Source organism: Arachis hypogaea, chromosome 3, assembly GCF_003086295.3.
Source record: "Arachis hypogaea cultivar Tifrunner chromosome 3, arahy.Tifrunner.gnm2.J5K5, whole genome shotgun sequence".
NCBI lineage: Eukaryota > Viridiplantae > Streptophyta > Magnoliopsida > Fabales > Fabaceae > Arachis > Arachis hypogaea.
Genome location: NC_092038.1, coordinates 138,980,595 through 139,052,683, shown reverse-complemented (window position 1 = coordinate 139,052,683; position 72,089 = coordinate 138,980,595). Strand labels below are relative to the sequence as shown.

The 72,089-nt window shown below is 31.4% G+C and overlaps 5 protein-coding genes, 1 long non-coding RNA gene and 1 pseudogene across 12 annotated transcripts in view; 4 read left to right on the top strand and 3 right to left on the bottom strand.

The window, feature by feature from the left end:
• The window catches only part of LOC112736095 (uncharacterized), a 710-nt gene extending 668 nt beyond the window's left edge, over positions 1 to 42 (top strand). Inside the window, exon 2 of the long non-coding RNA XR_003168721.2 lies at positions 1 to 42. This exon is cut by the window's left edge and continues 329 nt beyond it. This is a non-coding gene — a long non-coding RNA (uncharacterized lncRNA).
• Positions 43 to 7,840: 7,798 nt separating this feature from the next.
• On the bottom strand, positions 7,841 to 9,087 carry LOC112735619 (zinc finger protein CONSTANS-LIKE 5-like; annotated as a pseudogene).
• An 18,690-nt stretch (positions 9,088 to 27,777) lies between these two features.
• LOC112734517 (cell division control protein 2 homolog) lies at positions 27,778 to 32,261 on the top strand. Of its 3 annotated transcripts, XM_029291828.2 has the most exons (10): positions 27,778 to 27,926; positions 28,012 to 28,049; positions 28,152 to 28,336; positions 28,954 to 29,074; positions 29,833 to 30,006; positions 30,316 to 30,479; positions 31,004 to 31,091; positions 31,173 to 31,226; positions 31,586 to 31,637; positions 31,963 to 32,261. In XM_029291828.2, exons 2-10 carry the CDS (start codon positions 28,041 to 28,043, stop codon positions 32,013 to 32,015), a joined length of 900 nt encoding a protein of 299 aa, XP_029147661.1. In that variant the 5' UTR covers positions 27,778 to 27,926; positions 28,012 to 28,040; the 3' UTR covers positions 32,016 to 32,261. The 3 variants fall into 3 exon arrangements, with proteins under 3 accessions (XP_029147661.1, XP_025639653.1, XP_072089791.1); XM_025783868.3 differs by lacking the exon at positions 31,586 to 31,637; XM_072233690.1 differs by having other exon boundaries at positions 27,807 to 28,049.
• Positions 32,262 to 38,465: 6,204 nt separating this feature from the next.
• LOC112734516 (protein G1-like1) lies at positions 38,466 to 40,140 on the bottom strand. The gene has a single exon (XM_025783867.3). The coding sequence runs from the start codon at positions 39,394 to 39,396 to the stop codon at positions 38,635 to 38,637; it is 762 nt and encodes a 253-aa protein (XP_025639652.1). The 5' UTR covers positions 39,397 to 40,140; the 3' UTR covers positions 38,466 to 38,634.
• Positions 40,141 to 45,186: 5,046 nt separating this feature from the next.
• LOC112734514 (uncharacterized) lies at positions 45,187 to 49,757 on the bottom strand. 2 transcript variants are annotated; one of them, XM_025783863.3, is made up of 3 exons: positions 49,238 to 49,757; positions 48,640 to 48,696; positions 45,187 to 46,569 (listed from the first exon to the last, which is right to left on the bottom strand). In XM_025783863.3, the coding sequence occupies exon 3, from the start codon at positions 46,547 to 46,549 to the stop codon at positions 45,470 to 45,472; it is 1,080 nt and encodes a 359-aa protein (XP_025639648.1). In that variant the 5' UTR covers positions 46,550 to 46,569; positions 48,640 to 48,696; positions 49,238 to 49,757; the 3' UTR covers positions 45,187 to 45,469. The 2 variants fall into 2 exon arrangements, with proteins under 2 accessions (XP_025639648.1, XP_025639649.1); XM_025783864.3 differs by having other exon boundaries at positions 45,187 to 46,581; positions 49,238 to 49,743.
• A 2,655-nt stretch (positions 49,758 to 52,412) lies between these two features.
• Positions 52,413 to 56,234, top strand: LOC112736094 (ATP phosphoribosyltransferase 2, chloroplastic-like). Its single transcript, XM_072230324.1, has 7 exons — positions 52,413 to 52,677; positions 53,114 to 53,192; positions 54,068 to 54,169; positions 54,329 to 54,422; positions 54,510 to 54,590; positions 54,782 to 54,901; positions 55,938 to 56,234. Exons 4-6 carry the CDS (start codon positions 54,336 to 54,338, stop codon positions 54,890 to 54,892), a joined length of 279 nt encoding a protein of 92 aa, XP_072086425.1. The 5' UTR covers positions 52,413 to 52,677; positions 53,114 to 53,192; positions 54,068 to 54,169; positions 54,329 to 54,335; the 3' UTR covers positions 54,893 to 54,901; positions 55,938 to 56,234.
• Positions 56,235 to 66,252: 10,018 nt separating this feature from the next.
• On the top strand, positions 66,253 to 71,608 carry LOC112734509 (transcription factor bHLH130). 4 transcript variants are annotated; one of them, XM_025783860.2, is made up of 5 exons: positions 66,253 to 66,921; positions 67,551 to 67,810; positions 67,903 to 68,085; positions 68,908 to 69,096; positions 70,299 to 71,608. In XM_025783860.2, the coding sequence occupies exons 1-4, from the start codon at positions 66,558 to 66,560 to the stop codon at positions 68,941 to 68,943; spliced, it is 843 nt and encodes a 280-aa protein (XP_025639645.1). In that variant the 5' UTR covers positions 66,253 to 66,557; the 3' UTR covers positions 68,944 to 69,096; positions 70,299 to 71,608. The 4 variants fall into 4 exon arrangements, with proteins under 4 accessions (XP_025639645.1, XP_072089786.1, XP_025639646.1 ...); XM_072233685.1 differs by having other exon boundaries at positions 68,898 to 69,096; XM_025783861.2 differs by having other exon boundaries at positions 67,903 to 68,089.
• The last annotated feature ends 481 nt before the right edge of the window (positions 71,609 to 72,089 follow it).

The window sequence follows — 72,089 nt, the reverse complement described above, 5'->3', positions numbered from 1 at the left end:
TGAATGAAATGCATACTTAAGTGCAATTATGTCTTTAATTTCTATTTTTGTAATACAGTAATTCCACAACTATTTTGGCTTGTAGATAAATATATGACAACTAACATTTCATCAAAAGAACATAACATAATATTTTGCTTAGTGAGCATAATGTTGCAATAATTCGATAACATAGTCATTTGATTAAGATTGTGGTATTAAAGGTCTTAGCCATATATACTAATATGACTAAAAGAGTATTTAAGATAATAGCTTCACAAAAAAAAAAAAAAAGAACTACATCAAAAAACACAGTTTGTGACTCAAAACAAAAAGCAAAAGTATCAACTAGTTTGCAACATAATGTAACTGAACTAGTAGTTTCACTACATTTTCTTCCATTCCCTTGCGTAGTTGTGCTTGTTGTGGCAACTCGTCAACTGCTATGTTTGTTCATTTTTCATCTTGCGACAATAAACATATCACTCACAGCCATCCATACAAGTCACCTTCACCCTGTGAAGATCAACCTTGCTGAACCGCAAACCTCGACCAATATGCACAGCATATGCAGTAGCACAATCCTTGAACTCCTCTATTGACATATACAGAGTTTTCACTTTCCATTTGCATTCACTCATGTTCTTCAAATTCTTGTGAATTGGATACTTTTTCCTTACCATGTTATCCTCGTCATCACTAAAAGGTACATCCAGGAAGTCTTCACTGTTATAACTCTCATTGTCGTTACCTAATTCCCCAACATTTTTCTCTTTTTCCTTTGTTGAAGCCTCTTCTTGTGAAGAATGTCTATTGGTCTGACTAGGAACAACTTCCCTTTCCTCTTCTCCTCTGAATGTTAACATTTATTAACCCTTCAGCACCTTCTCTATTATCATCACTGTCAGCAAATTCAATCTTCAAAGCACTATTGTCTAATTCATGCCTACCCTTTGATTCAGAACTCCATGAATCATCACTGCTAGAGTCTCCACCCTCCTCTTCATAGTCATCATCCTCAGATGTCTCACACCTTTCTTCTCCATCAGACTCAATAGACCTTACTTTCTCACATGATTCCTCAACCATTGTCTCGGCATGTGGCACTTCACTTGCTCAAGCATTGTCCTGCCCAAGTTCAAGCTAACATCATGGCCCTTATACACAACAACTGGACCAGGCCCAACTATCTTAGCTTTGTCCCCTTACATCTTGTTAGACTTCACTTGTCTTGTGAATAACATAAAGCTCAACCATCTCCTCCTTAACACCAATACTTGCCATATGTCGATTGCATCTTTGTCAGTTCTCATCATCTGCAGACCTTCTTCTGTCCCAACTTTACATGATTTATATTACATGGCAGCAATGTCCTTCTTCAAATAACCTTATTTGCAGACTATTTCAAACACCTTGATTAGACTCCACTCATCCTCATTACAATAGTCCACAATAGTACTCTCCCCACCCAAATATCTCAGAGGCCCTCCTTCAAACCCAAATCTCTTTTGATGAAAAACTTTGACACTAAAATAACTAATGTCTTTTGCCAAGTCCCTGTTAGATGTACTAACCATCATCAAAAAAACGAGAATAATTAGGCCACAATGTATAGGTGCAACAGTTCACACCCTAAAAAACCCAGCATCGTCAACAGATTCAAAGAAAAAAATTAGTCCTAATTAATCACCACACTAAATAAACCCTTTTCCCCAACAACCACATAAATATTACACTCACGATAACCCTATGTGTTACCATTTATCATAGTATGCATTATTAAGTACACAATAAACATGAAAGGTAGTTTGTACAAACTGTTACACTTTATTTGAATTTACTCTGCTGTGAAGACCTACACGCAGCAATACTCTCCTTCACAAACAAAATCGATCAACAATCTATCTTTAAAGTGCAAGCATTCATAGTGTTATAACTCGGAGAAAAATAGTGATAGGGTTCATAAGGCTCTGTAGAATGAAAAGTTACGCTCTTTTCTTTTTCCTTCTTAGTGATGTTTCATATAGATAAAGAAACATTAGGCGCGAACATTCCACACGTGTTAATACACTCATTTGGAGCAGAGAGAATTATTGTTCACGTAGGCATGCAACTCCGTCACTGTTCTGTTTGTGTAATTAGCGGCAGGATAACATTGAAGCCGTCTTTAAATGTTAGGGACACAAATAAGACAATTTAAACATTAGTAACATAAATAAAATTTATCTCAAACGTTGAAAACAAAAAGCGATACTTTACTCTATTTAATATTTACAAATTATTTGAAACGTAATTTTGTAATTCTATACCTATAATTATTAGAACTTAATTATTATAGCTTTTTCCCGCTATACGTACACTGTCTTATGAAAAGTATTATTTTTTATAAAATTGCTATTTATCCATTAAAATTAGTTACTAAAATTAGTTATTATATATTTATGTATAAATATGTTATAGTTTAATTTATTTTTAATATATTTTATATTTTAATGTATATTTTATTTTAGTAACTGATTTTAATAATTAATTTTAGTATATATTTAACATCGTTGTATTTTTTATTTTTTTTTTCTAAAAAAAATTTGAAGTTGATTAATTAAAATAATGTGCGTGATTCTTCTTTATTATTATGAGATTAGAAATATATATGATTTTGTCATTTTGTGATGGACCAATATTTTAACCACTTACCCTTCAGGCCTTCACCAAATCCCAGTTGGTACCTAGCTAGATCAATACTTAAATATATGTGCGAGTGTTTTTGCTTCGTCCTAAATTCGACTCCAGATTCCATAATTGGTAAGCCGGACTTTTTTTAATGGGAAAAGAGGACAAATTGACTTTATATGGGGAGTGAATTCTTTTTAGTAAAAAAAAATTAAATGATATTTAATGTAAGATTTTATCTTTTATTGTTTTTTTTTTATTTAATTTTAGTCTCACTTATAAAATAAAAAATGAAAGATCACATTTTATTCTTTCAAATGTTAAAAAAATAGAGATGATCCATTTTTTTTTATATGAGAATGGTCTAAGTGAAGTGGCTACTCAGTAGGCTTAGCTGTAGAATTATTATATGACCAACTTTACCATCATGCCCCTATGCATCAATTTTGGCTTTTATTGAAGACGCAATATATATGGCTTAACTTCATTTATTATTCCATGACATGCAAGACGACCAATAATTTTAATTCATTATTCAAGCAATAATATTGGGCGTCACAATATTGATACCATCATAATTATAAGGGAGATTATAGCGTACAGAGCTTATTTTGGTACAGAGATAAAGAGATTTTCGTTTTTTTAATAGATAAATGACACATGGCACTATTTTTCTTGTGAGGGAGCAACTGAGCTAAGGCTGTTTTAGGAATGAAGGGTGGCTGGCTTGTAATGTGATGGAGCTGCAACTATACAAAAGATTGGGTGAGGCTTAATGGGCTTGACAAAGGGCTCTTTGATATAAACAAAATATAAACAATGTTCTCATTAATATTAAAGAATACGGCATTAAAACTAATTGGAAGAAAATGTGAAAAATAAGTAACAACCAAACTAAGTAGAAAACAAAATAAACAATGGAAATGCATAAGTATATTTGAAATGGAATACATAGATTTGGTGAACAATAATCAACATTACTATTAATAACAACAACAAATTACATCTTAAAGTGATCCTTAAAACTTATAAATTGTACTGATTTAATTCTCGATTTACAAAAATTGTATTATTTATATCTTTGACATTATACAAAATTAGAATAAAATCCATACATTATGCAAACTCAAATAAATGATAGTAACAATTAATAATTATTTTAAAATAATTTTAAATACATAATTATGAATACAAGTAAAAAAATATTTTATGAAATAATAAAAATTTAATCACATAAAAATATACATTATAAATTTATAAAAATTTTAAGGCTCATAGTTATTTATATAATATCAAAGATTATTTTTACTAAAAATATTATATATACATTAAAAAAGTAATCATTATATATTTATGTAAATACTTGTACTGTTTCATTTTTAATATGTATTTTATAGGGATAAATACTGTTATGGTTCTTAAGGTTTATGGTCAAAATTAAATTCGTCTCCAACGTTATTTTGGATTTAAAATCGTCCTAACGTTATTTTTTTATATTAAAATAGTCCTTTTGACTTTTTATAGATAAAAGTAACCTCCACCACCACCACCTTTTTATCACAACCACCATCTTCCTTACTCCAACCAAATACCAATAATCAGATTCAAGAACACAATATTCAACGCCAACAATAACACATTATTCAAATTCAAAAACAACAACATCAAATTCAACATACAATAAAAAGAAAATCAGAAAAATAACAGAAGCAGAAGTAGAAGCAGAATCAGAAGCAGAAGCCAAAGCCAAAACAGAAGCAAAAGTCGAATCGAAAGCAGAAGCATAAGCAGAAGCAGAATTGGCGAGGTACAGCGGCAATGACGTGAAGTGGCGGCGAGGTCAGTAGCAGCAACACCACCACCACCATCACCTCCCCGAGGATGACGAGGAATACGAGGAAGGTGAGGGTCAGGTGCATTGCTGTGAGGGGGAGTCACGGTGATGGCGAGGGAGAGTCACAACGCTGCAAGGGCGACGGTGAATCGCGACGCTACAAGGGCGACGGTGAATCGCGGTGCTGCAAGGGCAACAGTGAGTCGCGATCGCGACGGCCAGGCACGGTGAGGCTTCCTTGTCTTTAAGTCTCTGCTTCTCTTTCTCTCTCTTCTGAAGATGTCAATGAGAAAAAGGGGTGATGAACACCCCCTCATCTTCCCTTCCCCTCTTCCTCCCCCCGGCGTTCTTTCCTTTTTTTAATTTATATTTTTTATTAGGAGTAATTTAATAATAAAATTAAAATTTTTATTAAAATTGATGATTTTAATACCAAAAATAATATTGAGGATGATTTTAAATCCAAAATAATGTTGGGGACGAATTTGATTTTTATCTTGTCATGTTGTCTTCTTGGAGTATCACATGTTTTCTCATTTTTTCTCCTTTGGGTATATTCCTCCCACTCAGTCTCCTTTCTTCACTAACCCCAATGTTGACCTTTTTCCTAGTGATGATTCTACATGTTCTATCTCGGGTCATCCTCTACAGCCTCCTGCTCTTCCGCCATCTCCATCTCCCGATGATTCCAGACCGAATGGCGATCCCACTCCTACCGTCATGCCTCCTCCTCTCACTCGTTCTTCTAGGGTAAAGAATCCACCTCCTCATCTTCTTGTTCATTATTGCTTTTCTACTATTCTTCATCAACATGAACCTAAGTCATTTAGAGAAGTCTCAACAAATCCAAATTGGCAACAAGCAATGCAGGAAGAAATACAGGCACTTGAAAAAGCACACACTTTGAATTTGGTTGATCCTCCTTCTAATTAGGAAGTTGTGGACAGTAGATGGGTATACAAGATCAAGACTCGCTCCGATGGCTCTATTGACCGTTATAAGGCACGCTTGGTTGTTCAAGGTTGTACGCAAGAGTATGGTATTGACTATGAAGAGACTTTTGCTCCTGTTGCTCGTCTCACATCTGTTAGAGCTCTTCTTGCCATTACTACGGTAAAAAATGGGTATAAAACGAATATATTTGGGTGTAAAATGAAGATATTTGGGTGTATTTTTATTCTGATGAGTTCTGCATAATTCAGAACTCTTCCTCTTCCTCCTCTTCATAATTTTTTTGGGAGGAAAAAATCAAACAAAGAAGAAAAAAATACATAATGTTGCAAAATCAAAAGAAGAAGGAGGAGAAACACGACGATGAAGATGAAACACGCGAAGAAAAAGGAGGAGAAACACAAAGAAGGAGGAGAAGAAGAAGGAAGAAGAGGAGGAGGAGGAGAAACGCGAAGAAAAATGACAGTTGTGGTTTTCATCAAGGAAGAAGAAGAAGAGTCGTTCATAATGGTGAGTAGCGCGCTTTGGAAACAGGAAGTGGTTAAGTAACGTGCGTGTATTTATTCTTAAATGTGGGAATTTAATGCGCGTGTGTTTTGTTAGATTTGTGCCAACTTGTAAGATTTATAAACAAAAAAAGCTTGTATGTGTAGTATACCTGTAAAACAAATTACTTTTGTTAAAGACAAATAAAAATGGATTTATTGAAAAGCATCACACTGTATATAGAAGCCAATTTAACCCTAAGAGAATAAATATTTTTTTCTTTTAACTGTTATCGATATATATATATATATATATATATATATATATATATATATATATATATATATATATAAACTCTTTTAATATTGTATCTAAATTATATACTCAAGGTAAGCAACTCTAAAAGTGACAATCTAGCCTAAAAATAATAACAATCCTTTATTATTATTTATTAACTCTAAAAGTGACAATCTAGCCTAAAAATAATAACGATCCTTTATTATTACTTATTAATAGTAATTGAGTATATGAATAACCTTATAAATAGAATTAATTAAATTTTAACTGAAAACAACTTATACTCATAAGAAGTGTTAAATATATAATATTATATATTAATATAAAATCACATAAAAATGATTTATTATTATTATTATTATTATTATTATTATTATTATTATTATTATTATTATTCTAGATAATATATGATATGACCATGACTATTTAAGATTTTATAATTTATTTAATAATAATTAAAGAAAAATAAATATTTTATTTAATATTTGGATCCTGAATTCAATCGCTCAAAGAAAGTAATAAGATACTCATAGATAGAATGTTACATAATTTAAAATATAAAATCCTTTATATAACTGATCAGCCAAGCTAAGCCAACCTTTTAACAAGTTATGGGTTAGCAGCTTTGATTCTTATAAAAAGATAACAGAAACACGTGTCTCAAAATTAGTATACGAAAAAAAATATCTGTATATTAGCTCTGTACCGTAGTGTTACCCTAATTATAATAGAAAATATTTAGTAACTAAAACAAATTAATAAAAAATTTAAAATTTATTTTATTTAATATTTATTAATTATTAATGTTAAATAAGATCAATTTTAACTATTTTTTATTTGATTTTCTTAACATTAGCATATTATAACCGTATTTTACTTCACGAATCCTTTTGTTAAATAGCCTCCTCTATTACTCCTTTTTAGATTGAACCTCGACTTTTTCTTTTTTGTAATTTTATATATCTTTTAATTCTGAGCAAGAAAGTTTTAATATCACTTAATTCTATCTAACAAATTAAATATTTGTATTTTTGGTAAAAAAATATTATTACAGGTGATTTTGACCGGAAAAAAATTGTTTGGTTTTGAATATTTTTTTTATCGTTGGTTCAATAAGAAATAATATTGATCCCACACTCATGACAAATAAATTTCTATAATAGTTTTTGAAATTTATGGGATTATTTAATTTGATTTTCGAAGTTCTAATTTTTTTATAATAGTCTCCTAAATTGAATTTTGGACACCATAATGATTCTTGAACTCATCTCTGATGAATATTTTATAAAATTTATGGGATTATTTAATTTGATTTTCGAAGTTCTAATTTTTTATAATAGTCTCCTAAATTGAATTTTGGACACCATAATGATTATTGAACTCATCTCTGATGATGATTCAGCGATTCAGTACTAATGTGACTATCATGTGCCATACTAGACCCACTTTGGTCCCTCATTGACCCCACACCTTACTCCTACGCCATCCTCCTTTCTTTCCCCTCCCTCTTCATCACACTTTGCTCTTCTTGTCATCTCTCTCCCCTCTCCTCTCATCCTTAACTCTCTCCATCCTTCTCTCCCTCTCCTTCGACATACCTTACCTTATTTTTCGCTACCTCTCCTACACCCTCTCATCCCTCGCCTCACGGTCCATCCCCATCCCGCACAGCTGCATAGGTTTGTCGCCACTTTTTACCAATCCCATCCCACTCGAATCGGAGCAGTTCTGGCTGAATGAATACGATATATTTGAGACGGTGTTCTCATCTGGCACCACTTTTACATCAAATGAAGATAAAAAAATCTATTGTGCATAATAGGGGTTTACGCGGATCAGATCGGATTTGATATGACCAAAATTTTGATCCGATCCGCATTAAAATCATCGGATCGGATCCAATATCCGCATTTTTTAAGGTTGGATCCGATCCGCTCATTTGCGGATCGGATTGGATATCGAATATATCTACAAAACACAAAAATATTTTTGAAAGCTTATTTTTATTAAAAAAATATCAATAAAATTTATTTTTTCTATTCTTTTAAATATGATTACTCTTAAAATAAATAATATTAAACATATTTTTCTTAAATAATAAATTAAAATAATACAACATATATGATAATTATTAATTGAAATAAAACATAAAAAGAATATTTACTTATTTATTTCTTTATTTTTGCGGACACGCGGATATGCGGATACCAACACAAAATTCGCAATCCGATCCAATTCGATTCGATCTGAAAGCCTTGCGGATCGGATCCATATCCACAATTTTCGGATCGAATTCGAATAAACACCGCGGATATGCGGATCGGATCCGATTCATGAACACCCCTACTGCATAACAAAATTTAAATTGCAACCAGCAAAATTCAAATTTTTCTCTACAATTTTACGATGAGCTTGTTATATTTGAGTACTTACGCTTTGGCTAATAGACTGTGATGCATAGTTGAAGGAGGAAAGCTTTGATATACAAAAATCGATGTCCAAGCAACTACATTTGGCATGGTGATTCATCATGGGACCGAGTTTGGATTGAATTGGAATAATGATGTCGTTTTTGGCACTGTTGTTTTGGAAGGAGTTGGAGTAATTGAAATCAAGGAAGGAATCAATTTCTGAGAAGAACATCTCCCTTGATTTCATGTCTAGGGCGTTCATGAACTTTAATTTGAGCCGTAGTTTGGGTTAGAGATGAGTCAGGCGGCGTCATCATTAGGAAATCTGTCGGAGAGAATGCCATTGTTGGCGGCGTCAGTTGGGATAACAAAGCTGAAGGAGGTGGCAGAGACTTTGACAATGGAGTCGGCAAAGTTAAAGAAGGACTTGACGGAAACACGCTCGTAGCGGTGGGCGAAGGAAAGGAGAGGAGGGTGGTGGAGGAGAAGAAAAGGAGGAGTGTGGGATCAAAGTGGGTCTAACCTAACATATGATAGTGACATTAGTACTGAGTCGCTGAGTCATCACCGGAAATGAGATCAGGGACCATCATGGTGTCCGAAGTTCAATCTAAAAGAACACTATAGTAAAATTAAAATTTCAAAAATCAAATTAAATAATTTTGTAAATTTCAAGAACTATTATGAAACTTTACTTGAATCATGACTAACATACAGTGGTACGCCAATACGAGTAAACTTGCGAAGAAAAAAATAAACAAAACTAATCCATCATCACAAATTTGGATCTTCTAAATTCTGAATTTTCACTTTAAAGAATAAAGTATAATCTCTTACTCTTGAATAGTTTCTCTCTTATGTGTTTTCTTTTTGTCTCACTTATAAAATAAATAATAAAAAATCACACTTTACTCTTTAAAATAAAATTCAAAATTTAAAAAATTCAAATCCTTCTATCACATGCACAATGGATCAGGGAGTTTGTACTGGGAACACTTTTGATGGTAAAACGCATCGGGAGCTGTGACTTAAGATCAATATATGGATGTTGCATGCGTGGTGGGTAAACCGTCACGTACCATTGAAAACCATTAGTACAACTTGGTAATAATTTGGTTTTGGGACACGTGATCCTTTGCTTTTCCATGTGATCTAATTAAACTTCTTTATTTTCTTCTAGCGCAAAGGGCCTTTAATGTGGGAGGGTGATTTTTGGAGATCCTGCATATCCGCTAAACTATCTTTAAGTACATTTCAAGTTCAAGAAGGCCGTGTGTAGATGTGTGTTCATAATATTGCCTTTTGCCCTTTTGTCGTTTTCAAACCACTCACAATAGTAGAATAAATAAAGAATCCAGACCTCATTATTGCTCTATTTATTTATGCTTTTAAATTGAATAGTATGCATATATACGTACATTGCTTATACCAATTAAATAAATTATCCTTAAAGTGATTCCGTAAAACTCAAATTAATTAAAATCTTAGTATATTAGACAGAAGAATAAGCACGATAGCAACTACTAAAGAAACCTTGGCGTACGTATTTTGAAAATAACCAATAAAGAAATGGGTACATATTAATTAGATGGTTTAGTGTTTAAATTTACCCGATAAAATGTCTAACTCAGTGGCGGACTGGCGGTGTTAAATATTTGCCATGTATGTTTGCTTAGTCTCATGCTACCAAAAGAAACATTCTTGGTCTGATATCAGAAACATTGAGAGTTTCGGTCGACAATTATATCTATGTCCGCAAATTTTATATATCATAACTATACTATTCGTTCCTTTATATATTATTGTTTCCTCCATTTTCTCCTTTCAAAAAATCTTTGAGATATATTATTAAAGAAAAAGTTTAAGAACCAATTACAATATAAATTAACTACACCAACTCTTTTTTACTTCTGATTTTAAAATTTGAAAAAATTAAGATAGTAATTTTTTTTTGGTAACAGACTTATTTTTTAACTAATTAACTAGAGTTGACTTCACTCTTAGTTAATTTTTTTTTAAATATATGAAAAGTTATATTTGAAAAGTTACATCTTTTCATAAAGTTGTAACTACTCAAAAGTATAGTTATAACTTATTAAAAGGTTGTAATTCATTGAATAGTTATATCTTTTGAAATAAACATTTTTATTCATAAGTACATAGTTGCATGTTGCATGTATTCAATGCCTATAAATTATATTTTTTATTTTATTATTTTAGTACAATCAATCTCAATACTTTTTTTTATGTATAAAAGAAAGAATAAAGAATATTATTTTATAAATTATCATTTAATGTAAGATTTAACAATGTAAGTAGAGAAATAAGTAAGTGTCTTTCATTCTATTTTGCAAAAAATTCACTAATAACCCATTTTACATACTATAATAAATTGATGGGGACGAATTAAGTTTAAAAAAAAAGTATGTGTAACACACCCTTTAAAGAGTTACACTATTCTATTCTTTAATCTTTTCAGTTTGTGTTTTATTATTCTTGTTCTTGTGTGGATGAACTTGGGACAGCTCAGTTCCTGGTAGCTGATGCCGAACTATAAGCTTGGAAGTCCGAGCTCCTCGTCTGAGAGTGTACCATGTTGTGGAGAGAACAAAGGGGGGCCGGGGGAGTGTACCTGCAAAAGACACTCCGATACTTAAGTTAATATTATGAACTCAATGTGTTTCTTTCAAAATGAGATGTCATACCTTTATAGGGACGAGTTATAGCTCATTAAACCGAGTTATAACGCATGATGCCGAGTTATGACGCTTGGATTGTAACAGCCATATCATAGCTCCCAAGCTTATTCTGAGGATATTTTTAATGAAGCAGGTTAAGCTTTTGATGACAAGCTTCGAGTTCCAACGTGAGTGCCACATATATCCTCATGTGCTTCGGCAAGTGCAAGCTCGACCTCTGACCTGGAAAGACACTAAAGAAAGGGACAAGAAAAATCTTGTCTATATATAGAATTATTATATATGGTGAAGAAAGATGCTTGCCCACGGAATTGCCGAATATTATCAGTGTTGTCTGGAATAACTCCAGTCTTGAGGTATTCTATATACGGCGTACGCCAATCTTCTTCCTGTGTAACACTTAGAATTTTGGTTAGTTTTATGCTCAGTTCGTGTAGCACAGATTGATATAGTGTAGAAGTCGGTGTTTGTGTGCTGGCGAGCTTAGATAAGAGATCAGCTCGGTTGTTGTGCTCATGAGGTATACGAAGAATCTCAAATTTTAAAAAATTAGAAATAATCTTTTTGACAATATCCAAATATTTTGCCAATAAAGGGTCTTTCACTTGAAAGAAACCATTTACCTGTTGGACAACGAGCAAAGAGTCGCATTATACCTTTAAGTCTGGAATTTTTAGTTCGGCTGCAAGCCTTAGGCCTGTAATTAGAGCTTCATACTCTATTTGATTGTTGCTCGCCTTGAAGGAGAAGTGTAGAGACTGTTAGCACTATGCCATTTCCATCTTCAAGCAAGACTCCGGCCCCATAGTCTTGGGGTTGGATGCCCCATCCACATATAAAGTCCACTGTGATGGGTTGTTCTCCGAGCTTGGTACAGTGAACTTGGCTATGAAATCGGCAATATACTGAGACTTTATTGGACCTCGACTTTGGTATCTGCTATCAAACTCGGAGAGTTCTACCGACCATTTTATTAGTCAGCCAGCCAGTTCTGGTTTTCGTAGCACTTGTCTTAAGGGCTGATCAATTCGGACGTGGACGATGTGGCTCTGAAAATAAGGTCAGAGACACCGAGCTGAGAAGTCTAAAGCCAAGGCTAATTTTTTGATCTTTGGATAGCGGAGCTCAGCATTCTGTAAGGACTTGCTAATGAAGTAAATTGGCTGTTGCTGCTTGTTCCTTTCTGTAACAAGAACAGAACTTATTGTCTAGTCAGTGACAGATAAATATAAATAAAGTGCTTCCCCCTAAAGGAGTTTTTGTAAAATAGGTGGTTTTGAAAGAATGCTTTTTATGTTAGCAAAAGCATCTTCACATTCATTAGTCCAATTAAAGTCGTTTTTTTAGTGTTTGGAAAAAATAGAAAGATTTAGATGGTAAACAGGGCAAGAATCCAGATAATACACCAAGTCTTCCTGTTAATCGTTGGACTTCTTTTATTGTTTGTGGGCTTGTCATGTTCAATATAGTTCGGCATTTCTCGGGATTGGCTTTGATTCCTCGGTTAGTAAGAATGAAGCCAAGGAATTTGCTTCCCTGCACTTCGAAGGCGCCTTTTTCTGGGTTAAGTCGCATATTGTATCGCCGTATTCGGTTGAAGATTTCTAAGAGGTCATCCAGGTGACTTTTTCCGAGCTTGGTTTTTGCCACCATGTCGTCGACATAAACTTCTAGGTTCTTGCTGATTTGATCAGCGAATACCTTATACATAAGGCGTTGGTATGTTGTCCCTGCATTCTTAAGTCCAAATGGCATAACTTTATAACAGTAATTTCCATATTCAGTGATAAATGCGGTTTTATTTTGATCGGATCATCGGATATATGCATTAGAATCTGGTTATAACCGGAATATGCATCCATGAAGCTTAATGTTTGGTAACCTAAAGCATTATCTACTAAACAGTCAATAGAGGGTAAGGGATAGGAATCTTTTGGGCATGCTTTGTTGAGATATGTGAAATTAACACACATGCACCATTTACCGTTATGCTTTTTTACCATGACGACGTTTTCCAATTATGTTGTGAATCGGATTTCCTATATGAAGCCAGCATTTATCAGTTTTTTGGTTTCCTCCCAAGATGCCTGCTTCTTTTCGAGGCCAAGGTTCCGCTTCTTCTGTGCTATAGGTCGGAAAGATAGGTGTAATGCCAACTTGTGTGAGATAACTGAGGGACTAATGCCGTGCATGTCAGCAGGAGTCCAAGCGAAGAGATCAGCATGTTGTTGTAGAAACTCCTGAAATGAAGCTTTCTCTTCTGGCCTAAGCGTGGTTCCTACATAAGTGAATTTGTTAGGGTCATTGTTAAAATAAACCTTTTGTAAATCCTCTGTTGGGGTTGGTCTTTCGAAGGCATCGGCCCTTGGGTCAAGGTCGGCAAGGGTTGGGAGTTCGGCAAAATTGCAGACGCTATTTACTTGTGGACCTATAGCTCGGCTAGGTGATGCGTGAGCATCTTTCCTATCTTTTCCTAGTGAATTTGCATTCAATTTTTTGAGTTTAATCAAGAATTAATCATCTTTTAGCCACTATGGATGCTACTTTGAGTCGTGTGCAATTCTATTTATTTTAGGCAGCATTCGGTTGGATTTGATGGAGTTTCCGCAGAAAAAGAGAAGGCGAATGATGCTGTCAACCCTGACTTCTCTGCACTCAAACCTGAATAACTCGAGCTACAGAGATCCAATGGATGTGATTTTTAGTGGCGTTGGAAAGCTAATTTCCAAAGCTTTCCAACGATATATAATAGTCCACACTTCTTCTCCACCAAGTCAGAAACAGGTGGTGCCTAACTTGAGGTTTCTCAAGTTAGACGCCAAGATCACTTATACTCATTCATCCAAGGCTGCCAAGGCTCCGCTTAACTTGAAATTTTTCAAGTTAGACACAAGGCACTACAACAACACGCAAGTAATGCTCTTTCACTCAAGTTAGGCGCATGATCCATTCAAGTTAGGCGTCATACATCAATAAACACGCGCAAGTAATACACCACACTTCAAGTAAGGCGCACTCCATCATCAAGTTAGGCGCAAGACAAGCTTTGCACGCCAATTCTCACTGTGCCATTCAAGTTAGGCGCAGCTTCTAAGCAAGTTAGGCGTGGTTATGCTCCTGAGTCTAATGAATCAAGTGGTCCCCACGCCAATGCACAAACCACGCGAGATCTTTTAGTTATTCTGATTAAAACTTTAATTTTTATTTTAAAATAGGAAAAGATATTATTTAGTTTTAGAAATTATAATTTACATGAATTATGATTAGATATAAAAGGAAAAAGAATCAGCCCTTTGGGCTCTTCTCTTCTCTTCTACCTCATTCCGCACTTTACAGTTTTTACGAATCCTAGTTTTCTCTCTGAACCATGAGCAACTAAACCTCCACTGTTAAGGTTAGGAGCTCTGTCTATTGTATGGATTGATTCTATTATTTTTCTATTTTAATTCATGTACTGATTTATATTTCAAGAATTATTTTCGTTCTTTATTTTATGAATCTGGGTGGAACGGAAGTATGACCTTGATTCTAATTGAGTTCTTGTATAACTTGGAAAAGCTCTTTATTTGAACAACAGCTTAAAAATATATTCTCCTAAATTTCTAATTATCTGGACTTAACGGGATACGTGACATATAATCCTCTTATATTTGGGTGATTAGGATTTTTGTGGCATATAAACTAGAATTGAACTTCACCCTCTAATTGGAATTAAGTGACCAAGAAATTGGCGGTTGATGAATTTTAGAGGAGACTAAAAAGGTCTAAGGAATTAGAGTTTAGTCACATATAGTTTGCCATGAATTAAATCTTGCATGATTAAAATAGTTAGTAAGAAAACTCAATCCAGAAAATAGATATCTCTGAAGCCTTAACTATTTCTCCATATATTATTCACAACTTATTTACTGCTTGCTTTTTGATATTATGAATTTACTGTTAATTCTTTTGAACCTTCAACACCATTTTTTGTTTGTCTGACTAAGCCAATCACTTAACCATTGTTGCTTGATCTATCAATCTTCGTGGGATCGACCCTCACTCACCTGAGGTATTACTTGGAACGACCCGGTACACTTGCCGGTTAGTTTGTGGATCTAAATTCCGCACCACTAGGCTTTTTCAAGCTGATGTTATAACACTGGCGAGCTTTACGATTGTCACTGTGAATAGTTGCAATGAGGTTGTCCTACACAGGAAACTTAACGCAAAGATGAATTGTAGATATTATAACACCGAACTGATTTAAAAAGGGTCGAGCTGAGTATTATATTATACGGGCTAAAGCAGTCGACAATTAAATATTGAACATCTAAAGTTTTTAATAGCGGATGCTCACCCAGTGTGGTTTGTAGCCACACAAATCCCAATACCGGGACTCATTCCCCTGAGAATCTGACTAAATCTCCAGTGGAAGGTTGAAGTATGTTGTTGCTCAGCTTCATTTTCTGAAATGTAGAATAGAAAAGAACATCGGCACTGCTTTCAGGGTCCAGTAATACTTTTCATACCAAAAGGTCCCCTATTTGTATGGAGATGACGACTAGATCGTCTAGATTTGTGATATTTGCATTGAAGTCAGAAGCCTGAAATGTCATTTGAGGAAAATGTGAGGGCGCTTGGTTGTTACCGAGGTTGCTTTCCACCAATAGCATAGCTCGGTACAAACGCTTTCTTGCCGAGTTTATAGCTCCTCCTCCTGCAAAACCTCCAGAAATGCAGATAATGACTCCCCATGGTTGATCAGGGTGGCTTGAAGTCCCCCTTTCTTTGTCATGGGAGTGTTGTCTTGCAGAAAAATTGTCAGCAGGAAATGGGGTATGCCTTTGTATGTGGCCACTGATATACTTGAAGTCCCCCTTTCTTTGGTAATGATGCACTTGTCAGTAGTGTGTCTGTACTTCTGATGGAAGGTGCAATATTTTGACTTGTCGACATTTTTTGCATCCTGTTAGGTGCCGGCTTTTTGCGGAGGTTTAATCAACTTGGAGTTGAGAATTTCTTTGATAATGTCGTCCCTCTTTGTATTGAACTAAGTGTATAACTCATAGCGAGGGGTTAGCTTGAAATTCTTCTTGCTGTCCCAAGCTTTATCCTCGTCTTTATATTATGGTTTTTCCACCTTCCTAGCTTGTCGTAGTTCCTCAATGTCCATCTGTCCTTTTACTTTTTCGCGGAACTCAGCCAGGATTTTTGGTTTGGCTACTACGATTGCTTCTTGAAATTTACCTGGTCAAAGTCCACTTTTGATGGCGTGCAAATGCACCTCGGGATGGAGATCTGGTATCCTCATGGCCACTTTTGTGAAACGAGTCATGTAGTCCTCAAGCTTTCATTCTGGCCTTGTTTGACTGTGTTCAGGTAGTCGAAGTCTTGTAGGTAGATGGCAAATCCAGCAAAGTGATCTTCAAAAAGCTTCGCTAGTTTCCGAAAACAAGAAATAAAATCTGCAGGCAAATAACAAATCCAATAAAGTGCAGGACCATCTAAATAAGGTGAAAAACAACGACATAAGACGAAATCGAAGTACCGTTTACAATCATTATGGATTTGAATTTTTTGAGGTATTTCTTCAGATCTCCTAACCCGTCGTAGGGGGTTAAGGTCGGTGACAAAGTGAACTTTCTTGGTAGCTCGAAATTCATAACTTCGGCTGTGAATGGCTCTACAGAGTTATCGGGATCGGTATCCTCATTTTCTAGTTGAGCTTTTTCGTTTTGCTGAGGGCGAGCTTCTTCGTTCTGTAGAGGCCGAGCTTTTTCAATTCGAATAGTTTCAGAAATGTGCGTCGGATCAGATTGGTGCTCTTCCTCCTCTAGTTGTTCACGACGATCATTATTGTTTTCAATCCGAGCATTCGCTAATTCGTCAATCTGATTCGCCATTCTTTGATTTTCTTCTGTCATGCATTGGTTCGCCTCCGCCATACGTTGGTTGGCTTGTTGTAGCTCAATTACCACCCGAAGAAGTTTAGATGGTGTAGGTGGACGCGCATCAGCCGTGGATAAATGTGAGAGTACTGAGGCCGACGAATAGGAAAGACTTTATATTCTTGGCCCCACGGTGGGCGCCAATTGTTCTTGTGTAGATGAACTTGGGACAATTCAGTTCCTAGTAGCTGACGCTGAACTATAAGCTTGGAAGTCTGAGCTCCTCGTCTGAGAGTGTACCACGTTGTGGAGAGAACAAAGGGGGGGGGGGAGAGGGGAGTATACCTGCAAAAGGCACTCCGATACTTAAGTTAATATTGTGAAATTCAATGTGTTTCTTTCAAAATGAGATGTCATACCTTTATAGGGAAAAAGTGGACAGATCGATTATGTTTCTAGTATTTGTTGGTATTGAAGAGCAATTATAATTGGGTCGGGGAGTTACAAAATATGGTCGGGAATTTTATCCCCAGTTTAAACCGTTGGGATGAGTTATAGCTCATTAAGCTGAGTTATAACGCATGATGTCGAGTTATGACCCTTAGATTGTAACTAGGGATGGCAATTTCCCCCGGCGGGGGGGGGGGGGTATCCGTGGGGATTTACTCGCCGGGGGACAGGTTTGGGGGTCATTTTCTCTCTGCAGAGACGGGAGACGGGTATCCATTTAATAAACGGGGCGTGAGTAGAGAGAGAGGTACCCACCCCGTGATACCCGTATAATACCTGTATAGATGAAATTACATAAATATCCTTATATGTGTGTGTGTGTGTCTGTGTGTGTGTGTGTGTATTATGATGGAAACAAAAACCTAATTTACGCCTCTGCCTCACTCTCTCACTCTCTCATCAGATCACTCTCAGTCTCTCACTCTTTCATGTCTCACCCTATCCGTCTTTCTTCCTCTTCCTTCCTCCCTTGTCGCCGCTCACATTCTTCTTCTCACTGAGTCGCCGGTGTTGCTCAGTGCTTGCTTCTCACAATGTTGGCGCCGCCTGCACTCGTGTTGCCGCTGCACCCCCATTGTCGCCTCTACTTCGCAAAGACGAAGCTGCTCCTGCCATGCCTCTACCATCACCAGCTTCTTTAGATCTGTCATCACCAGCCATGCCTCTGAGGAGAAGTGAACCGTCACCACTTTGTCACCGTCCAGAGGACAGGAGAACCGTCTTCATGTCGCGTGCTTGAGGAAAACCATCGCAGTTTTCGTCACTGTCCAGAGGAGATTGTCTTCGTCGGCGCTGTTCATAGGAGATCCGCCTTCGTCGCCGTCCAGAAAAGAGCCGTCGTTCATAGCCGTCAGAGGAGAGCTGCTGCCTTTCACCTTTCTCCTCTCACTGTGTCGCTCACTGCTTTCTGCACAAAGCTTTGCCGCCTCCATCTCTGCCTCTGGTCCACCTCTGCTCTGCCGTTTTAATGTATATTTTTATTTTTATTTGATGAAATTGCTATGGTTTGAATTCTATTAATGTGAAATTGGATTTAGGATTAGGGTTTGAATTCTGTTAATTGATAAATTTGGATTTAGAGATAAATTTTGTTGCTGTGAAATTGGATTTAGAGTTTGGAGTTTGATATCTTACTGGAAAAATGGAAAATTGGATTATAATACTGAGTTTAAGATTTAGACTATGTTAAATGTTAATTATCTTTTATTTTTTAATTTTTTAATTTTTTAAATATTTTTTATTTTTTTTAAATCCATGGATATCCGCAGAGACCCCGATCCCCGGCATATACGGGGTCCCCGTTACCCGTCGCGGGGACGGAGCGAAAACGGGGACGGATTTTGGGTGGCAGGGTTGGGGGACGGGGAGCATGTCCCTGGCCCCATGCATGGGACCCGTTGTCATCCCTATTGTAACGGCCATATCAATTCTCTTATATCAATTTTCAAGCATTTTAAGTATTAGAGCTCACAAAATCGATGGTCCTCTGTAGTTTTCAACTTTCCTTCCTAATTCCTAAAGCACATGGGTCGCATAATGTTGGTAACATTTTTCCCCATTTAAAACACATTGCCAAGGGACCAAAGTCACCAAACTTAATGTTTTAACTTTTAAGTTCAAGGAGGAAGTTGGATTATTAGCCCAATCTCATTTAGGTTTAACCCATCCTGGGAGGCCTGTCTAAAAAGGATAGTCATAGACTCATAGCATGATTAATTAATTAATAAAGACCCCGTCCAAATCCTCCCAGAGGAAACAACATTGAAGATTTTGGCGCTCCCCTCCACCCTCTCCCAACAAGAAAAATGGTGCAGATAGAATTGGATGGATGCACTCGGATGATGGGGATTTCTCTATTGTCAGTACATACAAAGCATTAGCAAATTGGACCAAACCCACAACCACAAACTGGAGTAAAATCTAGAAGTGGCAAAGACCCCAAAAAGTAAAGATCTTTATTTGGAAAGCAAAGCACAACCGAATACTCACCAATCACAAAAAGGCAAGGAAGTTTTCAAGTAGAGAAGATTGTCAGTTGTGTCAAAACCATCAAGAAGACCTTTTCCACGCTCTGAGAGACTGTCCCAAAGTCTCCAGTACTTGGGCACAACTCATTCGGCCAAGTGCATTACAGATTTTCTTTCAAGCAAATAGAGAAGAATGGATGGATATGAACATACAACAACAATTAAGGCATGACCAAAATTAAAATTGGATGGATATATTCATTATAGCATGCTGGAAGATGTGGAATTAGAGAAACAAGAAAATTTATGAGCCAAATTATAACAGGCCACAAAATACTCAGCTTGAAGTGATGAAAAAAGTGGCGGAAGTCAAGGAAGCATTTCAGAGAAGGGTAGAGAACCGAATCATCAAGAACAAAGAGATCTGTAACATAAGATGGATGCCACCAACGCGGGAGCGGATGACGCTTTACACCGATGATACGTCGCAGGAGAACATGAAAAAAGCCGGGTGTGGCGGGCTCTTGAGGAATGGAAAAGGCAAATAGGTTGCTGGATTTTCTTTCAACATAGGGAGGTGCACGTCTTATATGGTGGAACTGTGGGGAATAAAAAGGGGAATGGAACTAGCATGGACTTTGGGGATAAAGAAAATTAAAGTGGAGTGTGACTCCAAGCCAGCAGTAGAGATTATCAATAGCTCAAGGAATCTTATAAATCACCCAAATGCTTTGATTAGGGACATTAGTAAGTGGAAAAAGAGGAATTGACAAATTAGTTTTATGAATATTTATAGGAAAGGCAATAGATATGCAGATTGTCTGACGCATAAAAGTTTGAATATAGACCCAGGATTCCACTTTTCGGATACCCCTCCTAGAGAGGTTATTAGATTATTAGTAGACGATGAATAAAGGGCATCTCTGCCTCGTTTAATTTCAATGTAGAGACAAAAAAATAAACATGCTTAATTAATTAAAACTAATATATATATAAACTAATAATGGAACGTCAGTAGTAGTAATTCTTTTTAAATAAATTAAAAAAGAGAAAATATAAAGAGACAATGAGTTTAGTACACAATGTATACAATAGGGATAAAATTAAAATTATAATAAATTTATAATTAATTTAATTAATTCCTAATAATTTTTAATTTTAAATTTTAAAAAAAATTTGGTTATGAAAAAATTACGTATTCCTCTATTTTACACGTGCGAAGAACGTGCTGTAATTTCTTCTTCTCCAGCAGTCTCTTTCACTCTCTCCGCACTGACGCCGCGAAGATTACCACCATCCGCCTCCCAGAACGCAACCCGACGCCGCCCAACAGTCCGAGAACGTCCGACAAAAACACCCATTTGCGCACGTTACGTCCGTCGCGCAGCCCACCAACGCGGCAGTCATGCAGCCTCCGACAGTCGGCAGGTTTCACCGCTCAGCGTCTTCATTCGGTACATACAGTAGATGGGGATGGTGCCACGTGTACGGTGATTTGGAGTTCGGTAAGTTGCCTCCGGTGGATGTGATGCATCGGACTGAAGATATCAAGAAGGCAAGTGCTTTGTTTCATTGTGTTGTGGAGGTTTCTGACCAACTTGGCTTTCTTGAATTTTGCTCCTTTTACGTCTTCAAGGTATATACATTAACAGACAAATTTAGATGTTGGATGTTCAATTCATTAGGTATGTAGATGGTTATTTTAATTCTTAATTGGATGGTTATTTTGTTTGATTCAATTTAAGTATATACAATTAACAAATGCTGGATTGTCGTTTCACTAAGTAGTCGGATGATTATTTTATTAACTACGTGGATGGTTGTTTGATGGTCGGTGAGGGAGCTTCTAACGCCGGAGAGATGGGATGATTGATGAGGGTGGGGTAGCAGACGGTTTGGGAGGGGGAAGAGGATGTTTGGGTAAATTCCTTTGGTAAATTAGGATTGGGATAGTTAATTTTTGAAATAACTCTTGAGTTTCTTTTTTTTTCTTGTATTGAGCCAAATTCAAAATTTATTGTACACATTGTCAAGATTTCTCATTGTCTCCCTAGCGGAGTTCATTAAAAAATCATAATTAAATGGAGCAATCGATTGGTCATATCATCGAATTTGTGTAAATTATTTTTTAATCTATCGAATTGAAGATATGTAAAAAACAGAAAATGATATTATTTAAAAAATAAATTAAAATAAAATTAAATACTATCAGTCGAAAATAAATAAGTTCTAAGTTTCGAAATAGAAACTTGTTTTATGGGGCTTATTGAGGATGGCATATCGATAGGGGAGTGAATTTCGATTGATAAGGACTCATCGAGAAAGACTGAAGTAATCGAAGAGATGAAGAAGTTGATAAGTGAAGTTAATTGATGGTAGTTACCCATATCGTGCAAAAGAACGGAAACGGTTACTCAAAGATTAATGTACGTGGGAGTTATATTTAAATTTGATTGGTCAAAAACTCTTATAAATAGGTGAAGGTTCGAAGAAAAAAGAGTTGGAATCTCATATTAGAAAATACTTTCGCACTCATATCCTTAGCAAATTCCTGAATTTGCTAAGAAATTTTTTTCTATATAATTCCTTCCATTTCTTTTACTTTTAATTTAAATTTTTTGTAATCTTTATTTTTTTTTTACAAATTTATCTTTTCCAGCAAGTTTACTTTTCCATTTTCTTTTAAGGTTCAGCATTTTGTTTTTTTATTTCAAAAGTCTTTCAATCTTATCAAAGTCAGTTTACTGTTTTATTTAAATTCAATGTTATTCATTTCAATTCTAGTCATTTTACTTTTAAATTTATTTGCTTTTCTTTTGTTATTTTAATTGATTGAAAATTTTTTTGATGCACTTTCAAAAATTGATACTCACAAAGAGGAGTAAATTTCGCTCCCAAAATTTAGATATTGAACCACTTCGATTTGCTAATACTAAAACTATTTTTTTGGGGAGAAAATGGAAAAAAATGGGTAAGCGTCATCCCATTGTGGTCAAAATATAAGGGGAATCTCACACGATTATGTTTTGTTTTAATTGTTTTGTTTGTCTGTGTTTTTTTTTTTTTTGGTTGGTTGTTTAAACAACAATGAAAAATATATGTTTAATTACTTTGTTGATTCTTATAGTTTCGCAAATTTTTAATTATGTTCTTATACTTTTTTTTTTTAATTGAGTTCTTGTACCAAATTTTTTTTTAATTGGGTCTCTACATTTTTTTTTCTTTTATTTAGGTCCTTGTACCAATTTTTTTTGTAGTTGAGTCCCTATAAAATTAAGTCAATTACTACTAAGAGAGACTTAATTGAAAAAAAATTTGGTGCAGGGACCCAATTAAAAAGAAAAAAAGTATAGGAATCTAATTGAAAATTTCACGAAACTTTAGGGACCAATAGAGTAATTAAACCAAAAATATAAAGTAAAATACTTATCCTAGATCAGATATAATAATTTGTTGGAGAACTTCACGAGACTTAGACCAAATAACATAATTGAAATTACTTCTAGTTCTATATCTAATCATTCAATTCGCAATTTTATTTATTTCTCTACATATTCAATTAAATTATACGTACTAGAATTTTGTTAACAGCTTCTGAATTTTGTTAATTAAATGAACAATTTTAGATTTATGTCTATCAATAAAATCATGCAAAAAATAAAAAATGGTCAAACAATTCATTGCACACACTATGTCTCTCAATTCACAATTTCAAACTAAAATAAGGCTTTCAAATTGCAAAAAGCTCACGTTAAATGATAGATTAAGGCGGAAAGCTACCAAAACAACCGTAATCCAACCTTCATTAAAATTTTTAATAAAACAATCAAATTCAACCAAGGTCAAATCAATAAACAAACTAACATTACAATTAACTTTAAAACTAATTGTTTGTATTTTTAGTTAAGATATTTTATATTATTTTTAATGATGAATCATTTACAAAAAAATAGTATGTATATACTAAAAAAATCCACCATGCAAAATATATATATATATATATATATATATATATATATATATATATTATTTTATGTAATTTTAATATATATTTTATATATATGAGCATGTGATTAATTCTTTTTAATTTATATATACTTATTATCATTATTTCATTTTTATGGTTGACAAACTACATTCAACACAAAATTAGTTTAATGTAATTTGATTAATTATAAAATTGATAAATAATCTAATTTTTTATAATATAATTTACAAACTATAAAAGTTTAACATGTTATGGTTATATAAAAAAATTGACCATCTATATAATATATATATTAAAATACATAATATAAATTAAAAATATATAACACAACATATATATACAAAGACACGATGTTTAATTTTTTATGTAGATATAATATATTTTTTTAAAATATATCGTTAAAAACTAAAATAAATACAAATGTAGAAAAAAAAAAAACATAATCAGTTGGGATAGATTCACCCCGTTTTGACAATCATCAATGAGCTCCACTCGATTTTTCTAAGAAAATATTTTAATATTTAGTTTTGTTTTAATTTATTATTATAAATAATAACTTTTATAGTTTATTTAAGAAAAATGTTCACATTTATTGAAATTATGAAATTTATTTTGACCACAAGAAAATTATAAAACTTATTGCTTATTTTGTTAATTTTTTTTTTGGTAATTAATATACCTAATGTTAATACAATTTACATTAAATATCTATAATATATAGACATTAACATAGATATAGAATATAACACGTATATACGATATGTGGATATTAAATTTTAAATTTTTATAAAATATATATATAATATAAAATATTTTTAAAATAAATTATAATAATATTTTAATATATTATTAATATTTTTAATATAAATTAATTTTTTAATTATTTTAATATTTTATTTTAAATATATAAAATATTTTTTATTTTAATAAATAATAATATATACTTTCGTTAATTTTATTTTAAAAGTACATGTTAAAAATAAATTTAAATGATACGTATTGTTATTTAAATGTGTTTAAATTTGTTGGAAATTTTTGTTTTTATTAAAACACAGGGGACATGCAGACACCCCTTAAATCGGGACAAGGGATATTTAGGCAAAAAAAAAAAAAAAAGCTCCTGCAGGTTAGATTTTAAACGAATACTCAGGCGAGACAAAATATTTTACAAAAAAAAAAAAAAAAACAAAGAATTATATATTAATAAAATATAACAATATATAATGGGAAAACTCATTTTTGGTGTCCAATTTTTCTTTCCATTTTTATCCTTTTTAGTAACCTACCTCCAGTTACAGCTACTACTTCATTTCCATCCACGTTCACCATAATACAATATAACTTCTCCACGTTAATTCTCTCAAATCACGTTAATGCATCAGTTACAAAATTCTACTACTTAATTCTCCACTACTACATCAGTTAATTTCTCTCACATGAATTACTGCGTCAATTGTATTATTCCCAATTTTTTCTCTTAATCTCTCTCACTTCACTGGTTACTCCATAATAAAAAAATTTTTTTTCATTTCTCCTCTGTCTTCTCCTGCATTCTTTTCATGCATCTTTCTTACTTCATCTAATATAATTTATTTTTTGTCATTAAATAAAAGTGTGAAACTATGTTTATATGTTTGTTTTGATTAATTACCGTTGACAGGATATCAATGGAAGTGGTCGACCGACTTGGCAAGACTATGCGTGGCGACGAAGACAAAACATGAGCGAAAAACAGAGGCAGCAATACTTCGCGGCGTGCCAGTTAAGTTATACATCCATTAATAAATTTTTGCCGTTAGTATATCATTTAATATGAATTATCTTTTACAGTATATTTTCATGCTAATAACAAATTTTTTAAATATTCAGATACTAATAACAATGGTGAAGTTGGTCCAAGTAATAGACTGAATGATCCAAATATAGGTAAGAATCCTGTATATTTATTTAATTAATAATAATTTATTTTTTCTTAAGTTTTGATTCGATAAACCTTCCATAATTATCCTAAATAATATTGTTATAGATATTATTATAATATCTTAATGTACTTTAAATTAAATATCGATAACAATATATAAAGGGAATATGAGAGTTTAGTGTCCAATTTTCACTTTTCTATCTTAATCTTATTGATAAATCGTGTTTAATATAATTTTCGTCTTAAAATTTGGTCAAAAATATAATTATTAGTTAATTTTCCTTTATTCTTTGTACAGTTACTTTTCTATTCTACACATAACTTCTATCCACGTTGTCTTTTTCTTTGTTCTATGGAGTACATATAGTACTCTCTCCCAATCTTTATTTCACTTAATTAAAAAAAATAATGATAAATATGTGTATGGACTATGGAGAATGGTAAAAAATAATAAAAATAAAAATTAATTTTTTTTTTAAAATAATGAAACAAAAGATAATTTAACATATTGAATATAAAATAAAAAAAGTAATTAAAATTATGTGAGAAAAAGAGTTCTATAAATTTAAATTTTATATCTGCTTCAAATTAAATAAGATTGAAAAAATAAATAAATTTATAAATATTTATAAATCTTTATCTTAATTGTTACATATAAAAATAACATAATAATTTTAGTATCATACTTAAATTAATTTAAATTTTATTATTCTATACATTAAAAATTAAATAACTTATAAAATTTTTATTTTTTATCTCAAATTTATAATTTAAAAGCATAAAAATTAATTTTCTAAAAATATTAAAAAAAAATAACAATATAAAAATTACAATTTTGTTTTGAAATTAAATGAAATTTTAAGAAAATCTTAAAAATGTTATTAGTTAGAGACATAGAAGTTGACATATTAGATTTAGAGAAAGATTAAGAATGATTACAAATAAGTGTTAAAAATAGGGGAGGTATTGAATATTACAATATTTTTATATTCAATTGTATATCTATAACAATATATAATGCCAATACATGGTAGTTTGGTGTCCAATTTTCTATTTCTTATTTTAACCCTACTAAAAAAATTCAAAAATATTTTACGGTTACTTATTTCACTGACAAATTTCACTAACAGTTACAAAAATTTACGCATAACTTCTATTCAATTTTTTACTCTCACAATATCTCTTTTTTTATTTTTTTATTTTTTTCTAATTCTCCTTTATCTTATGAAACTCTGTACGGAATAATTATTTAAATAAGTTTTTGTGACATCTTAAACTAGGTAAAGACGATGTCAAAAAGTTTATTTTCATAGCCATATATGAAATGAGAAAAAGAATAATTAGAAGCCAACAAGTGTTTAACCAGGGGTGATAAATAGTTTTTTGTATAGATCTTATTATATTGAAGTATTCATTTAAATTATATTTTGTTTAATTTTATGTTAGTTTTTGTTTGTATAGTGTTATTTTGAGTATGTTTGTACTTTAATGGTCTGACTAGCAGTTTATCTTCATTCTAATTATTCTATTAGAATTTTTTTGTAATCATAAAGAATATATCTTTTTTATTTTTTTTATAATTTTATCCAGTCTACTACTTTTTTTTTACTTCTCAATACACTTTGTTATATTTCTCTTGCTGTCGTTATTTTTTTACCTTCAATACCAACTATTTCAATTTTCATCACATCCATCGTTACAAATTTCATTTAGTTTTATTATAGTTACTACATTCACGTATAACTTCCACCTATATTTTTTTTTCTCTTTAATTTACTTACCCAATTAATATTTTCATCATTCTTTTACCTTTTTAATTTGTCTCCAATATTTTACGTACAAAGATAGTGTTCTATCTTTTTCTCTTACCAAGAAAGAACTAATTTTTTTTATCTTATATGTATTCTTTATTTTTTTAAATATATCTGTACCTATCAATGATGAATTGAAAAAGTCTAATATTTTGTTAAATTTATTTTTTCTTTTTTAAATTACTTCATAACATGGGATAATATTATTTTTTAATTTTTAAATTATTAATTATACAGAGTATTATATTTAAAGTCACATCAACATTAAAATAAAAAAATACTTATCTAATAAATTTAAAGAGTGAATGATATATTAATAAAGAAATAAAATTAATTTCTTAAAAACAATAGAAAAGCGGCTGAAGTGCCTGTTGAGCCGCTAGTATTAATAAAAAGAATAATTGAAGAAAAAGGGATGACTAGGAACGAAGAGAGGAGGGAGCAGTTGTAGTCTCTCTGTGGCCAGAGAAGAGAGGGCTAAGACTGAAAAAGAGGCGCTGCCTGTAACCGTCGCGCCAAGCTTTCTCCACCGGTAACTAACTACTCGACACCGGATCTTCTTCTTTCTCTTTGATCCTCCTCCTTTACCTTCTTAAGCTCTCATTCTCTGCTTTCAGAACTTCGCCTTCAGCTTCCGCCTTCTTTCATGGAGCAGGTCAGTGTCGTAATGCCCTGCGTTTTGAGCTTCTCCATCATATATTAATTCCACTGATTCTCTTTATCTTATGATTTTTTTTTTGTTAATTTTTTTTGGCAGTACGAGAAGGTGGAGAAGATAGGTGAGGGAACATACGGTGTCGTTTACAAGGCTCGTGACCGCGTCACCAACGAGACCATCGCCTTGAAGAAGATTCGTCTCGAGCAGGAAGATGAGGGCGTTCCTAGCACCGCCATTCGAGAGATTTCCCTCTTGAAAGAAATGCAGCACAGAAACATAGTTAGGTATACATCTGCCAAGTGTTTCTTAGTAATTGGTTATCTTATCATCAATGAAGTTGATTTCCTCAACGCTAATTCAAAGGCTATAGAACATAGAGAATTGTAAGGTTAACTGGTTATCTTATCATTATTTGGTGTATTTGATACGTTGATTTTTCTGTAACTTGGAATTGAGCTGGTAGTCTGGCACATGTATAATAACAGATCTGCACATAATACCAATGCGAAGCATTTCAGCTATACTAAATGTGTGAAGCTGGTTGGTTGCTTTGACATGTCTTTGTAGGGATTAATAGCCGATTATTTCAGCATTTCTAAGCTCGCACTGATGATGTTGCTGATAGTTTGTTCCTGTATTGATTAAGCAATTATGTGTATTTTCCTAGGTACATTCCGGTGCTACACTTAGACAATGGTAACATTGTTTTACTATCATCACTTTTCTAATTTTGTCTGCATGTTTTTATCTTTAATTCCACCCAGTGTATGTTTATGCTTGGTGTATGTTTAATTGGTGAAGCTGTCTGATGATATTGTTGGATAGACCCTGTCAATGAATATATCTGTGTCTTTATCTAGTTTTTTTATTGAGTTATGCCTGCTGATTGTGTGGATGGCAGGTTGCAGGATGTAGTGCACAGTGAGAAGCGATTGTATTTGGTTTTTGAGTACCTTGACTTAGATCTAAAGAAGCATATGGATTCATCCCCAGAATTCGCAAAAGATCCACGACAAGTAAAAGTGAGTGCATCAGCTTTTCTAATGGCTGTTTAATAGTTTGTTGTAACTAAAATTATAATTGAAAGAGTGAGCATGGAGCATGGAATATAATCATATATCCTGTCTTTCCATGAATCAAATGAAGCATATATAAGAGTCAATGTCATATATAATTATAGTTAGTTGCATAAGTTTAGCTTATCAAAATGCAGGTCCATATATATTTTCTTCTCTCATCAAGCCATCATGTTCATGTTAGCTTCCCTTCCCATTCTTTGTTTGCCTGAATGTGATAGCAACAGGTTTGGCTTAGTTTACAAGAGGAGAGGTAAGTAGTTGACTGGCTGATTTTAACTGTTTAGTCCCTATTTGCTTCTAGTTGGCTGTCTGTCTGTTCTTTTTGAGCAGTTGTTCTAGTCCTAGCTGCTGCCTATAAATACTAGTGGTTAGTTAGTTTTTCAGTTTTAGTCAAATTTCTGTTAAGTCTGTTAGTTCAGGAGAGGAAGAATTCTCTCCACAGTTGGTAGTTCCAACCGTGTATTCCAATCTGGGATTGTGATTTGCAATCTCTAGTTCATCAATAAAGCCTACTGATTCTGCTAATTTCTGATCCTATCAGAATGTTTACTCAAGACCTAAATTTCCACCGTAGCATGTGTCAATATTCAATAAAAATATTATGCTTTATCATTGATTGACAAAGAGATGTGCTAAATTTGCAAAAGAGGACTGGATAATTTGGAATTTGAATTGTGTGACTGTGATGATCCTTTCTGCAGGTGTTTCTTTATCAAATTCTCTGTGGCATTGCTTACTGTCATTCACACAGAGTTCTTCATCGTGACTTGAAACCTCAGAATTTGTTGATAGACCGAAGCAGTAATGCTCTAAAGCTTGCAGATTTTGGACTGGCCAGGGCATTTGGAATTCCTGTTAGGACTTTTACACATGAGGTTTGTGTGCCAACTTATGTTGGCTTTTTATCATTCATGGAGATAATAAAATTTTGGAATTTATGGGCCTTGCTACAGGAAAGAAATGTGTAAAGTTGAATCTTTTGGAAGTCCGGACATAATTGAAAAATTTACTTTTGTATAATGATAAAACAGCACCACAGATCTCTTAGACACCTTTGGTACTTTTTGTTATTTATACACTTCTGATCCAGAATTATGAGCTGGATGGCCTTCCTTAAAACTAAATAAACAATTACTGAGAAGATGATAGAAACTTGTGTGAGGATGTTTGGCGGTTGCTTGTAGGTGGTGACACTCTGGTATAGAGCTCCAGAAATTTTGCTTGGATCTCATCATTATTCTACTCCAGTGGATGTTTGGTCAGTGGGATGTATCTTCGCAGAGATGGTAAACCAGCGACCTCTGTTCCCTGGGGACTCTGAAATTGATGAATTATTTAAAATATTCAGGTTAGTGTTGAATGACTTTTTTGATGTATGAACTTAGATATTTGAATATCTGAGTATCCATGAAGGGAATAAAATAATAGAATTTTCCCTTTTTAGATGAAATTGGCAGGATGTATGACATATTTATGTCATAACTCATAAGGCTACAGTTGTTATCCATATGTCTGTCCTACATTTTTCGACACTGATTTTTAGTTTTCCTTATGCTTACCATTCTTGCATAGTTTGCTTTACTTCAAAGTTTGAACTGGACCATCAATTTACCGTCTGGAATGTAGTGTCAAAAATATGTTCATAGCCATTCCTCCCCATGATTTATTGAAGTTCCTTTAAATTCCTTATTCATTTCTGTAAAAAGTCAAGTCAACCAAATATCCATGCGTGAAGCTTTATAATATAGAGATCTTTGTAGGTATTGCAATCAGTATGATGCAACGGATGTATGCTTGTTTGCAATAAATAAAAATAAACAATGCTACATATTATATATGCTTATGTTTTTACATCTTGTTTGGTACATGAAGAATCTTGGGCACACCAAATGAAGATACGTGGCCTGGAGTAACTTCGTTGCCTGATTTTAAATCAGCCTTTCCCAAGTGGGCACCTAAGGTAATTAAGTGGGACTCTGTCTTTGGCTTGAATCAACTATGTTGGGTTGTCACTGCTTAAGAATTATCTTATAATTTGCAGGACCTTGCAACTGTGGTTCCAACTCTTGAGCCAGCTGGGCTTGATCTTCTTTCTGTAAGCGCAACATCGCATATTCGCATTTAATATATAATTATAGAAATGTAATAATCATCAGTTTACTGTGGTGATAAAATGAAATCAAAGGTTATATGCTATCCATCATTAATGAGTAGAAATTCCTTTCTGTTGAGAAATAAGCATAAAAGAAAAATACATCTCAATGCAGTAAATAGAAAGCTAAATATTAGATCTCACAAGGTTATAGATCAGAAATATTTGGTGCAATACTGATTGAACACAAATTTGGTGTGCTTAAATCATCATACACAAATATTCCTTGTCTCAGCTGTTTATAAGGAATTTTGATAGTCATAATTGATAATTCTTTGAATTTATAATGTTCAATGTTTCAGAAAATAGGGGAACAGGGAGATACATTGCTAACCTTTTTCTATTATCGAACTGGTGAATGACCCTTGAATGCCAGCTTGCTTTTCCTAAAGATAGTTGTTCCCTTGTCAGTTTTTCACCTGTATGGTGGTGGGATTATTTGGTGACGATTTCCAGAATTTGACATATCATATAATGAAGGATCCCATTATATTTTTGAAGTTACTTCATCCAATGACATTTGAATTTCGTTCATTCATATTATTGTTTAAATACTCATACAAATTCTTATTGGCTTTATGAGTTTTCTTTATTGTATATATTATAGACGGAAGATTTATGTGCTTCCTCAATTATTATTGTTGATTTTCTCTGATTCTTGCATTAACGTGTACTCCAGAGTATGCTTCGCTTGGATCCCAGCAAAAGAATTACTGCCAGGAGCGCTCTTGAGCATGAATACTTCAAAGACATTAAATTAGTGCCCTGATCTCTTCTCTTAACCGCACAAGTGTCTATAGTAATGTGTGTAGCTTTTATGGGTTTTGACTGTCAGAAAATTGTGTACTATCCTTGTTTTCTTTAATGCTTTCGACCAAGCAATATTTCATTTATTTGTTTTTTACAGATATACTTGTAGATTAGGATTGGGTGTGATTATGTTATTATAATATTATCTATTACCCGTTTCATGTTTTATTTCTCAGTGCGATGCACCAGGCAAATTCAGTTTGCTTGGAGTGTTATAGACAGTACTGAATGCTTCTTGTAGAGCAAATGGATATTCCTATTGGCGTGGAGCATGTAAATTTGACATGTATACTCCTGTTAGATGCTCTTCTCTGCACTCTCAATTTGCCGATGAACCATATAGTGAACGGATGCATGAGTTTTTTTTAATCATATTATTACTAGGAAAATAATATTATCCTCCTATTTTGATAATGTCATTTTTTTTATAAATTCATGCAAACATACAATAAAAAAAATGATGTGTAGAGTGGTTTTATAAAAAATAAGTGACTATTGATGATGATGATGATGATGATGATTAGAGACTTCCTTACACCCCCCCCCTCTCTCCCCCCTTTCTCTCCTCGGTTTCTCCTCTGTAAGTGAGAGATAAAGAGAGAAATGGTGGTGGTAAACTATCAGTCGTGTTTGTTAAATGGAAGAATTACTATTTATTATAGAGAGGGTTTAAATTGTTGAAGCATTTAATAAGAAATTGAAATTAACTTGTCTTCTTAAGTTGTGGTGTTTCAGTTGGAAATGTTAACTTTATCACTTTCAGAAACATTGGTTGCAGTAGTTAACAATGATAAGTATAAAGGTTGAAAAGTGCTTTAATTCGTCTACTGTTAATAGATTCATTATTCATTAACATAGGCTTGGCAACAACCAATATTCGCTTCTCAACAAGAGCGTATCCTACAAAAGGATATCAAATATTTGTAGTATGCTTACTTTATCCTCTAATCATGCACTTTATATTTTATCAAGTGGATGTTTTACTGGCTAACGTTGAGCAATGGGTCAAGTCACTCTTGGTCGGATCAAGATCCGCTAGTTACAAAACTGAAGATGATCTATTTTGTATGTTAGATAATATTTAAGGAGGGAGTAGCTTTTCTTAAACTAAATAGTCATTAGAAGTGGCTTTAAATAGGCTCTTGCGTAATCTTACGAGAGAGTTGCAGTTAATATATATCACTTCATACAACAGTAACACATGTTGCCCTAGGAACTTCACACCAGCTTTTCCATGATGCAGCGGAATCTTTTTAAGTTGTTAGTGGGGGTCATTCAATTCAAGTTTTGATTAGATTCTGCTGCGCATAAATAGCATAAACTAAAGGGACAGACACAGGAGTAGTCTATTAATCAGATATCTCTCTCTCTCCCACCAATTTCAACACAAATGGGAATGGGACCGATTCTCTAACACCACACATACTACAAATTAAACTTGCCTCTTGTTCTTCTTGATTGCTAAATGCTATCCATCCATGAACATAACAAAATGGGGGAATTTTAAGACTTTCCCATCGTTCTTTATTTGTCGCATTTTAACTGGCTACAAAACCATCACGTGTGTATTCATCATTTCAAGATACTAATAAGCCCATTAATATTTTTAGAAAAGTGCTCCTCTTCTAATATACTCGTATAAAGAAAAAGTATAGGCAGAAAATGAAAATACTAAATAATGTGAATAATATATACGTCGAATGTTCAATTCAATAGGTATGTAAATGATTATATTCAATATTTTTAATTGAATAATTATTTTTTTTGATTTGATTTACTCATGCACAATTAACAACTGAATGTTCAATTCACTAGGCGTGCATATGGTTATCCTAATATTAAGGTTTAGAAGATAATTTGGGGTGAAGTATTTTTTTATTTTATTAGGTCAATTCTAGAATCCATTGTTCACATTATTTACAAAAGTTATTGTCTACCTAACAAAACTCATATATAAATTTTTAAAAATATTATTTATACTTCAAAATCACCTACTAAAATAATCTATTATATATATATATATATATATATATATATAATTTAATTCATTTTTTATGTGTATTTTGTATTTTAATATTTATTTTATATTAGTTGCTAATTTTTGTATACACCTAGTATGATAAATTTTTCGTGTGCACCTATAATTTTTATTTAACTAATTTGGAGATAACTGTAAATTTTAAACAATTTGAAAACTATAGTAAAATAACTGGATCCACATTTAGTATATAAGTCTTTTTGGCATATAAGTTTATATAAGTCAGCCCAAATTCAACAAAAATAACTCTTAATTTAAAGAACGTGTAATTACGCATTTGAATAGCGTAAAATGAGAAATGGTTCTTCTTCAACGTTTGTATTCTACGTTCTTCTTTCAAAACAACAAGGAAAGACCTGGCCGACATGTCCCTTCTCTTTCTTCTTCTTCTCCTTTTTCTTTGCTTTCCTCCTCGTTTTTTTCGTATTCTTTCTTCTTCTTCGCGTTTTCATCTTCATCGTGGTTCTTTTTATTGTTGTTAGTGTTGCTGCATTTTTTTTCTCCTCCTCTTTCTATTGATTTTGCAACATTATATATTTTTTTCTTATTTATTTAATTTTTTCTCCCAAAAAAATTATAAGAAAACGAAATAAGATGAAGAATAAGAAACAATAGAAGATAAGGAGGAAGAGGAAGAGTTTTGAATTATGTAGAACTTATCAAAATAAAAATACACCCAAATATCTTCGTGTTACACCCAAATTTGCTGCAAATTAGAAGTGTTCAAATCTAAACCGATCCAAATTAAACCGTTCATTCAATCCAATCCAAACCGAAAATCGATTAAAACCGCACTAATTCGGATTTGATTGGATTATATTTTTTGCAAACCGTTGGATCGGATCGGATTTCGAATCTAATTTTCATAACCAATCCAATCCAATCCAAACTGCACAATGTGCTATAATATTATTATTTTATTATTATATTTACAATTATACTTATAACATGTTCAATTTTTTATATATTTTTATATTATTCATATATTATTATTATTTAATAAATATTTTATATTCAAAATGTTATTTATTTATTTATTTTAATTAACCTATAATTTTATTTCTATTGTTATGTTATTGTTGGCTTTTTAAGATATTGTTGAGACTTGTTATGTCATTGTTGATTATTTAAAATTTGATGTTGAGACTTGTTATATGTATTTAATTTTTTAATTTATAAAATTGCAAATCCAATCCAATCCAAACTGCTTGAAATTGGATCGGATCGGATCGGATCAGTTTTTTTTTTTTAAAGCATCAAATTCAAACCGCACCGCAAGTAAAATTAGTATTCGGATCGGATGAGTTTTTTACTCAAAATCGATCAAAATCGCACCGCGAACACCCCTACTACAAATACAAAAAAATGTTTCTTCTAATGCTGCATTTTCTTCTTCTTCTTTTTTTTCTTTTTTTTTTTAATTAAATGAATGTAAGTTCATCCTCTTCCAAGTAATTTTGCAGCATTATGTCTTTCTTCTTCTTTATTTAATTTTTGTTTTTATTCTTGTTAAGAGAGTAAAACAAGAAGAAACTTGAGAAGATAAAACAAAAAAAAAGATGAATAAGAAAAAAAGATGGTGATGATGATAAAAAAAAAAGAAGTAGTAGAAGATGAGGAGGAAGAGGAAGAGTTTTGAATTATGCATAATTTATTAGAATAAAAATACACCCAAAATTCTTAAAAATACACCCAAATATTTTCGTGTTACACCTAAATTTGTTGCAAATATAGAAAAATATTTCCTCTAATGCTACATTTTTTTTCTTCTGAATTGAACCACACCTCAGCCACTTGATTGGATTCAAAACAATAAAAGGAGGAGAAGAAATTCCAATGAAAAAAGAAAGAGGAAGAGGAGGAGGAGGAAGATGCGGTGTTGATAACGACGATAACGAAGAAGAAGAAAAAGAAAAAGAAGAACGTGCAAAAATGACGACACGAAACACGTGAATATAAATGACCAGTATGTCTAAAATAAGCACAACAATTATGTGCTTATTGGATGCGCCACATTTATATAGACCATTATATTTTATTAGATGAAAATCAAAGGCTAATATGAAAGAAAGACATTGATAGACTCTAATATATACAGAATATCCTAGATTCCTAGTACATAAATAAATATTTTAAATGAAAATATTTTAATACACAATACTTTAAATGGCAACAAAATCTTTTATTCTTAAATAATTAAATATAAAACATATAAATACAAAAATATAAGTATTATTTATTCAATAAAATTAATTATTATATAAGAAATTTTTATGATATTAAAAAATTATATTAAAATAAAATTTTAAACTGTAACATAAAAATATAAAATAATTAAAATTTTATTTTATATTACTTGACAAATAATTAAATTATTATATTCAAAAATTATTAACTAACTAATTTTATTAAAGATATTATTATATAATATAATTTTTCATCAAAATATTTTAAAAATATAATTTATTTAAAATATTATATATAATATATAAAAATGTTAACCTTTTTATTTTTTTCAATTTTTTAAAAAAACAGAATAAATAATATAATTATAAAAATATGTCTATCATATTATATATTTATTTATATTAGTAAGACCTAAACTAATTAAACTTAGGTAATTAAAAATATAAAATATATAAATACAAAAAAATAAAATTATTTTAGAAATATTATGACATTTATACACTAATTTCTCATATATATATATATATATATAAACCTGATCAAGTTAGAGAATAAAAAATTTAACTAAAATAATAAAAAATACTTGAAAATAATAAAAATAAAAAATGATCTTATTATAAATATATAATTTTAAATATTATATATATAAAACTATAAATGTTAAATTTAAAAAATAATTTTAAATTATTATCTACTTAATATTACCACAAAATAAATATGAATAAGAAAGACTAGAGGAGAGAACTATAAGATGGCATATATATTAGAGAGTTTAAAGAATAAAAGAATATATATCAATCCTATATCGGTCACTATTATATATACATATGATACATATATGTAGTTGATATATATTATTTATTCAGTTTTTTTTAAATAAAAGAAAATATTTTTATGTATTATATATAATATTTTAAATAAACTATATTTTGATTAATATTTGATAACAAAATTATATTATATAATAACTTTTAACAAAAGTAGTTAGTTAATAAATATTGAATATAATAATCTAATTATTTATTAAGTAATATAAAATAAAATATAATTAATTTTATATTTTTATGTTGGAGTTTAAAATATTATTTTAATATTATAAAAAATTTGCATAATAATTAATTTTAATAAATAAAAAATATTTATTTTTTGTATTTATATATTTTACATTTTTAATTATATAAATTTGATTAGTTTAGGTCTTACTAATATAAGTAAATATATAATGTGATAGGCATGTATTTAGAATTATATTATTTATTTTGTTTTTCTAAAAAAAATTAAAAAAAATGAAAAAGGTTAATGTTTTCATGTATTATATATAATATTTTAAATAAATTATATTTTCGAAATATTTTTATGAAAAGTTATTTTATATAATAATATCTTTAACAAAATTAGTTAGTTAATAAATTTTGAATATAATAATTTAATTATTTGTCAAGTAATATAAAATAAAATTTTAATTATTTTATATTTTTATGTTAAAATTTAAAATTTCATTTTAATATTTTTAATATTATAAATATTTTTTGTATAATAATTAATTTTATTGAATAAAAAATACTCATATTTTTATATTTATATGTTTTATATTTAATTATTTAAAAATAAAGAACTTTATTGTCATTTAAAATATTGTGTATTAAAGTATTGCCATTTAAAGCATTTATTTATTTGTACTAGGATAATTTGTATTTAACCACATCCAATAAAATATGTTTCACATATATTTGTTTATAAATCCTATCCATTTTATATGAATGCATCTAAACATGGGATATTAGATATGTGTCGCTGGAATAAATCCTTACCGTATAGATCAAGTCTAAAGAACGAAAAATTCACTGTTAATTTGACAATTGACTGATAATAATGACCACATTTAGTGCACCTATGACTTTTGATGAGCCCTACGCATTACTTTCGCAATAGCATAACCTGATGAATAATGCAACCGAAATCATTCATCACTTTAATTTGCCTCCTTCCTCATGAAGATATACTTGAGATGTGTTAAAAATGATAAAGAAAATACTTAATTTAGAAAAACTACTACTTTCCTACTATTAATTTATAAATGAATATTAAAGTTGCATGTTCATATAGCATAATATCTCATCATCCAAAATAATCACAAGCTCACTCGATGAACACATGCACAATAGTTATATTTGATAAATTCTTGTAGACGAGGACATCACAAATGATACATATCACCATGGATTATTACAATATGTTTTTGTTGAGTCATGAATCTCTCCATTAATAATCAAACATTCAAAGTTCAAATTCACACAGTACACTAAAACTAATGAACTAGGATAAGAAATATGAAAGAGGAGGAGCTGTCCCATCCGAACTTGACAAGTGATGAAAAACTCCACCACCACCATTAATATTATACCCTGATGAATGATGCACCCCACTAGAACTCACATCATCATGAACATAATGACCATGGTTATTATTAGTATTGTTGTTGTTATCTTCCATCATCATCATCATCGACCCATTCTGATTCTGATTCTGATTCTGGCTATGATTACTATTCTTTCTGCGTTTCTTCTTCTCATAAGCAATACCTCTAGCCTTGGCTTGCACATCCCGAACTTCACGGAGGTAAAGCCTGACGGCGCGTGCACCGAAAGGGTTCATCTCAGGGTTTCCTCCGTTTTCTTCAAACGCCGCACGCAGCCGCCCAATCAGTGCATCAAGGCTTCCCCAAGCTTGCTTCAACGGACACGGGCATGGCCCCGGAGGCTGAGAGTTCCCAAAGTACGCACACGTGTCGCTGTGCACCTTCGTCTTCCCAAACTGGTCCAAGTACCGCAGGAATTCCAGCACGTGCGCGCCGCTGCACCGGGACAGTGTTAACGGTGGACGGTGGTTCTTCAGGTACTGCCCAAACGTGTTCCAGTCACGCCTCTTTTGAGACTCGTACCTGCTAAGAGGGACGGAGACTTGTTGCCCGTGTTCTGGTTGCGTAAACGGGTGGTGGTTCCTGGTGTCGGCGCCAGAGGAGCTGTGGTAGCCGGAGATTGCGGCGGAAGCGGCTGCTGCGGCCACTGCGGCAGACATGTTATTATGTGTTTGATGATACTATTTGTGTTTGTTATAATAAATTGGGTTGGGACTTTGGAACATAAATATGTACAAGATATTTTGCTGTTGAGTACTGTTGTTCAGGTGGGTTTGGTTGGGATTTGTCTAAAGCTATAGGTAGCTGGATTGGAAGTCGGTGATTTTGAAGTAGAGTTAGGAGTTTGGTGTGATTTGGATCATGACATGGGGGGATGGATCCATCAAATTAAAGATGAAGTTGGTTGAAATTTCTTGGTCTTGTTAACCAGCGCTTCACTCAATCTAACTATATAGTAGTGCAAGACAGAACAGAATTGATGACAAGTAATAATGTATAGCCGTATATAGAGAAAGAGAAGGGCATGGTGAGTTTATAGAAGAAATTTGGCAAAGATTTACAAGAGTGGAATTTGAGGCTGAGGATTATGAGGGTAGTAGTAGGGTAGGCAAGTTTTGTAGGTATAGGTGTAGGGAGACAAAAGAGGGGTCCATGCATTAGGGGGAGCAAGTGATAGCTGTTTGAATATCACTTCAACAAACGTCATCTCAATATCATTCATCACCATTACCCTTCTTTTTTTTATTCATCCTTCTTCCTCAATGATTTTAAACAATAATAATAATAATAATAAGTGGAGGAAAGAAACAAAAGTGGGGGAACTTGCTCTGCCCTACTACATACCTCTTTTTAGTAAAGAAAATTGAGTACCATTTAGAAATTTGGACAAAATCAAGTAATGCTGAATTAGGAGTAGTTTTAAGGCTAACGAAATTATAATAGTAATGCTCCTTGTTTTAAGAAATAATCTAGATTAGTTTAGAGTATAGAAGAGGGTGACATGCTGGTTATGGTTGGAAACAATGAGGAATGAGGAGTGAGGAAGGAACAAGGAAGATGGGCTTGGATTTGTACCGGGGATTCGGCGCCGCAATAGTTTCCAAGTTTCAAACTCTATGGTCTTCTCTGTCACCGTATGAAAAGGGTGGGTTTTCCATGCAGTCCAAAAAAGGTCTTGATCATTTGGGGTCTAATCGTGACAAGAACGATGATACATAATTATTGAGATGAAATAGATTCAATTATTCAAATCTCCTATCCCCTTCCCTTGCATGAAGAAAAATATGACCACTCAATATAACCACGGCTCAAATTTACATTTTATAAAAAAGTTTGTAAAAATTTATAATTAAACCCTTACTAGTGATTAGTTTAAAAAGAATATAATAATTCTATAATATTTATTTTTAGAAAAATGCTACACACAAATTTTGTGTGAATCAAGTCTAACTAAATTTATTAATAAAGTTTAGATAAGTGGATGAGTAAGAATGATGAAAATAATTTTTATTAATGTTAGGTCAATTTAATTAGATTTGGTTTATAAAAAGACGTGTACGCATAGTTGCATATTATTACTCTTATTTTTAAAATATTTTATGTTATTATATATTAAATACAAAAATGAATATTTAAAAAAATAATATTTTAAAAAATAGTTAAAATTTTAATAAAATTATAAAAAAAGAAAAACAAGTAGCCTATATTATATTTGTGTGCTTTGGACTGGTGTACACTCGGGATAGGTTAAAGCTAGTGACATTATAGTATTATACCGCAATCCAAAACAAGCTTTTTCATAATTTTTGTTTAACCCATTTTAGACAGGCCAAAACGGACCTATTCTTTATATACATTTGGAAATAGTTTTTTTATAGATAGACTCAAACTCACACACGCTACACAACTCACACAGGCTAAACCTCTTAACAGAAAAAAAGAAAAATGGAAATCGTTAGGTTGACTCCAGTAGTGCTAACAAGACTTTGTTCAAATCTAGTTACCTAATTCTTATTGGGTTTCAAGAAAGACATGCCTAGCTACAATTGTTTCTGTACCATATGATTAAACGTCCAATCATATAATTATTGGTAAAGGCTCCTTTTAAATGGGCTTATATAAAAAGTATCCTTTTTAAAATACTAAAAAAAATTTAAAAACTTCTGACAAAAAACCAAAATAATTAATAAAAAAAAGAGATACTCGGGAAGGATTTTTTATTTTAATATGGAAGAGGGAAATGAGTTTTACGTTAATGTTACAAAAAATAGAATTTTACAGTGTTATGGGGGCGTTGTTATGGGTAAACACAATACGCAGAACACGTATTGTACTGACAATACGCAAACTGTGTATTTACAATACGCAGACTGCGTATTGTAATTTAATATTAAAATAATACAATACGCAGTCTGTGTATTGTCTTTATAAATTAAAAATAAATTGATTTGGCAATTCGCACTCTGCGAATTCTATAGCCCCCAAAATTTTGTAAAACACCATAACTTCCAATATTAAAGGATTACACCAATTTTTATCCAATATCCAAAAAAATTAACCACTCGGGACATCAACTTTTATTATTTTTATTATTGTTTGACCAAGATAAATATTAAATTATTTTTAATAAATAAATTTTATTAATTTATGAGTATAAAATATAAATTCTAAAAAATATAAATACAAATTGTATTAATTAATTTATGTAAAATTTTAATAAATATAAATAAAAATTATATATTTTTTATATACAAAATAGCACTAAATATTCATTCGTCATGTAATATTATTCAATAAAAAATTAAAGGGATTGAATGTCTTTGATGTAATACGAGAAAACAGACACACAAAAATAGTACGAAGAAAAAACCAATGGCTGCACAATTTTTTTATGACCAATTTGAAATGAGGCCATCAGATTCAGAGATTTTTTTAGCACAATTTTATCTTCTGAAATTTATACAATTATCTGAATTAGTCTTTGAGATCGAAATTTTTTTTATAATGGTCCCTTAGATATAACTCCGAGAACTATAATAATTCTTGTGTTATTTCTGGTGTGGTTATTTTTAATTACGTTGGACAGATCTAATAACTACGCCTGACGTAAATTCATTTCAATTTAGATTCAATTTCTGATCCCTCTCCCAATTTATAACCCTAATCTCATTGTGCAGTGTGCTTCTCCTGTGTTTTTCTTCATCATCTTCTCCATCTCTTTTTTTTTTTCTTGATTTTGATAGTTTTGATGATTCTCTAAAGCCAACTAATTGTATTTTCTTTAATTACTCTTCAAGTGTGCTAGCAAATTTTTTCGGACGCTACTACGAGAAACTAGATCAATTATCTTGTCCAACTCATTACTTTAGATGACGACTATATCATTGAGTCCGACATTATATTCTGCACAAAATTAATTCGTCATGTCTTGCCATTATCAATATGTAGTAAAATATGGTAGAAACCTATATATTTGGTATGGTCGACAAAAACTTTTAAGAATGGATTATTCCTTGGTTGCAACGTCTCCAACAAGGGGCCTGAACTCTATAAATTCATTTTCTTATTCGTTACAGGTCACAAACTTGAACAAAACAAAAATTTTCCTTCTTTTAGATTGGCTTTTAAATAAATCTTTATCTTTTCTTTATATGTTACAAAAAATGTTATTCTATTTTTATTTGGATAGACAAATTTAAGTAAGTTGGATATTTCCAAAAGGAAAAGTCTAGGGGCCAGCAACTTTGTTAAATTCTGGCCAGTATGTAACCAGCAAAGAAAAGTGAGCTATTGGATAAAATCTCACACCAATTTCACACCATTAAAACCATCATTGATAGCTATTTGATGACTACAAATCACAAAAGTTACTGGCCCCTAACATTCCTCTTTTCAAAAAATATTTATCTTGTGTATAGATATGTATAAATATTTCTATTTTGATAGCTTTATAAATTTATGGGACAAGTCGATATGATGAAGAAAAAAAAAAAGAGATGATGAAGATGAACACAGGAGAAGCACTCTACACAATGAGATTAGAGTTATAAATTGGGTGAGAAACTAAATTGGGTCCAAATTGAAATGAATCCACGTCACTTAGTCATTAAAACTGTCCAAAGTAAAAATAAATGGCTACATCAACACTCTAAAAGCTGACTCAACACCGAAAATAACACATAGACTATTATAGTGTCTAATGTTCTATGACCACTACAGGAAAATTTGGATATCAAAGACCATTTTAGGTAATTGCGTGAATCTCATGAATTATTATAGGAATTTATTCAAGGTTCCTCTATTGCGTCTAAGTTCCCTCCACCATGACACCCCTAACTCGATCATCAAGGATCCTCCAAACCCAACCCACCGAGAGAGAGTGGATTGGAGGTGGGAAGAGGCAGACACGGTTGCGATGGTGGTAAAAGGGTGGCGGGGACAGTAAGTGGTGGTGTTAGTGGAGAGATGAAAGAATGTTATGACTTTGATAATTTGATGAAAATAGCGGCAAAACTGGAAAAAAAATATTTTCTAACTTAAAATCAAGTAAGGATGTAATTGAAATTTAATTATTTTAAATGTTTAAAAAAAGGTTCAAATTAAAATATTAGAAATACTTTAAAATTCACAAAAATGTTATCAACAAAAATTAACAAATTGGAGGTTGGATTTAAATTGACCCCTAAAATTATAATGGACTCAATTTGACTCCCAAAATTTATAATAGTAATTCATGTTAGTTTTTGAGCTGATTTCTGTGACCGGCATGTTGATTTTGCACGTTAACTTGCTAAGACTTTGACTCTTCACCTAGATTCATACGACTGAGACGTATTAGACCTCCTAAAAACTTAATTGGCTCTTCAATATCCTCGTGAAGATGACAATGACAAGTTCAATTTAAAAATTTTGCGGTTCTTGGCTCGATACATGGAAATTGGGCGAGAAATCTAAATCACAAGTTAATGTATAAAATCAACACGTCATTAATATAGATTGACTCAAAGGCTAATGTGAATTACAATAGTAAATTTCAGGATTCAATTTGAGTCCATTGAAATTTTAAGAATCAAATTAAATTCGACTTCAAGTTTCAAAGACTAAATTGAGTATTAAGTATTAACTAACAAAAAAATGAACTTTTGCAACAAACCAAAAATATAGTTAAAAGAAACATATATGAAGATTTTAGAAAAATATTATAAATATATTTTTTTACATCTTTTTTATATATCTTTATGAGAAATGTTAGAGGGTCAACAGAGTTTATTGAATTATGAAAAAAAAAAGGGTTAGTAGCTAAAAATGATGACCAAAAACAATAAATTCTGATAAAATAATTATAAAAAAAATATACATAAAAAATAATACAAATTCCATTTTTCAAAATTCTGTATAAAATAAATTTAATCTTAAAGTTAAATTTTTATAACACTAATACTAACCATGGAAAACTTTCAAGTATACCAGTACATCAGTGTTATATATTATATTTTTTTATAATTAAGATCAATAGTTAAAAATTACTGAGATACACTAGTGTTATATATTATATTTTTTTATAATTAAGATCAATAGTTAAAAATTACTGAAATACGAGTGTATCGGTACACTTAAAAATTTTTCAATAATTATAATACATTTACGAACTCTTGTGCTTTATAAAAAGAAATGTGTTTTTAAAATGGCTGAAATAAGTCTATAGATCTCCAAGCAAAAAGGAGGCGATAGCACGCAGCCAACGCTAATTCCGGAGATTTGTCAATCATGTCTATTGTCTAAGACACGGCCATCGCATGCAGAGTTAGTATTCTTCTGACATGTTTTTGATAAAACCAGACATAATAATTGATTTCCTTGCTGGGAACGATTCAGAATTCCTATGTTCTATAGATAGTAGTTCAAGTGATGAGTTAGCACATGTTCAAACATGTATAGGATCCTTCACATGACAATCAACTCGTCAAAAGATTTTATAAAATCGAATGATTACACAAGTGAAATTGAGAATGTGCAAAAGCGATAGGAGGAAGGTAGGAATGTACATGTGAAAGGAATTACAACGAAAAAGCAAAATAATAATGCCCATCTTCTGATTTTCTTGTTTCAGGGAAAGAAACCCTTCAAATGTTATTAACTCACCACTTCCATGGTGCTAATTGCTAAATTTCTGCTCTAAATATATACCTACCAAACTCTCCTTTTCCAACCTCCCTGCTACTAGGACAATCTTCAACTATCCCCAATCCTTGCTTGTGCATCTCTCCGTCTTCGCCTTCTACCTGAGCGACTCAATAGAACTCTTCCACCACCATGGCGTTGGAGCCGGCTAACCAGAGATACACCATCATCGTTGTCTTCATTGTACGTGCCATTATCATTCTCTTCATCCGATAAATCTAGCTCAATGGCCCTATCCTGACCTGCTACATGATTGGGGGAAAGCTCAGACCTAAATCGTCTACTAAGGTTGTTAAGGTCATTCCCTTGCCGAACAGCATGCAACAGGAGGAAGAAATTCATTGCCTCTATACCCATTTGGAATCTTCCATTTCTTTCCGGATTAAAACCACCCTCCTCCTCATCTGAATCGAGTCCATTCTGCCGTCCTTCTATAACATAATCTCCAAAAACCACTGCCCCAGGCATGGTTGATGTCACTGTGCTGATAACATCTTCCCGTTCACGCTCCCACTCAAGCCATCTCCATTTCCGTTCATGAGCAGGATCCACTGCACGTGGTCGTGCCAAGGGATGTTCTGCCCGCACATGCTTCCGCAACTCTTTATAGGTCCCAAGAAACGAGCAGTCATCCTGCATGCAGTTTCTTTTCTTTCCATTAAAGTAGTCACGCACAGGTTCCACAACAGTCCAACCTTTAACCTGGCCCCTGCATAGTGGGCAAGCAAGTTCTGTGACTTCACTTGTTTCGAGAGGAGAGTTAGAATCCTGTATCACAACGGGAGTATTAATGGAGCCTTGCCCCAGCTGCTGTCCATTCTCTGATGAGAGAACTTTTGTGTAAGCTTTCTTGTATTGATCAAGGCAGTTGGAATGACGAAAGCTAGTTCCACACATGTAGGCACGGCAACCCTTGTCATGAGAGGAACAAAGGAGAAGAACAGCATTATGTGGATACTCCATGCACACAGAACAAGTCACATCTTCAAGCTCTTTCTTATCCAAGACTTTTGAGCATTTCTTCTGGCACATCTCCTCACAAATATCCCTTTTGCAAGAGACCAATGGGTATGGAGTAAGTCTGTACTGACGAGAAGCAATCCTTTGGCGTCCCTTGCTTCCTTTTGCCATTTCCAAAATAACAACAGAACCTGAAATTCGAACTGCAAAAGTTAAAAGGATATCAATTATTTTAGGGATACAAAAATTAGATAGGCTAACGTACAGCTAAAATTTTTACATATGGATAATTTCAGTGTGGAACACGAGAATATTTAATAATTTTGGTGTTTTACACTGCTATGATAGTACAAAATAAAAAAATATATTTTTTTAATTATCAAAAGACTTTTGTAAAAAAATATTATTTTAATTATGAAAAACAAAACGTTATTGACGTTTTGTAAAAGCACACAACAACGTATAACACATAGTTTAGGTCATCTTTGAAGAATTCACCACTCATAATCCAATATATAAAAAAAAGTTCGCTAACATAACATACTATGTTATTCACCCAAACTGCGAAAGGAATCAGTTACTAGAGTGTTATGGATTATTAAAGAATGAAAATTATCTAGATTACACAAGCATTCCAACATGTCGACCAAATATTAAAAGTTCCACAATTGTTGAATGTGGCGAGATACTACAGGTTTTTATAGCAGCTTATGTAAAATATATCCTCAACAAAACCCAGATTAAGAGACAGAAATCAAGATTCCACCATAAAAGCAAAACAAGAATGAACCAGACACATCACTTATCGACACATTCTACAAATATGTACTTATCACTTATCGATACATCCTACAAATATGGGGAGGGTTTGGACAGAAGAATAAATTATATTCAAATGTGGCACGAGAGTACAAGATATGTTCATTGCAGAAGACAACTGTCAGCTTCAATTGTAGATCCAATTCCATAATATAAAAAGTATTAATTTCATTGCAGATCCAATTCCTTAATATAAAAATTGAGCTGGACTTCACTGATCCATGGTCTAAGATTTATACCAAGAATACTGCAAAAGAAAATAGTACACCGGAGCAACATTTTTTAGTTAACACATCATTACAAACACAAGAAGAGGGGGGGGGGGGACATTCTGTCCTGGGATCACAAAACATAAGCATCTTTGCCTGCCAACATCAGAACCATTAAGTAGCATATCAGCCCTCAACAAATGGTGGTAGATATATGCAAGGAAGATACGGATTGAACACAAGTTGTCTGATCTATAAGAGGTTTTATGCTCTAACAAATTCTAAGGATAAAACCACACCAAGCACCTTCCCTCAATTGTGCCTAAAAGGTAGACAATACATGAACCTCCAATGACTACAGTTCAATTTACTAAAAAATCAACAAGAAAGGGCTTAACTCAAATGTGAAACTACATCAAAAGAGTTTTTTTAGCCATGGCAAAATACAACATGAACCTATAAATTAACAATATTTGTTTCTATAGAAGTAGAACAATCTATCAATTACTTTGGATAAAAGGACCCACTCGACAGGGAAGAGAATATAGATATAGCAGATGAGGTATCCTCTAAGAAGAAGCATGGAAGAATGCATTTTTCTAATCCCACTAACATAGACCCTAGGTTAGTTCCCTACTTTGGCAGTATTCTTAGCCTAACTTTAGGTAGCACAGGTCAGCTGAGAGAGATTCATCCACGTGCCATGTGGGTGCATGGTGCCACATTATATGACTGCCACGATAACTAAAACTCTAAAAGCACTATCTTTATCATTGTGATGGCTGTCTAAAATATGACTTGTGTAGCACATAGTTAACACAATTGGATAGTAAGCTCTTGAATAATAATCAAGTGACATTATCAAATCACAAAATCCATGTTGACAAAACTTCCCTTACTACAAAAATAAAGAACATTTGACAAGCTCATGTAATGGAATAGACCATGATACATAAACTGAAAGAGAAACAAACCAACGCAACAAGGTAAAAAAAACTTTCACGAAAAGATCTCATTTCTAGTATTTGTAAGAGCACTTAAGGAAACAAGATTACTATCTTAATTTCCAAAATCAAGCTAAATGCAAGATAAATACTAAAAATAAAGAATAGATTGTTGCAACAGTGAAGTAAGCATTCAATTCAAACACTTGAAGAAGCAAACCAAAGACAACTGCTGGAAATAGCCACATTTTGCCAACTCAGACCATAAAGAGGAGGAGAGTAAACTTACCAGCTCGCAATTGAGGTAAATGAATCCCACCGATTAGTTTGAGAGACCAAAGTGCATCTGTTTATATACAAATGGAACAGCAACAACGAGAACAAACAAAGTGAGATGTTCGTATAATTGAGTAAAAGGAAACAAGGTGGCAAGATGCAAAGGCAAGGAGAGCAAGCAAAGACAACTAAGAAAGATTAATTAATATAATATTAAACAGAACATGGCGGTTAACTAACAAGCACATGTTTATCAATTCATCCATCCGTCTTAGATCCAATCTTAAACGCTGATAACAATAGTTTTTAAATTAAAAAAAAAAACAATTTAACCTAAAAAAAATCAAAAAGGGGAATGCCCATTTGTATGGAGGAGGAGGAAACCAAAGGAAATGGGAGAAAAAGCGAAAATTTAAGTTGGGGCAACGAAATAAAGGCCAACTGGGTAATTTGCTTCGTCGGTTACCAGCGAAGGAAATAGATTCGCAAAAATTAAGAATGTTAGATATACGAATGGAAAATTGAAAAAAAAAATGCTTAAAAACCAGAGAGAAGATTGAGATGCAAAAGTGAAAAGAAGAGAGGGAGCAGGAAGGGAGGGAGGTTCGTACCAGGCGGCTAAGAAGAAATTGGGGTAAGTAGAAATGGATGAAAAGGAAGCGAATTTGAAGGGAGTTTAAGAGAGAGAAATAATGAGAGAGAAGGGAATAGGGTTCTCCAAGAAAGCAAGGATCGAAAGCAAAGGCGAAGAAACCGATAGAAAGAGGGGAATTGGGGAACGGAGAGAGAAGTGAGGGAATTTTTTTTATTTTCTCTCTCTCCTAAATCCTAATCGGTTAATCCACTGAGACTCTCAATTTTGAAGAGAGAGAAACTGAAAATGGAGTTATTTCTACGCTACTCTTGAGTCTGTTAATCACAGTGTGGCAGCACACGCTCTTTCATGGAGAATATGCAACACGCGCTGGCCAATGTAAGTGGCTGAGGCGCCGAGCAGGAAGTGCGGGTTCACGTGCTCTGTTTCCCTCAACCCACGTATAATTCGCAGCACAGTCGAGCATATTCCATCCCTACAGTTTGCTTTACTCACCACAAATGATTTAATTTGTTGCATCAAATTATTCTGTTTCCTTATTATTTATGACAAAACTGTAAAGTATTTATTTGGGTTAAAACTTGTCAAAAAAAAAAAATTAATTACTTAATTAAATAAGAAATATTTTTTTTTTTATGCGAGTGCCAAGGCACATGACCATGGGACGGCTCCTACCCGGTTTGTGGCGACTAAGGGTGTTTAAGACCTGTTTCGATCGAAATCCGGTCTAGACTTGAGACATATTTTGTCAGGTTTGAGCTTTTATTTTTATCCAGTGTTATTTCTGATTGAGTTCGAATTTTGCTTGGAATCGTTCAGTTCGAAGTTGCTTTATACAATAAAAAAAATCTATATTTGAATTAATTAGTAATGTTATATTATATTTTTATAATTCAATTAATATTTTTTATATTATACAGTATTATTTTTGTTGATATAACATTTATTAAATTTATTTTTTTAAAATAAAAATTATTTTAATATATAAAATTTACTAATTTGTATATACTAATATTTTATCGAATTGACTTAATTTAACCCGATTTTTTTTAGGTCACTTCGAATCAGGTCAAAGCAGACCCATTATCCTTTTGAGGCCGGATCTAGCTCTACTTAAACCTGACCTGACCCGTCCCATAAACACCTCTGGTGACGACCCTTTAGAATCTTTGCTTCATGTCCTTCGTAATTATAAAATTGCAAAGAACATAAAAAAATATTGATATCATGTTTGGACCAAGATTCTTTAACAGATCCTGTTCTAAATAGATTAGAGATCAAATTTATACAAATGTCCTCAACAAAAATTAGTTGCATCCTTATTATAAACAGTTCTATATAAATCGAATTAGGCTAACTCGATTTAGCAAGCATCCAAGTAAATTGAATTAGACCAATTTAATTTATTAGGGTAGTAGAGAGAAAAAGTTTGTTCCATAGTAAATCAAACCACGCAATTTCAATTTATAAAAGAAGAAAGTTGAATGGTAAATCGAATCACCCAAATTTAATTTACTTAGAAGGTTTCTCAACATAATTCGGCCATTATTCTATTTATTCTTGATTTTCCTATATAAGGATCCAGAGGACAAAGTGACAAAGTTTAAAACTGCGGTCATGGAGGACAACCTGAATCGTATCTATTGAGTAGATGGAGTTACCTATATTGCTAGCAACATCAATGAGGAGGTGAGTACATAAAATTTATTTTCTTAATGTTAGATTAGAAATGTTAGCGACCATTAATAAATTAGAATTATTATATTATTATATTATAAATGTTAGTTAGAGTAGCAGTTTAGAATCGTTAACTAGAATTGTTAAATAGAAATGTTGGTGATAATAGTGATTTAGAATTGTTGATCATAGCTAAATTTAGATAGGTAGTAATTATAGTTAAATGTAGAATTTTAGAGATTTTAGTTCTATATATGGTGGGACACCAAGATTGAATTTTGCATATATGATATGATTGGGCTTTAACTTTGTAGGATAAGATTGTGATCACCTTTTAGCATATATGATAAGATTGTTTCAAACCCACTACGGATGCGGAATGCTATAAGTTTGGACACTTAGCACGGCTTCTTCTTTATTCTGAAACTATTGACTAACTTAAAACTCAATTGGAGTTAATGTATCTTGTGAATGTCTACCCCCAAATTCGGATTCTACATCTGGAAATTCCTATTGTGCCATGGCCTCCAAATTTAATGTTTGAAAAGTACGATAGATATTGTTGATTCCAAAACTCAAGGGGCTGAAGTAGCCATCATAATTGCAATCTCACCAAAAGAACGATTGTCACTAATTTCTCTATTATGAATGTAGTTTAGATCAATTGTAAAGGATGGAGATGCTACCGAAACTGTTTCAGGTGCAACTGTAGCCGCAGATGTAGATGCAATAACAGGAGCTAGAGGCTCCTGACAGTGTTACAGATTAAGGATTCCAATTAGATCCTCCTGAACTGGTGACCACATCTCTAAACTTGGCCAACAATTCATGGGTTTTCATTTCGAAAAACTGACGACGACAGTGAAACAAAACTTACAAATCTTCATTATTCTCTATTAGTCGTACTTCACAAAACTCTCATAACAGAAATCAGAATCCTATAAAATAAATTTCACCATATTTGATACCATGGACTCTCAGTTTCTGTATTATAGTACTTTGCAGCTCAACAAAACTTGTCGATTGTCTAATAAAGCCACTTATTGAATCCTTATTAATAAATTTTATTTTCTCTCACATTTTTTTCTTAATCGTTCCTCTACAGTGCACAAAAACTATAAAACTATCATCACTATCCATTATGAATACAACTCTAAGAGGAGCAAATGTTTTGGTTGTATTTATAGGATATAACAAATTGCAATAAATCAAGTTGACCTGATTTAAATCGAATTAAGCTGAATAGATTTACTAAAGAATTAAAAAATAATGTAATTTCTCTCTTGTTATAGCAAATCAAATTGGTCTAATTCGATTTACTTGGATGCTTGCTAAATCGAATTTATATGTAAATACTTGAAGCGAGTTAGCCATATTCCTTACTCCTACTTTTATGTAGGAGTATGATTAACCATCAATGAAATAATTACAAAATATACCCCATCTTTTTTTTTTTGGAAAAATTAATAATTAGATATTAATCCCTCTAATTTTTTGCTTTTTACACTTTTTTTCATTTTTCTTTTAATTTCAGATTCAGAGAAGAGAAGCATTTGGTCTGCTAGGGTTTTTCCTCCTCTTTCAATCACTGCCATTCTCTCATCCTCTTCCTCTGTTGTATCTCTCGTTCGCTTATCATCGCCGCTGCAACACGCCTCAGACGATGCCGCAACCTGCTTCCGCCGCTACGCAACGTGCTGCCGACCCCGCCGCGCAACATGCTGCCGCCGTCGTCTCAACACGCTTCTGGGTGAAATAGATACATGACTGATTCTCTTGGTATGGGTGAGACCATTGATTTATGCCTCTTTCACCACTTTTTAAGTATTCCCTTTTCTTAATGGCTTCCTCATCTGAGTAGAATTGATAATCTTAATGCTTAGGAAGCACTAGGAGTCACAATATGAATCTATTAGCATAAAGTTGTGACGTATATACTTTAAATTTTTGAATGTTAACTTTCTGGTTTAATACATTGATTTGATTTACTGATTTCTTACGCTTGATAAATGAACCTGATGGAGAAGAATAAGATGCTGAATTTCTCAAGTATGCAGCTTTTTTTTTAAGTTTTCCATTCATATTCATATTATATGAGTAAACACATCCTATAATCTCCGCGTGTACAAATGCAGAGTCCGCAATATATCTGGGATTTTATTGACTTCGTAAGACATGTGTATGCTAAGGCTGTTGTTTTGCATTGTTTGATCAGGAATCTACCAAGTGAGTTGGATTCTGCAGTGCCCCAGACTATCACTGTCACCCCAGAAGGGAATGTGGCTATTCAAAGGGTAAGCCATTGAGAATGCTCTCCGTTGAAATTTGTTTATGATGTGCTACTTGCTAGTGTTAGTATCTTATTCTTGTCCCTATGTGAGAGTATAATTAACCACCACTAAAATATTTTCACTTATAATACAATATTTTATTTTATTGATTTTTCTATGGCAAGTTTTGTATGAATTTGAATGAAGTTTAATTTCAATTTATGTGTTTGATATATGTTAGAAGAAACTTTGTTTCAATTATTTATCAATGATTCTATTTTTCTGGTTCATATGTGTTGTTTCTTCTTATAATAATGAAACTATAGTTATCCATGTCTGATCCGATATCTTAAGTATCTATTTTTTGTTTATTTTTTCCTTATGGTTTAAATATAAAGCCATAAGAACTAATAATGATACTTATATGCACTATCTGAAAATGTGCCTTTTGCTGACAAAATAACAATTACTCCTCATGCAAGTTAAGAGCTGTACATAGAATTTGAAACAGAACATGAACAATGAGACTAGAGCCATTATTGATGGTAAAATATAATATCTAGAACTTAATAATTTTTTGTTTATGCTTTTTTATTATCAACCATAAAATGGATTGTGCTACATTATAACTTAACAATTTTTCATACTCAGTGGGGTTTGTGATGTCTCAGTTGATATATATTACATCTTCATTCTGCATCTTAATACATGGTTGAAGTGAAGTAATTAATTGCTTGGCCATATGAAACCTTTACCCTTTTATTCATTTGTTTGTAATTTTGGTCAATTGTTTCTAGAATGAAGTAATTGACTGTTGTTGCATCCGTCTTAGTGATGATGTTGCTATATGATGGACATAATATTTATCTGGTTGATTTGTCTGCCTTTACTTTGTTTAGATGAGAATTGCTGATGCCTTCTTAGACCTAGTGAGTAGTGAGACCACGCTGAGAGAAAATAATTTGAAGGAAATTGAAGGTGGAACTGTGTTGGAAAGCCAGGTTAGCAATCATTAACTTTTGGCCTTGACTATCATGATCTATTAGTCTTAAGAACAATATGAAGTTCCAGCCTCCGATGACTGCTTCTGCATTTGCCTTGATAAATTATCTCTCAATCTGACAATTGAATTTCCTCGATGCTGTTCTTGTTGCAAGTAGAAAATCAATGATCCAACAGACAGGAGTACTAGAAACGACACATGAGATACTAGAAAGATTAAAGGCACATCTGAGGGCCACTGGGCAGTTTATGGTGCATATAATTCATCGTGTATCTCATCACTCAAAATCTAATGTCTGATGCCATTTTCAATGTATTTGCTAATTTTGTACTTGGCAGGTCACTGCAAACATGAAGGGAAGCAGTGCAGAGGAAGTAGCTGGGAGAGTATTGAGTCAACCATCATTATATGGGTTGCAGGTGTGATTCGAAATGAATCCCTTACCTTCATTTTTCATTTTCTTTGCTGGTGGGAGCTTTCCTTACAGCATTTGCTTTTTGCATTAGCAAAGTTTGTCATATACTATCTACTGTGATCATGAGCAGTATCATTATTTTTTCACTACAATTTGTTCTCAATTTTAAGAGAAACATGTGATTATCTTCTGTAGGGACCCACTATAAGTCCTATTTTTTGGAAATGGGATGGGAAGGTAACAGCAGAATACTATGCCAAAGTGATATGTGTACCCAAGAAGGCACTATACAAGTCTATACAGTAACTGAGAGCGGTGAGTTTTTACATTATTTTCAAAGCATCTGTTTTGGATTTCATATGAAGCCTTGTTATTCTGAATGACACGAGTCTAAATAACCCAATTATATTTGGAACCTATTTGGGAAGTAGCAGAAGCTATTTTTTATTTTTTAATTATGAAAAGTCACAATACGTATATTTGACACCATTTTAAATAAAAACTTTTAATTTTTCAAGAAGTTAATGCACAGCTTTTTGTATAGCTTACTATTATTTTTATAGTTAGTTATAGCAAGTACTTGACCCCAATAAATGAGGAGGGAGTTCTAATAGAATTTAAAAAAATAGTAACAAAATATACATTCACACACATTTCACATTTATTTTTTATTTTCACCTACAATATCATACACAATAAAACAGCAAACACTAACTACATAATAATTTCCTTGGCATTGCCATCAAGATTATTGTTAATTAGAATTTTGTTGCTATTCACCATATACAAGAACACCCTTATGGGTGAGCTGAAGTAGAAGAACCAGTTTCTAATGATATTACGTAGGAAGAACCGAATGCTGAAAGCACTAGAAAAATAGAACTAATAAAAGAACAAATAAAGAATTAATTGCATAATCGATTGTAATCTTAGTGATTAAGTTATGTAAAATCAACATTCAATATTGAAAAGTATTTATTATCATTATTGTTTTAATATATATTTTCTTGTGTAAAAAAATTATATTTTTTGAGTTATTTATCCAAATAGTATAACTTTAAAGTAAGTACTTTTATAACTAAAAATCCAAATACAAAATAACTTATTTATAAGCTGCTATTAATAAAAGTTCTTCTACTTTAAGCTCTTCTTTCAAAAGAACTTATTTAAATTATTTATCCAAACTGGACCTTGGTTTAGGATAAAATATTAGTCTACATGATATATTACTGCAGGGGCTAGCATTACTATATGGACTTGGTATAAAGTAGTAACTATGTGAATTTCCTTTCATCTATGATTCTTATACAGTTATACTCATTTTCATGTTGATTACATTCGTTTAAGGCAGATTGGTGGCAGTGGCGTTCTTATATCACCTTCTGAACTTGGACTGTAGCCATTTATGATCAATGGATGAAACCTTTTTCATATACTATGGACGCAGAAGTACAACGACTTTGATGAAAGCTGCAAAGTATACCCCGTTCAGAATTAGAAACTAAAAATACATTTCTTTATGCTCTGCTTCCACTGTGCTCCTATATTTCCAAGCATTCTCTTGGATAACGAGACATAAATCATTGTACTCCTCTAAAACCATATCCACGGCAAGTCTCATTCGTGTAGAGTCGTTAATCTTATTAGAGCACCAATAATATAATTCTAATTAAAAGTATGTTGAAAAAATTATGTTAAAAATACTTTGTTATAAATATTACCTGAATATTTAAATCATCTTATAAAGTACATTCTCTCATCCAACTGGTCACCCAAAATCTGCTATCATTCCTAAGATATAAAGCATTCAACAAATAGTTATTATATACATATAAGATATAAACTATTGAATTTGTTATGATATTTAATAATAAAAAAATTGAGAAGACTTACGATCTAATTTTTTGGGTGGATAGGCCAAAAAGTGGAGCAATCTATAACTTTAGACTTATAATCATAAAAAATATAATCATCTAACATCGCTTCTAAATAAGTTGCATGTACAAGAGTGAATTGTACATGATTTAAATGGAATAAGAGTACTAGTAACAACAAACGGTTATTTAAACTGTTAAATTGTTAAGCAATTCAAGATGATTGAGTACTGACTTAGAACAAATAATTACCACTTTAATTACGTTCCTTTTGCGTTGTTGATGTTTTCCGACACAAGGCAGTGAATCCAATAAGATTAGCCGACGACTCGTAAAGTCAACAATGACCAAATACCAATGTGATTCCTCATAGATAGGGATAAAAATCTGCAATTAACCTTAAATCATTATAAACATTAGGAAAATAAAATAGCATATTAATGGGAAACAAATTGGTCACTTGTACCCTAATGACGTGGCTAACTTTCAGTGACATATAAGCTCCAAAGAAATAAAAAATAACATCGGCCGGTTTGTATTTGTCGCTTAAAGCATATCGCTGCAAACATAAAAATACTTATTAAACGAAAATATGTTTTAAATTTAACAACTATTTTTTATTTGATTATTTAATTATAAACTTTACTCGTGTGAGTACATGGCATGGTTTAGTTAAGAAAAAAAAACTTCTTTATAAATTAGATATCCATACAAACTATTAGACAAAAATATTAACTAATAACTTAGAAACATTATAGGGATAAATTTACTGCAAAATGCTTAGACATGAACCAGCAGATTGGATCTTCATTCCTACATCGAAATTAGGGGTGGCAAACGGGTCTAAATCCTCCGGGTCGGCCCGCGTAACCCGCCAAAAAAAGCAGGTTGGGTTGAAAAATTGGGACTGCCAAATAGCAAAATCCCGCCTAACCTGCACCGCTTAAACCACGGGCTTTGGCAGGGTGGGCTTTTGTGAAATTATATATATTATTTAATAGTTAATAGTAAAAAAAAAAAAGAGGAAATTTGGCGTATTTAGCCTGCTAGTCCGCCGTTAGTCAGGGCGGGATGGAATTTTAGAACCGCCTCACTAAGCAGGGCAGGGCGGGCTTCCCCGTTTGCCACCCCTAGTCGAAATACACGTGTAATCATAAGTGCAGCCAGGTTTATAACCTACAATATGTTACATTTATATGTAAAATATGTTTATAGGTAAAATACAAATGACAAAAATATAATTACAAGAAAAAGTATAATGTGCATTGACTTCTAAACTTACTCGTGATTCGACACATTTCTCTGGCACGAGACATCTAAATGTACTTCTATAACCTTTTTAATCTGAGATTACCAACTCTTTAGAACTGTCGAAATCATAAAATGGTTCCAGGAGAAATATAGAATTTATAAAGTATTATATATCACACATAAAAATAAATTACACATGCGGATCTAACATATCCGAAAAAATATAGGCTGCAACATTAGCCTGAAACTCGGTTAACATCATCGAAGGTGTAGGCTCAAATGCAATAAGTGTCCACCACTGCAGTTAAAAAAAAATAGTTTCAAGTATTAAACTAAAAAATAAAGGAAATAGACAAAAAAGTAAAAGAAAGAAGAAAAATTATAAGGTTACCTTTGGCAGTACAGCTCCTACTCTAACATGTGGTTGTCCATTAGATGGAGTTGTTGCTTCACGAGTAATACATGAATGGAATAAGTTTTTGGGTTGAATTGGTAAGATACTAGTAAGATCACTACTAGTTTTTGTACTTTCTGAAGATTGCACAACTATAGCAGGATCCAATATCGAACTACTATTTGTGGAAGTTATCTGTTGTGCCATGATAACATCAATCTTTTGATGTAAAACATGAATTACCAATTTTAAGTTATGGATCCTTTTTGTTAGATCATTAAATATATTCTTGACCTGCATGTTTTTCATTGGAATAATCTTTTACTACTCACTCAGATAGTATTTTATCTTGTATTATACCATATAACTCTTTAAGATAAATATATAGCAAATTCGGTTATAAAAAATAAGATAAGATAAATATAATAAGAATTTTAAGAATATTTTATTTTTATCTTTTTTTTTTAAATCTAATTAAAATAAGATAAAAAGAAGTTAAAAATAATAAAATTGTATAAAATAATCTAATTTTATCTTTTTTTTAAAAGGTTAAATTACACAGTTGGTCCCTACACTTTCAGTGAAATTGCAAATTGGTCCCTATACTTTAAAAGTTTGTAATTAGGTCCCTAAAGATAATTAAAATTTGTAATTTAGTCCCCGTCGTTCAAAATGAGTTTGATTTAACAGAATATTCTCAGTATATTCTCTATTTTAACAGAATATTTTCAGTATATTCTGAGAATATTCTGTTAAATCAACACCGTTGGAGTAGTTCTGCTTCTGATGGTGGATAATCATCCATTTATCTTAGGGTTATTAAGATCTCTCCTATAGAAGTGAGTGAGAGATTTACGAAAGCGGTTATTTACTTAGATAGGTGCTAATTGTCTACTGGCGTGGATCCCAACCTCTAAATGGAGGTCAGATAGGCAGTGGAGGCCAATTTTTAGAATTGGGCCTTTTAACTTAATTTGGGCCTGGCTTATTATTTGGGCCAAAGTATGAACAAATTCTATTTGATTTTTTTGCACTAAAATACACTATGAGTAGGTTACTAATACTAAATGAAATAAAAATTTCATGTCCATGACTAGATTTCCCTCTTATCTTACCGTGTAAGCCTCCAACCTATTTCCGGTGGAGAGGAGTGGATTTCCACGAAAGAAAGCCCTGAGCCAGGCTCTGGGCAGGTCGAAACTGCATGAGTTCACCGGGGTGGAGCACAGTCCGCAAATAAGGAAAGTTAGAAAGAAGTATCATTTTGCCTTCGCGTGACATGCTCAAATGCCGAGATGGAGCTGGGAGCCAACTTATACTGAGATAGATGGAGATAGGTCTCACATGCGTAGGGTTCGAGTCCCTGCCTGAATATATATATTCAGTTAATAGAATGAGTAGAAAAGAGTATATTGAGGAGTATAAAATAGAATCTAATTCTATATATAATAATATATTATTAAAATAATAAAAAAGGCAGTTCAGTTAGCCTAGAGGGAAGGGGATACCTTAATTCCACTCTGCTAAAGGCGGCGCGGGGCGAAAGATGGTTTTGATAGCCTCAGGACCATTTATAAACTCAACAAAATCAAAGTATCAATAATATTATTAATCTATTAATAATACATATTGTCATAAGGCTACAGATCGATGGAGATTTATCAATATAAGTGGATTGATTAAAATTTTATGTATATTAAAACTCAATTAAATTTATATATATTTTACTCGAAATCAAGTATTTTGATCTAGATAATTTTTCCAATAAAGTGGAAACTAATGAACACATTATTTGATATGTAGTAAAATTTTTCTGTGTAATAACAAATTTAATTTTTTATTTTTTTAAACTAAATTAATAATTCTATTTGATATCTTTGCATTAAATTAATAACCCTAATATCATAGGGTTATTATTAATGTATTAATCGTATTTTAATGTTTACTATTTATACATTTAAAAATTAGATTTGAGAGTTATTTATTTAATTTCATAATAAATGATATTTTTAAATTTGAATAATTTATTAATTAGTTTGTATTTATTATACTATATATTTAATAATTTATTGAAAAAAGAATATTAATATAATAAAAATAATTTGAAAAAGATATTGTTTAAAAAATAAAGACAAATAAATTTCTAACCAAATTAAATTGAAAGACAAATAGGTTCCTATCCATTTTTGAACCTAACACGTCAATATTTTTCGTTCAGAATTGACGGAGAAACAGTCACAAGGACCGCGTTGTGTCACGAAATAAAGGATAGGGACCAAAATTGATCTTTTTTTTCTTGAGAGATCGCATTATCATTCTGAGTCGAGTTGGTAGTTCGCTCCATGAACTAGTGAAAAAATGACTATTTTGACTGTATATATATCAAATTAACTGAATTTGGATCCTCTAAATTTTAAATTTTTACTTTAAAGAATAAAGTGTAATTTCTCACTCTTGAATGATTTTTGTCTCATATTTTCTCTTAGTCCGACCTATAAAATAAATAATAAGAAATCACATTTTATTATCTAAAATAAAATTCAAAATTTAGATAATCCAAATCCAAACTAACTATATGATTTTCAGTTTTTGACCGCACTAACATAAGAAAAGGCGTAGCAAGTAGCAACTGCGTCCTTTCAGAAAATACAAAAGTATTTACTATTTTTTATTCGTTTGGACTTAGGAACATTTTTTGTAGCCCAACTTAGTTATAAATAGTTAAATACTAAAGGCTCAATTATTGGAATTTTATACTGTCAAAGATCCATCACGTGGATCCAATCATAACCCAATTTCTCTCCTTTTTTAATGACAACCCAATTTCTCTCCTAATTGGACATTCTGCAATCATATTCAGGCCGGCCCATTTATCTAATTTTAAAAGCATTGTTGGACTCTTCCCAATAATTCTTTATTTTAAGCTTTCCTAACTTTAAAAAAAAAAAAAACTTTTCTAAAACAAAAACCATGGTATTTTACTATTAAAAACTTTTAAGTGTACTAATATACTATTAATATATATATATATATATATATATATATGTATATATATAATATAATTAAGATAAACAGTTAAAATTTATTAAAATATTAGTGTATCCATATATTTAAAAGCTTTTTTCATCCTTCTAAGTTCTAACCAGGTTGCACACCCAAGAAAAAAAAAAAAAAGAAATAACAGGTTTTTAATTTCTACTTTTTATTTTATGTAATATTTAAAGGTATAAAATGTTGTAAAGAATTTATATTATTACTCGTCTTTAGATGGAGTGGATAAGGAATTTCATTAAAATTTAGGAAAATAATTTATCCTTCTCGATCATTATTGTACACATTCTCCTAATTACAAGATGGAGAAAATGGTGATTATTTCTTAAAATCTTTAAGATAGTAGATATATCTAGATACATTAACTATATAAAAAAAGTTTATATTGTAATTTTTTTTAAAGAATAATGATAATAATAAAGTATTATTTTAATTTTTAATATTTGAATTAAAATTTAATTTCATGTTTAACATTTAAATTTTTTTTTGTCTCAGATTTTATTTCATCGTACTTTTTATTTTTGGTCAAAATTAATTTTATTTTCAATATATATATTTTTTATTATTTTCGGTACTAAATCATTATGATTATCAACTTGTCATTGCTATGTAGAAAAAATAATTAAAAACAAGTAAATTTTGGAAAAATAAATTAAATTTGAAGTATAAAATAAATTATATAACAAAATAAGTTGTTTGGCACAAAAATAAAATACTTTAAAGGGTTAACCACCAAAAACGCCCCCAAATTATTCAAACGCTGACAAAAATGCACTCGAATTTTATTATCGACAAAAATGTCTTCAAATAATTTAAAAACATAACAACAATACCCAACAGTAAATATATATTTTCAAAAAATACCTTAGAGATTGAATTTTGATGTAATTTTTTGCAAGCATGATTATAAAAATAAGATATTATTATACATAAAAATTGGTGATTTTTCGTTAAGTATATATTTTTTTTATAATTTCTTTTGTTAACAACTAATAATACTTTTAAAAAATCACAAAATAATATATACATAACAAAAAATCACCAAATTTTAAGAATAATAATATCTTATTTTTATAATCATGCTTGTAAAAAATTACATCAAAATTCAATCTCTAATGTATTTTTTGAGAAATACATATTTAATGTTAGTTTTTTTTGCAAGATTATCTTACATTAAATATGTATTTCTCAAAAAATATATTAGAGATTGAATTTTGATGTAATTTTTTGCAAGCATGATTAAAAAAATAAGATATTATTATCCTTAAAATTTGGTGATTTTTCGTTGAGTATATATTTTTTTGTAATTTTTTTGTTAACAACTAATAATACTTTTAAAAAATCACAAAAAAATATATACTTAGAAAAAAATCACCAAATTTTAAGAATAATAATATTTAATTTTTTTAATTATACTTGTAAAAAATCACATCAAAATTCAATCTCTAAGGAATTTTTTGAAAATATATATTTACTATTGGGTATTGTTGTTGTATTTTTAAATTATTTAAAGGCATTTTTGTCGATAATAAAATTCGAGTGTATTTTTGTCAGCGTTTGAATAATTCGAGGACAATTTTGGTGGTTAACCCTACTTTAAATATTAAAATTGAAATTAGGATTTAATCAAAGTTTTAAAAGTTACATCAATATTAAAACGGGATAAAGTATTAAATTGGTCCTTACGTTTGGGCGTAATTTTATTTTGGTCCTTAAGGTTTAAAGTGTCCTATTTGAATTTAAAAAAGTTTCAGTTAGCTTCAATTTAGTCCCACTGGAAGTCAAAGATAAATAATTAACAAAATGTCTTACATGACAGTAGTATAAGAATAAGACCGATAATCTAGAGAATAAGTACAAGTTTCAAAGGCACAAATCAACCGTAAATGCATCAATATATTTATTTATTATTTTTTTATTATTAAAATGAAATATTTTCTGTAAAAATAAAATGTTAAATACATCTATTGATGCATCTATGGTTGATTTTGTGTTTCTGGAGCTTGTACTTATTATCCAAATTATCGATCTTATTCTTATATTGCTGTCATATAGGATATTTTGTTAATTATTTATTTTTAAACTTATAACAGAACTAAATTAAAGCTAAATAAAACTTTTTTAGATTTAAATAAGACACTTTAAATCTTAAGAACTAAAACAGGATTACAGCTAAAAGTAAGGACTAATTTAATACCCTATTAAAATGAGTGTTTGGAGTTTGGACTTTAGAGTGTGGGATTGTGACTAGTGGCAAAGTAGTAAATAAGATGAAAAAATAAGGGCTAAGATAAGGAGATGATATTTATGGAAAGTAAGAGGGCGGCGTTGTTGGATGGTAAGGTAGACTTGTCTTGAAAATAGAAAAATGGAGAATGCAAATATGCGCTTTTGATTTTTGGTGTGGGAGGGAGAAACGTGTATGATATAAAATATAGTGTGAGGAGAGAGGTATTTTATTTGGTTATAAGATGACATAAATTAGAGATAATGATTTATTTGTATTATTTTATTTTTTAAATAAATAATCACAAATTGGACGGTTTGATTTGTAATTTCAAAAATAAAAAAATTTTTAATGTTAAAATTGGACCGTCTAATTTTTATTTTAATAAATAAAAAAGATAAAAAATACAAATCAAATCTTTTGATTTGAAATTTAATTTTTTATTCAAGCAAATCGAACCCTCTAATTTATAATTTATTTTTTTCATTAAACAAATCGGACCGTCCAATTTAAATAAAATACCATATAAAAAAATATTTAATTTTTCAATAATAATATATTACATATATTTAATCAATATAAAAAAAATTAGCCTGCAAATATGCCATGCAATTGCAATTTTCATATCCTATGAATCTCAAAAACAAATGACGAAGCAGCTTCATTTAATAAGCTCTCATCAACAAATATCTTTTTGTTAATGTATATGTATTTATATGCATAGTTATTGATATAAGGGGGATGTTAATTTTGGGCAAACATTTTTGATAAAAAAATATAAAAGATAGTTAATTATCTAACATCTTTCTGTTAAATTCTTCAATATATGAATTTAAGTTTTCTTATAGTCCACAAATAAGATATATTTTACTCGTATATAGAAAAGTGTGTGAAATTAAAAGATCCATGCACAGTTAAGGTTCTTTTTTCCTACCTAATTCAATTTTGTTTTCAAATAACACGACACATAATATTTCCATCACTCTCTTTCCCTTTTCCATCACTCTCTTCTTTTTTCCCAACCTTTTTTTTTCCATTCTCTCTTCTTTTTCTTTTTCCCTTTTCTCTTTTCATTCCCTCTGTTCTTCCTTGCCCGGTCTTCTCTCTTGTATTTACTTTTCAATCACTTTTTGTGGTGTTTTTTTTGGTGGTGTCTTATTTTATCTTTTATAAATGATTTGAACATACAGTGATTTATTAGATCTGGAAGAAGGATACAGTGAATTAGTTGTCTTTTGTTTGTAAAAATATTTTCAGAGTAGAAAAATGGTCAAATTTATATGAAGAACAACGAGAATATTTTAGAATATTGTATAGTAATACTTTTCATGTAGATTTAAAAACTAAAAAGATTTAGATTTGTTTTTGTTTTTACTTGTTAATATTTTTTGTAAACAAATATTAAACTCACTTTTAATTTATAATTGAAAATAAATAAATAATATCTAATATTTTTTTAAAATTTATATCTACTTTAATTCTATTATCGGTAAGTACTATATGTCTATTTTTATGAATGACGACAATATTTTTTTTTGTATAAAAAATTTGTTGATAAACATTAAACAAGAAACGTATAATATAATATTTAATGAATATATTTATGTATAAATGTGAGCTGTGAGTTTGTTTTAAAAGAGGTATATTGGCCCTGCCAATTGCCTTAAGAATACGATATTTAAATGAGTTATTTGCAGAGACTACACGATTTTTTGATCTGTGTCTGCAAACAGAAAAGGCTTTAACTTATTGGGCGAACGTTTACGTATATTGAATACATAGATATATAGTTTGAATCATATCGTCATTTAAAAAAAAAAAATGTGAAGCATCTTTATAAAATTCGCTCATTTAAACTGCCACAAAATTGTTTACTCTTTGAATGAGATTATTATTATTATTATTATTATTATTATTATTATTATTATTATTATTATCATCGTCGCCGACTCGTGGTGAAAAGAAAATTTGTTTTACTATGTATTCTATATTAAAAAAATCTTTAAATTCTTTAAAATATATCTGCATAATAAGGCTTTTATTCTTAATTTATATCTTTTAATTTATGAAATATATATATATTTTATTGAGTTGTGGTATATACATATTTGACATATTTCGAATATGCTTTTATAGATTTGTGTCTAAATAAAAAATAATAAAAATATCTTTTTCGAATACGTTTGACATAGACACACCTAAATATCATCACGTGTCAGTGTGTTTAACCTCATTTTTAATATATATTTTTAAAATAAATTTAAAAATAATATATATTAGTTATTAAAATAAAAAATATTTTATATATTTAACATAAGATATTAAAAATAATTAAAAAATTTATATTTTAATATCAATAAAATATTAAAATATTATTATAATTTATCTAAAAAAATATTTTATATTTTATATATGCGTATGCTCGTATTTTATAAGATTTTAATATTCATGTGTCGACATGTCCTTATCATATCATGTCATGTCCTGTATCTGTATCTGTGTGTATCATAATTTTAACGTTATTTGTTCCTAAAAGATATACTTGTTACAAAACAAAAAATGTCTATATGTATATATATATATATATATATATATATATATATATATATATATATATATATATATATATATATATATAATTAAAGCTTTAAAATCATTCAATACATTTTAAAAAATAATTTTTAAACCCTTAACGAATACTAGTAGATGCATTGTTTATCGAAAACCCTGTACCTACATATAGATAGAATAGGTATAATACATGTTAAAAAAATAGAAATTGGAAATAGTACAAAATAATAATAAAAATAAGGTTTACTATTTTGGGAATCATGAAGCAATATATATAATCCAAGTGGAAATATAAAATAAAAGAAAAATTAGTCCCCTGACTTTGGTTGTTGCGTTTTCGTGGTCTTTCATTGGCCGAACATGCTCAGGCCCCAACCATTAACATTCATCTCTCTCTCTCTCTCTCTCTCTCTCTCTCTCTCTCTCATGCTTCTTGCTTTCCAACCCAGTCATCTATTACTTATTATTACAAATAATATTTGAATTTTGACTTTGTGGAACCAAAAGCCCTTTTTATTTGCTTAAGCCTTAAACGTTACTTGCTTCATTCTCAATTTCTCATTACAATTAATTAATTAAGCTGAAGAACCCTAGCTAGCTATAATGGATTCCAGTTCCCGTTATCACCAACAGCAGCTAAACTCATCGTCGTCATCAGCATCAGGATTGCTTCGATTTCGCTCTGCTCCTCCTTCAGTCCTCGAACAGTTACAGGTTGTTGAAGGTTCTTGTTCATCTGAACAGGAGAGGTCGTCGTCGTCGTCGTTCTTGAGATTCTTCAGTTCCAACAACAATAAGCCTTCTTCAACAACAAAACCGCCATCACTTTCTTTGATGAATTCGAATCATAGCTTCACCACACTGCACAACTCGTCAACTGCACCTTCCGCTTCCACTTCCTCTGGAACGGATCTACCAAGGCAGAGCACTTTTCCAGCTTCGCATTTCTCCTTCCACGATAATAACGGTTCGTCTTCTCTATCTTCTCATTCATTACTCTTTTTTCGCGTCCTTGTTTTATTTTTAATTAGCATATTAATTAAGAATAAGGAATAAAATTAGAAAAAGTAGTGCTGTTGATGAAGGTATTTTTACACACACTTTTTGTTCTTGCTGCTTATATTATTAGCTTTGGAATCTCATGATTCAAGTTTTCTATGTTTGTCAAGTGGTTCTTTTTCATAAGGCTATAATTTCAGGTATTACTTTTTTTCATATACAATAATCTTTAAAAAAAAAACGAACATATATATTATAAAAGATTCTTCAGAGAGTGATATTTAATTTACCTACCAATAGTGTGCCGTTTCTAGAACACACAAGATTGGAAAATTTGGTAATTAACTTCATTTTCAAGGTCTAGAAACTAATTAATTAACTATGTGCGATTAACATCTTGAAATGATGTACGGAAGTGTCTTGTCTAAAATATATATTAAAAATAAATTAAATTATGTATATATTTATATACAAATATATAATAATTAATTTTAATGACTAATTTTAGTGTATAAATAATATTTTTGTTAAAAGTATATATATATGTGTGTTACGTTGTACTGTTCATACGTTGTGATGAATAATTATTTTTTGTAGGGTATGATACTAATGCAAATACTATGACGAAAGGTGTTGGAAACTACAGCGGCAGTGATGAACTTAGTCTATCCACAATGAACAGATTCAATAACCAAATTAGCTTCTCATCATCAAGAAGCCCTTCTTCTTCAGCAACGGCAACTAATAATAACCGTAATGGTGGATTATTCTTCCCTAATTATGGTTATTGGAATGAGACATCATACAAGAGGGACGACCAAAATAGGATTTATAAGTTAATTTTTGATGCTAATCAGGTACTACATTTTATTCAAATTTTATTATTTTAGTTTCTCCATCAAATCAAATACACAATTTATAATTAATTACATATGTTGATGATCATTAGAATGAAGAGTTTGGGAATAATAAAGTTGTTCATACACTATCGCATCAACTAAGTTTTCCAAAAGCGGAACCGGAGATGTTTGTAATGGAGAATATGATTCACTTCCCATTATTAGATGCTGTTCCATGTAAAATTAGAGCCAAAAGAGGATGTGCTACTCATCCCAGAAGCATTGCCGAAAGGGTATGTACGTACCATCTTTTTTCTTTTTTTTCAAACTATATATTTGACCCAAATTAAGGGTAGTCTTTTCATATATAGTTGCAATGTAATATAATTCGCATTTACTTATTTAAGTAAGAATTAGTACAGTACATATACCGTGTGTGAGTAGTATAATGAATGATGTCAACTATGACATAATTGTACTAAAATTATAGATCAAATTAGTCATTTGTATATAATATATATTAAAATAAAAAATATATATACATTAAAAATATATAAAATAACATATGTATTATTTATTAAATATATAATAATTAATTTAATAACTGAATTAGTAGTTAACTTTTTTAAAAGTATCATTTGAAATACTAAATAAATTAAAAAGTAGAAGAGATTTTCAATATTTTAATTTGGAATTTTAAAAACAGAATATTCATTATTTTCATTTAATTGATAATTAAAAGCATGTTTTTCATAAAAATAGAGGAATGTTAGGCCAGTAATTTTGGTGTTTTGTAACCATCAATTGGCCATCAATAGTATTTTTAATGGTGTGAGATTACATCTAATGGTGGGAGATCACTCACTTTTATTTTGATGGTTAAGTGCTGGCCAAAAAACACAAAAATTCCTGGCCCCTAGACTTTTCCATAAAAATATCTTTTAGAATAATTAACTATTTCTCCTGTGGTAGATATAATACATGATATATAACATACATTTTGGCAAACAAACTTGACTTAGTTTCCAACAGCTTTCATCAAATTCATGAACTCAAATAATTAATTTGTAAATTAATGATTGTGATGGTGATAATAAGTATGTAGTTATTTTCAGGTGAGAAGGACTCGGATCAGTGAACGAATGAAATGAATATATGGAGTCGCGTGGTTTTTGAATTTGCATTGGAAAAGTCAACATATAAATTGACTTGTATGTATGTACATTGTTGAGCAGCAAGCCAGCACAGCAGACATGTTGGACATGGCTGTAGGATACATAAAAGATCTTCAGAAACAATTTAAGGTGCGTAACTGACAATTCTATGACTATAAGGATAGCTAGCTAGATACATTGCAAGTTTAATTTGTTTAATTTGAGAATTATATAATGAAATGTCCTTACTCGTCTCCATACAATTAATCACTAGCTAACTCATATAAATTAAAGCTATGTACTATCATTTTTGCACTGTCTATCTGACATATATGTAAAACATGCCCTTTTTATTTTTTAATATTAGAGTTGTAGTAGTGTTTTTTAATAATGTGAAAATTTAGTGTGTTTTTTGTTTCTATAGATACCACAAAATTGAGAATTAAATTTGTGGTTTTTAATTTTTTTTTATGAACAACAAATCTAAAAGTCAGATTTTGTGATTTCTATTTTTTTTAATGCAAATCTAAGGATTATATTTGTATTGTATTATTAAAAAAAATAATTAAACATACTAATTGGATTCTCTAATTTGTTTAATTTGAGAACAAAAAAAAATTTAACTCACCATAAATCTTGTTATTTAAAATTAAAAAAACAAATTCATATAAAAAATACACTAATTAACTATGATACTAAATTACACACAATTTTCATTTCTAAAAAAGTTAGCCGTAAAACATGCATCTATATTAACAAAAAAAAAAAAAATCAATCACTAGATCATATATATAATTTTAGATATTTTTAATATAGTTTTCAATAAACACATAACATAATTATTGTTGAAATTACTGCTTAATTATGAGCCTTCAGGTACTAGCTAGTTTCTTATTTTTTATAAGGATCCAAATTTGATCCTCAATTGTATCATGGCATATATATGTGTTGTTAATTAATTAAACTCGTGCATTATTGATGAGCTGGATTTATAAGTGTTTAATAGTTTCCCACTGTACCATTTGAGTTGTTTTTTGGATTTAGATTAGATGTTTTGTTTAATTTTTAATACATGGTTGTAAAATTTTTCTTATCTTAATAAAAACAAAATATAACACGTTTTTCTCTTTCATATTTTACGAATCTATAAAAATATTCTCTTTAATTAGATTCTTATAGTCACCAAAAAAAAAAAAAAAAGACTCTTTTAATAACTTCACAATAGTAGATTAATTTATCTAAGCTAGTACTTTAATTTATACTATATAATATCAGTTTTATTAGTTATTCATCATATCTTTGACATGCATGCATATACTGATTAACATTTTAAATTACTTTAATTTGTGCAGAATCTAAGTGACAGACGGGCTGAATGCAAGTGTATAAGGATGCAGAAATCAGATTTTTCAAAAAAAATTTGACTTTCTTCCGGCGCTGAAAAGTGATAACTAGTTATCTAGAAAGTAAAGCTAATATATCAGATACAGTAGTTGTATGCAAGGTTTTGAAAACCGGACCGGATCGGCCAGTTCGACTGGATTAATCGAAAATCGGTTTTATAGCCGATCCGGTTAACACGCAAAACTACCTTGTAAACAATCGGTTTAAAAATTGGTTAAATCGGTGGTTAACTGGTGAACCGACTGAACTGGTCGTTTTTTTCAAAAGACCGATTCTCTAAAAAAAAAAAAAACGTAAAAACCCCACCTCCTAAAACACCCGACCCTCTCCCTTCTGTCTCACTTTCACATTCCAACCAAATCCCTAAATTGCCTAACCTTTGAGAGAAAACACCGCCGCCACCATCAGCTCCTAGCCACCGCCCCACTAGCCACCGTCAGTCCTCCAGCCGCCGCCACTCTAGACAGTTTCTGCTCGTCGCGAAGCCCCACCAGCCATCGTCACCCCCAGCTGCCGGCACTCTTGTGTTCGCCGTCTCTGTGCTCGTCGTAAAGCCCGCCTCTGTGATCGTTGTCGTTAGCAGTGATAAAGGGTGCCGTCGTTGTCCTCGTCGTCGATCCTCTTCTCCTCTATGTCACGCAAACGGTTACTCAATCCTCTTCAAGCGCATCTCTCCTCCGTGAATCTCTGCCCAGAGCCTCGTCGTGAAATCACTGCTCGGGGCCTCGCTGTCGCAAAATGATCCTCTTCCGAGCTTACTCTGTCACCGCTGTTCCTCCTTCACCATGTCTCTGGTAATAATTAAGCCACTGCTTCTTCAGTTTCAATTTCTAAGATTCTGGCTTCTAAATTGGGATTGTGTTCTGAGTTGTGGATTGCTGCTCATGTGGTTTTGAATTTAGTTTGGAGGTTAAGTTTGGATTGTTTTGGTTAGGTTTTCTGTTTCTAGATTCTCTGGATTTGGATTTGGATTTTGAGTTTTCTGAGTTTTGTTGTTGAATAAATTTAAAGATTTTTGTTGAAATTTGTTGTAACTCTGAATTTTTTTTTTGTTGCTGATGGATTGAAATTTTTAAGTGTAACTGTAAGTTTGTGATTCTAAGTCTTCTGAGTTTTATTGTTGAATAGATTGAAAGGTGGTTGTTGAAATTTGGTGTAACTCTAAATTTTTTTTCGCTGTTGATGGATTGAAATTTTTAAGTGTAAGTTTGTGATTCTAAACTTTTATTGCAATGACCAATTTTTAGTTTTCTGCCTTGCTTCTTCTTTTATTGAAGTTCCTCTCAGATAGTAGCCAGTTGATACTCAGAGAGCAGAGATAAGATCTCTAACTAGCTTTGAGTGTTGGGTTACCTTTTCATGGATATTGTCTAGCTTCCAATGAACTTTAGACACAGATCATTGATTTAAACCAACAGCTTATTCTGTACCAAAGCATTTTTTGAGTTTAAGGATGAATTTTGTTGCTAATTATTTTGTTATAATTTAGAAGTTAGTTAAAAAAAATTTATTTTATAAAATTTTAATAATAAAATATGAATAAATTATTATGTCAAATTATAAACTTTTGAATTTTATTAATTAAGAAATTATTGAATTTATATATTTAAAATTATATATTGAATTTTTAATAATGGTATTATATATTTAATAAAACTAATTCAACTCCAATTGGATTTCGATTGGACCATTAAATCATTGAATCTGCCACTTGACCGGTTCAATGACCGGTCCGGTTC

Excerpts from the sequence above, each read along its gene's own strand:
- LOC112734517 (XM_029291828.2), top strand. Across the intron at positions 29,075-29,832 it reads AAGATCCACGACAAGTAAAA|GTGTTTCTTTATCAAATTCT; the intron begins GTGAGTGCATCA and ends TCCTTTCTGCAG. Across the intron at positions 30,480-31,003 it reads GAATTATTTAAAATATTCAG|AATCTTGGGCACACCAAATG; the intron begins GTTAGTGTTGAA and ends TGGTACATGAAG.
- LOC112734516 (XM_025783867.3), bottom strand. The coding sequence starts at position 39,396 with ATGTCTGCCGCAGTGGCCGCAGCAGCCGCTTCCGCCGCAATCTCCGGC.
- LOC112734514 (XM_025783863.3), bottom strand. The coding sequence starts at position 46,549 with ATGGCAAAAGGAAGCAAGGGACGCCAAAGGATTGCTTCTCGTCAGTAC.
- LOC112736094 (XM_072230324.1), top strand. The coding sequence starts at position 54,336 with ATGATCCAACAGACAGGAGTACTAGAAACGACACATGAGATACTAGAA. Across the intron at positions 54,423-54,509 it reads GGGCCACTGGGCAGTTTATG|GTCACTGCAAACATGAAGGG; the intron begins GTGCATATAATT and ends TGTACTTGGCAG. Across the intron at positions 54,591-54,781 it reads CATCATTATATGGGTTGCAG|GGACCCACTATAAGTCCTAT; the intron begins GTGTGATTCGAA and ends TATCTTCTGTAG.
- LOC112734509 (XM_025783860.2), top strand. The coding sequence starts at position 66,558 with ATGGATTCCAGTTCCCGTTATCACCAACAGCAGCTAAACTCATCGTCG. Across the intron at positions 67,811-67,902 it reads TAATTTTTGATGCTAATCAG|AATGAAGAGTTTGGGAATAA; the intron begins GTACTACATTTT and ends GATGATCATTAG. Across the intron at positions 68,086-68,907 it reads CCAGAAGCATTGCCGAAAGG|GTGAGAAGGACTCGGATCAG; the intron begins GTATGTACGTAC and ends AGTTATTTTCAG.